This window comes from Capra hircus, chromosome 22, assembly GCF_001704415.2.
Source record: "Capra hircus breed San Clemente chromosome 22, ASM170441v1, whole genome shotgun sequence".
Lineage (NCBI taxonomy): Eukaryota > Metazoa > Chordata > Mammalia > Artiodactyla > Bovidae > Capra > Capra hircus.
In genome coordinates this window covers 6,719,485-6,791,573 of record NC_030829.1, presented here as the reverse complement: position 1 = coordinate 6,791,573, position 72,089 = coordinate 6,719,485, and the positions used below count along the sequence as shown (strand labels likewise).

General features: G+C 48.5%; 1 protein-coding gene across 3 annotated transcripts; it reads right to left on the bottom strand.

The window, feature by feature from the left end:
• CMTM7 (CKLF like MARVEL transmembrane domain containing 7) lies at positions 26,070-70,264 on the bottom strand. 3 transcript variants are annotated; one of them, XM_018038372.1, is made up of 5 exons: positions 70,045-70,264; positions 35,469-35,642; positions 31,661-31,759; positions 28,280-28,361; positions 26,070-26,667 (listed from the first exon to the last, which is right to left on the bottom strand). In XM_018038372.1, exons 1-5 carry the CDS (start codon positions 70,201-70,203, stop codon positions 26,657-26,659), a joined length of 525 nt encoding a protein of 174 aa, XP_017893861.1. In that variant the 5' UTR covers positions 70,204-70,264; the 3' UTR covers positions 26,070-26,656. The 3 variants fall into 3 exon arrangements, with proteins under 3 accessions (XP_017893861.1, XP_017893862.1, XP_017893859.1); XM_018038373.1 differs by lacking the exon at positions 31,661-31,759 and having other exon boundaries at positions 70,045-70,260; XM_018038370.1 differs by lacking the exons at positions 26,070-26,667; positions 28,280-28,361; positions 31,661-31,759 and having other exon boundaries at positions 35,084-35,642; positions 70,045-70,260.

Below are 72,089 nucleotides of genomic sequence, written 5' to 3'. Positions count from 1 at the left end.
ATCGGCGCATATACACTGTTGACACTGTATATAAAATAGATAACTAACGAGAACCGACTGTGCAGCGCGAGGCACGCTGCTTAATGCTCTGTGCTGACCTACACGGGGAGGAGATCCCAGAAAGAGGGGATACATGTATACGTATGGCTGGTTATTTCTGCTGTGCGGTAGAAACTAACACAACATTGTCAGGCAGCTATATTCCAATTAAAATTAATCACCCCCCCCCCCCCCACCAAACAATAGCCATTTACAGTCACAGAGGACAGACCTGAACACAAGCATTTCAATCACTCATCCTATTTATTGGGTCAACAGTTTACTAGGATCCTACCACCGTCACTCACGCCCACCACACAACCCTCAGCACATTCAGGTCTAGCAATCCCTCCAGGGGCAGGAACGGTCACGCCTGGTTTTCCCCACATAACAAAAGCATCCTTGGACCATTTTGCACCATAAGGAGCCCCCGGTCATCTTATCCCTGTGCTAGTCCTCATCACAACTGTGAGCCTATTTAGTGAACCCACAGCCTCAGCCATATGATTAACAGCCAATACTGGAGCAGGGCGCTCATTAATCACTGAATGGGGCGGGGGCAGCTCCAGCGCTGCTACCTATTAGGGCCACCACAGCACTACGACAGTCATGATCCTCATGATCCTCGAGTCTGCTGTCCCGCTAGTTCAAGCTTATGTAGTCACCCTACCAGTAAGTCTCTACTGACATGACAACACGCATGACCCATCAAACCCACGCACGTCAGAGTAAACCTCAGTCCCTGACTCCTTTCAGGAGCCCCTCCAGCTCTCCTGTCAATACGTGGCCTCGTCACAGGATTTCAGTTCAATACAAGAATTCTAAGTCTACTAACACTCGCACAACACACTGATGATGAGACACAGTCCAAGAAAGCACCTGCCAAGGCCATCCTACACCAGCTGTTCAAAAAGGACTTTGATCTGGACTAATTCTTTTTGTTTGTTTAATAAACATATTTTATTGAAGTATAGTTGACTTACCATGTTTCATGTACATAGGAAGGTGATTCAGTTATACACATATTATTTTTCAGATTATTTTTATTTATTAAAGGTTATAAGCTGTTGATTAGTTTCCTGTGTTATACAGTAAAACTATTGCTTGTTAAATGTTTTTTTTTAAATTAGAAATATAGCATTCTATTCTATTCATACTAAGTCAAGTAGAATCAAAATGTCTTAAATTTTTTAGTTAGGCAAAAGTTTGTAAGTTTTCTAAAATATATGTATTATACACACTATTTACATGTGTTTAGATTTTCAGTCGTGTCTGACTCTTTGTGACACCATGGACTACAGCCCAGCAAGCTCCTCTGTCCATGGGATTCTCCAGGCAAGAACACTGGAGTGGGTTGCTATGCTCTCCTCCAGGGGATCTTCCCAACCCAGGGTTCAAACCCAGGTCTCCTGCATTGCAGGTGAATTCTTTATCATCTGAGTCACCAGGGAAGCCCATGAATTCTCGAGTGGGTAGTCTATCCCTTCTCCAGGGGATCTTCCTGACTTAGGAATCGAACCATGTCTCACACTTGCAGGCAGATTCTTTATAAGCTGAGCTAGCAGGGAAGCCCCCACATACTATTTCATATATATGCATGCAGAAGTTTTTCCACTATGCTTGAGAAAGAAAATAAAAAAACAGAAGAGACAGAGAAACTGGAAAACATAAACTAATTGAAATGGGAGCACTAAATACGAAATAGAGAAAGTGAAATAAACTAGATAAAAGTAAAGGATTATCATATAGTCCAGTTGTTTTTAAACATGGCTGATCATTAGAAACATATCTGGAGCTCTGGAGAAAAAAAGTAATACCTTGGCTTTCGTATTTTTCAAAAAATTTTCATTCTGATATGCATCTGGATATAAAAAGCGATTACAGGTTTTTCCATTAAATGCTAATTTTGGTGACATAGAATTCCATTATTTTTCTGTTGACCAACCATGATGCAATAGCATTAAATGAGTAACAGTTACACAGACACAATAGTAAAAGATGTTTATCACTTTCCACAATCATTGATCTAGATGAATGCTTTTCATCCTTTCAGAAGTCCTCTTTAATACACCATTTTCTGAGTCTTCCATTAGCCAAGCCTTGCCCCCACACCCGGGCTAGGTGGATGCTGACCCCTCCAAGCATTCACCCTCTAAACCCACTAGAGGACCACTCCTCAACACCTCAGTCCCACTGGCCACTGAGGTACTCATCGCTTGTGCCTGCCATAGACTCCCAGAAGGAGACAAAGACAGACCCTCCGAGAACTGTCTGGGGCTTCCCAGGTGGCTCAGTGGTACAGAATCTGCCTACCAGTGCAGGAAACTCAGGAGACACAGGTTTGATCCCTGGGTCGGGAAGATCCCCTGGAGGAGGAAATGAGAACCCACTCCAATATTCTTGCCAGGAAAAAAATCCCATGGACAGAGGAGCCTGGTGGGCTACCGTCTATGGGGCTGCTAAGACTCAGATATGCCTGAGCAACAAACTCCATGACAACTGTCTGGGGTGCTTACTACACATTTCACAAACCTCAGAATAGTAGGGAACACCTCTCGCAATTTCAGATAGGATATACGGATCAGCTTACCTCATGGCCAACGGATTCCCCAGCCAACATGTAACGACTGATTCTACTTTCCTGACCCTCTGCTTCTTAGACTATTTAAAATGTCACTTCACACCCAATCACCGCTTTGACTTTCCAGTGGCTGCTGCCTGAGACTGACATTTTGCAAACTTGGTATGACTATTACTAAGGATGCTGAACATCACTATCAGAGATACAAGAGTGCAATGAGGTGTCACCCCACACTTGCCAGAAGAGCCCTCGTCAAGAAGTCTAGACACAATGAACGCTAGAGAGGGTGTGGAGAAAAGAGAGCCCTCCTCCACGGCTGCTGGGAGTGTAAACTGATGCAGCCACTGTGGAGAACAGAATGGAGGGTCCTTTAAAAACTAAAGACAGAATTACCACATTATCCAGCAATATCACTCCTGGGCATGTATCTGGAGAAAATCATAAACTGAAAGGATACACGCTTCCCAGTGTTCACTGCAGCACTATTTACAACAGTCAAGACATGGAAGCAGTCTACACGTCCATCGCAGAGGAATGGAAGGCTGGCGCATACACACGATGGAGTGTTCCTGAGCCGCAAAAAAGACTGAAATGACATCGGCCGCTACATGCATGGACCTCGAGATCATCGTACTAAGTGAGGGAAGTCAGACAGACAGGGACAGGCGGCATATGACACCACTCACATGTGAGTCTAATTTAAGGAAAACGGACACAATGGAGCTCATGTACCAAACAGCAACAGACTTACAGACATGGAAACAAACTCGTGGTAGCCAAAGGAGAAATGTGAGCAGAGGGGATGAATCAGGACCCTGGGATTAACATACACACATGACTACGTGTAAGACAGATAACCAACAAGGACCTACTGTATACCCCAGGGAACTCTGCTCCATTTTCTATGATAACTTATATAAACAGAAAACCTGGACGAGAATGAGCATATGCATAAGTACTGGGCTTCCCTGGTGGCTCAGATGGTAAAGAATCCGCTGAATCACTCTGCTGTGCACCTGAAACTAACAAACATCAACCCCCCCAAAAAATTTTTTTAAAGCAAACTATGCTCATTAAACCTGTTTCTAATTGCATTAACAGCAATTAGTTTGGTCTATGCATGCACCCAAAAAGGCCTAGAATGAACTGAATATGATCATTAACTTAAACTAAAATAATATTGACTCTTTACAGTATGATTAAGCTCATAATTATCTAGTGCCTTTTAGTATACATAAATATTACTAAGGCATGTACAGTTATCTCTTGTAGGATTATTAATATATTGATCTCAATATCCTTACTAGATATGATGCCTTGAAGGAATAATATTATCACTATTCATGATAGCAGAGCTAATAATTCTAAACACACATTTCAGTCTAGCTAGCAGAATACCCATTGTTCTGCGAGTATTTGCAGCCTGTGAAACAGCAGCTGAACTATCCTTATGAGTAACAGTATCAAACATGTATGGCTTCTCCCGAACCACCCCTCTCCCGAACCACCCCTCAAACACTCTCCATCACCAGGCTAGTAATATTACAAATGTTGCTAACCTTAACACTGGCTGCCATGGAACAGACACTATTTTATACTTTATTGGAAGCAACTAGCGTTCGGACACTGGTCATTACTCAATGAGGGTAATCAAGGAGAACAACCTCAGGCAGGACTTTCTTATTCTACACACTAGTGGGTCCCTCCCCCTCTTAGTAGCACTAGGGTATATCCACAACCCTGCAGGCTCAGTAAACGGAGTAATTCACAGACACAGCGCAGGCTGGGGATGTGGAGGGGGGCGGGCTTGGAGGAGGGGTGGAGTGAGAGGCTGGGGTTATATATGGGATGGATAAACAAGGTCCTCTGTATAGTACAGAGAACGGTATTAAATATCCAGTGATAAACCACAACAGCAAAGAACACGAAAAGAGAACATAAGCATGTGTATGGCTTCCCAGCTGGCACTGGCGGTAAGGAAGCAGCTTGCCAATACAGGAGACGTAAGAGACATGGGTTAGATCCCTGGGTTGGGAAGATCCCCGGAGGAGGGCATGGCAACCCCCCTCCAGCATTCTTGCCTGGAGAATCCCATGGACAGAGGAGTCTCACAGGCTACAGGCCATAGGTCACAAAGAGTTGGAGACGACTTGAAGCGACTTAGCACACACATGTATAACAATCACTATGCTGTAGGCAAAAAGAAAAAAAAAAAAAAGAATCACTATGCTGTAGGCAGAAGGTAACAACACTGTAAGTCAACTGTATTTCAATAAATTTTTTAAAAACTTAATAACTCAATGTCGAACACACATAATCCCCAGCTCCTGATCTAGCATTTTCATAGGACTAGAAGGCAGATGAGAGCTGTTAAAACATCTGACGGCCTTCAGCTCTGATCAGCCAAAGCCCACGCAGAAGCCCCCAGGACAAAGGCCCCAGTCCTGGCAGCCGCACTGGTAACAGTGGGAGGCTACGGACCCACACACAGATTTCAGGGCAGCTGCCGCCTGAATCATCACCTCCAGTGTCACAGCGACTATGCCCGTCTCTGAGGAAACTCACACCAACAACGCATTCGCAGGCCAACAACCATCCCAACACAAGGCCTGTAAACACACCTTGGTTCGCAGCAACGTGATGATGCCCCCAACTATCAACCTAACTGGAGAATCATGTGTAGTATCATCACCTCTCTCATGATCAACCACCACCATTATCCTCATAGGAATTAATATAGTAATGACTGCTTTATACTCCCCATATGCGCTCATCACAGCACAAAGGTAAATGTGCACATCACGTTCCCAACATGAAGCCATCACTGATAGTGATGAGCCCAGAGTTTGTCATACTGAGTGAAGTCAGAAACACAATTACCGTGTATTAACCCAAAGAAAGGCAACGCCAAAGAATGCTCAAACTACCGCACAACTGCCCTCATCTCACATGCTAGTAAAGTAATGCTCAAAATTCTCTAAGCCAGGCTTCAGCAATATGTGAACTGTGAACTTCCTGATGTTCAACCTGGTTTTAGAAAAGGCAGAGGAACCAGCGATCAAATTGCCAACATCCGCTGGATCATGGAAAAAGCAAGAGAGTTCCAGAAAAACATCTATTTCTGCTTTATTGACTATGCCAAAGCCTTTGACTGTGTGGATCACAATAAATTGTGGAAAATTCTGAGAGAGATGGGAATACCAGACCACCTGACCTGCCTCTTGAGAATCTGTATGCAGGTCAGGAAGCAACAGTTAGAACTGGACATGGAACAACAGACTGGTTTCACATAGGCAAAGGAGTACGTCAAGGCTGTATATTGTCACCCTGCTTATTTAACTTATATGCAGACTACGTCATGAGAAATGCTGGGCTGGAAGAAGCACAAGCTGGAATCAACATTGCTGGGAGAAACATCAATAACCTCAGATATGCAGATAACACCACCCTTATGGCAGAAAGTGAAGAGGAGCTAAAAAGCCTCTTGATGAAGTGAAAGAGGAGAGTGAAAAAGTTGGCTTAAAGCTCAACATTCAGAAAATGAAGATCATGGCATCTGGTCCCATCACTTCATGGGAAATAGATGGGGAAACAGTGGAAACAGTGTCAGACTTTATTTTTGGGGGGCTCCAAAATCACTGCAGATGGTGACTGCAGCCATGAAATTAAAAGACGCTTACTCCTTGGAAGAAGAGTTATGACCAGCCTAGATAGCATATTCAAAAGCAGAGACATTACTTTGCCGACTAAGGTCCGTCTAGCCAAGGCTATGGTTTTTCCTGTGGTCATTTATGGATGTTAGAGTTGGACTGTGAAGAAGGCTGAGTGCTGAAGAATTGATGCTTTTGAACTGTGGTGTTGGAGAAGACTCTTGAGAGTCCCTTGGACTGCAAGGAGATCCAACCAGTCCATTCTGAAGGAGGTCAACCCTGGGATTTCTTTGGAAGGAATGATGCTGAAGCTGAAACTCCAGTACTTTGGCCACCTCATGCGAAGAGTTGACTCACTGGAAAGGACTCTGATGCTGGGAGGGATTACGGGGCAGGAGAAGAAGGGGATGACCGAGGATGAGATGGCTGGATGGCATCACTGACTCGATGGACATGAGTCTGAGTGAACTCCGGGAGTTGGTGACGGACAGGGAGGCCTGGCCTGCTGCGATTCATGGGGTTGCAAAGAGTCGGACACGACTGAGTGACTGAACTGAACTGAACGCATATATATAGAATCTACAAAAAAGGTACTGAGGAGCCTATTTGCAGGGCAGGATCAGAGACGCAGACTACAGAACAGAGCCGTGGGCACGGGGCGTAGGGGAGGAGAGGGCGCAGCCCTGACACATACACACTGCCGTGGGTGAACAGAGCTGCCGGGGAGCTGCGGGCAGCACAAGGCCCCTCCGCGCTCTGCGATGACCTAGAGGGGCGGGACTGCGGGCGGCGGGCGGCGGAGAGCTGAGTCACCGTGCGCGCGCACAGCAGGCACCAACACGGTGACACTGCGAAGCAGCCAGACTCCAAGTGAAAAAATAAATAAGTTGGAACTAAACAAGAAATTAGAAAAAGAAATGTATAAGAAACCCCAAAGGAGGGAAATGATTAAAACCAAAGACCAGAAATCAACAACATTGGAAGCAGAAAACCACAGAGGAAATCAATAGGCCAAACTAGCCAAGAGAGTTTGGGTCTACTTATGCATTGCATTCAAATAATTTCATTCTTTAATTCATAAGGTGGAAAATTCGTTTTTAGGATCTTAATATATTAGCCCTTGTACTAAACCATAATATCAAGTCACTGTATTTATAAACTACCTAGGAGATTATAAGTTGGACTGTTATAATGAGTGTTTTATAGCCCATCAATTTTAGATTTAAATATAAAGCGTGCGGTTTGGGGGGGAAAAAAAATCACTGACATGAGAAAATGCTCTTTTAATTCTCCAACTCTTACCTATCACTCAATCCCCAAAATTATGTGCTGGCCCCTCTACTGCCAACATAGTTTAAAAAAAAAACAACACTAGATTTATTGTGCTCAAACTCTCTTATTTACCAGAAAAGTACACCAGAACTGCTAATTCAGGCCTCCAGACCTAACAGGATATCTTTTTCAGAACTTCAAAGGGTAGCAGTCATCACTTGGTCTTAGGAGCCAACACTCATGCCACTCTAAATAAAAGGAATATATTTTTTTGCCTCTTTTACAGCAATTAGGCTATTTATATTAACACTACCGCTTATAACAAACTCAAACATGTAAAGTGACATATACTCAACCTACATAAAAGCCATTATTTCATACGTTTTTATCACCAGTCAAATCCTTATAGTAATATTCATTCATTCCGCCTGCAATGCAGGAGACCCCAGTTTGATTCCTGGGTCAAGGAGATCCCCTGGAGAAGGGACAGGCTACCCACTCCAGTATTCTTGGGCTTCCCTAGTGGCTCAGATGGTAAAGAATCTGCCTGCTGTGTGAGAGACCTGGGTTCGAACCCTGGGTTGGGAAGATCCCCTGGAAAAGGGCATGGCAACCCACTCCAGTATTCTTGCCTGGAGAATCTCCATGGACAGAGGAGCCTGGCAGGGTACAGTTCATGGGGTCGTAAAGACTTAGACACGACTGAGCGACTAAGCAGGCTTGCTGTGCTGCAGGCCAAGAATGATTTCGAAAGGACAATGAATCACTGTCCAAACCTTCAAATGATCATTTAGCTTCAAAAGAGAGGATGTCAGTAACATTCGCATCACTAGCTATACTTGTTACATGATTATAGCATTCTTAATGTGATATATACACGCAGACCCTAATATGAACCGATTTTTCAAATACTTCCTCCTCTTTCTAATTACAATACTAATTCTTGATACTGCCAACAACCTCTTCCAACTTCTCACTGGATGAGGAGATGGAATTATACCTTTTTACTGATTGAATGATGACACGGCCAAATGGCCAAGCAGAAGCCAATCCAGCTGCCCTGCAAGCAACCTCTTTTTTTCCCCCCTTTGATCCCACTGGGCTGCTCCTGGGATTTTAGTTCCCAGACCAAGGTTCAAATCTGGGCCCCAGCAATGACAGCCCAGAATCCTAACCAGGGGCCACCGGGAAACTCCTCCCTCAAGCAATCTTATATAACTGCATGGGAGATACTGGATTTCTTGTGTCAATTAGCATGACTCTTATTCAACTTAACATGAAATATACAACATATTTTTATACTTAAACTAACCCAGCTTCCCTTCATAGGGCTTGTTTCCCAGCCACAACTGGAAAATCCACCCCATTTGGCCTCCCTCCTTGAATTCCCTCAGCAAGAGGCCTCCCCGCCACCCCTCCACCCCCCATTCAGCCCTGCTCCACTCAAGCGCAAGATGTGGAACAGGCATTTTTCTACTTACCCACTTTCACGCCCTAATAGAAAACAATAAGTTCATTCAAACAAGAACATATGCTCTGGAGCCGTCACCACACTACTTACAGCCATGTCTGCGTGCACGCGTGCTCAGAGGTTGGTGTCTCGTACGACCCTGCAACCCTATGGACTGTAGCCCACCAGGCTGGACTCTCACCCAAATCAACGTCCAAAAACTGGCTGCTTTCTCCACTTGAACCAACTAGGCCTCTTTAAGGTAACGATGGCATGAGTCAACCTTACTGAGCTTCCTGCATACGTGTACACATGCCTTCTTCAAAGCCATAGCATTTGTAAGCTCCGGATCCATGCTCCACAATTTAAATGGTGAACAAGGCATTCGAAAAAACAGAAAGCTTTTGGAAAGCCATACCTTTTCACAGCAACCTCCCTCGTCGCGGAAGTCTCGCGAGAACAGGAAGCCTCGTCCTCACAGGTTCTTATTCCAAAGACCTGATGATGGAAACTGCTAACTCCTTGTAACCGATGCGTGAGCCCTGTTAACCACTCTCATTATCACACTGCTCCCAGCTGTCCACAGCATGCAAATTTTCTTCCCACTCCCAGGACGGCCTTGCTTCTCTCTTCTCAATGAAAATCACCTGCTCCTAATCCAGTCCATCAAACGTCTATTAGCCGGAAGCATCTTCGCTGGATTCCTTCTCTCCAACACTATTCTCCCCCGCAACAATTCCACAAATAACAATGCCTCGTTATTGGAAACGAACTGTCCTGGCCGTGACTATTTCAGGTTTCATTCTGGCCCTAGAAATCAACCGCACTACCCCCAAATCTAAAGTTGAATTATCGTTCAAACCTCTTCAAATTCTCTAACCTCTTAGGCTATTTCCCAGTGATCCTGCACCGCCTCTTACCATCATTAAATTTTTCAGATAGCCAAAAATCAGTGTCATCACTTCTGACTACAACATGTTTTTACCAAAATCCACCTCTTTTAGCCAAAGAAAAACCTCTACATTGTATCAGACCAAAAATGCCTGAGGGAACTGTTTCCTCTCATTCCTCATCACCTCCTCCCGAGCATAATTCTGTTTAGTTACCAGAGTAACCTCCATCATGACTCCAACACCTATAAGCAGTGATCAGCCAGTAACAAGTACTAATCCAGTACTAAAATTAGCACTAATCCAGTACCAAAATTGTACAACGCAGCAATTGCTAGAGCATCACTGTGACAAACCCACAGTTAGTGGTATCATAAATGACCCAATCCCCTAGTTCATTAACCACGATCTCTACATCCTCATCCTTGAAAACAAAAAACCATTACAAATTCCGTCATTCATTCTGAAAGAAATTTGCCTAAAACAGCTTCAGTAGAGACGTGTGAGGCTGAGCAGCTTTTCATTTGTTTACTTTTTAAGCTTCCATGGGTCTGTGGTTTGTTTATAACCTTGGCCGCCTTTTTTTAATATTGAGTTGTTTCTTCCTCATTTGAGAGTTCTTTTATTGTTATCGTCCGTGGAATCTTGATTCCCTTATCAGGAATCGAACCTGCACTCCCTACATTGGGAGGGCAGAGTCTTAACCACTGGACCACCAGCAAAGTCTAGAAAGTTCTTTAAAAAAACCCCCAAAACTATTTTATATTGGAGTAAAGGCGATTAACAATGTGTTAGTTTCAGGTGCACAGCAAAGTAATTCAGTTACACATGTATCTATTCTCTCACAAATTCTTTTCCCATTCAGGTTGTTTCATAATACTGAGCAGAGTCCCCTGGGCTATACAGTAGGTCCTTGTTGGTTATCTATTTTTAAAATAGCAGTGTGTACAGGTCCATCCTGAGAGTTCTTGACATTTTATAGATATGACCCTTTGTAACACGCCTTGGACATATCTTCTCCTATTCTGCGAAATATATTTTAACTTTGGTTCTGTAGTTACGTCAAGGTCAGAGATGTTCTCTATCTTCTAAAATACTTAAGGATTTTCCCCTTACGTAGTACTTTGGTCCTCCCTGATTTTTCTGAGTGGGGTGAGTATCTGATACCTACTCCTCGATTGTTTCAGTGAGCGGCTCTGCTCCTGTAACAGACCATGCTGCCTTTTGCCATCTACCAGCTTTATGGGTATGCATGGATCTGCTGCTGACTTCCTGGGGCTATTTTACTATCCCTTGCTAATACCAAGTAAAATTTTATTAAAAATCAAGGACTATAAAAACATTGTTATAGAGGGGGGCAGTCCTAAGATGGCGGAGGAATAGGTCGGGGAGACCACTTTCTCCCCTACGAATTCATCGAAAGAACATTTGAACGCTGAGCAAATTCCACAAAACAACTTCTGAACGCTGGCAGAGGACGCCAGGCACCCAGAGAGGCAGCCCATTGTCTTCAAGAGGAGGTAGGACAAAATACAAAAGGTAAAAAGTGAGACAAGAGTTAGGGGCAGACACCCCTCTCAGGGAGGGAGGCATGAAACAGGAGACGTTTCCAAACACCAGGGAACCCTCCCACCGGCGGGTCTCTGCGGAGTTTAGGAATCTCAGGGCAACACAACTGGGAGGATAGATAAACAAATAAACCCACAGATCATGAGCCTGCCGGCAACTCCCAGCCGAGAAGTAGCCCCAGACGCCCGCATCTGCCACCAGCAAGCGGGGCCGAACATGGAGGCACGGGCTGCATTGCTTAGGGTAAGGACAGGGACTGAGCGCCCTGAGGGCAACCTGAGGGAGCTAACATGACCAACCTAGACAGCATACTCAAAAGCAGAGACAGTACGTGGCCAACAAAGGGCCGTCTAGTCAAGGCTATGGTTTTTCCAGTGGTCATGTATGGATGTGAGAGGTGGACTGTGAAGAAAGCTGAGCGCCGAAGAATTGATGCTTTTTTTTTTTTTTTGAATTGATGCTTTTGAACTGTGGTGTTGGAGAAGACTCTTGAGAGTCCCTTGGACTGCAAGGAGATCCAACCAGTCCATTCTGAAGGAGATCAGCCCTGGGATTTCTTTGGAAGGAATGAGGCTGAAGCTGAAACTCCAGTACTTTGGCCACCTCATGCGAAGAGGTGAAAAAAGACTCTGATGCTGGGAGGGATTGGGGGCAGGAGGAGAAGGGGACGACAGAGGATGAGATGGCTGGATGGCATCACGGACTCGATGGACGTGAGTCTGACTGAACTCCGGGAGTTGGCGATGGACAGGGAGGCCTGGCATGCTGCGATTCATGGGGTCACAGAGTTGGACACGACTGAGCGACTGAACTGAACTGAACGTGAGATAGCAACCCAAACTGTGGGATAGCCAGAGAGAGAAAAAAGAGAGAACTATCCCGTGAAAACCCCTAACCTAAGACACTGCTGGCTGGCTCACAGAACAAAGCACTGAGCAAATACCAGGAGAGCTGGCCGGCTGCAGACCGGCCCATCCCCCGCTGGAGACAGGGAGGCGGGGGCGGGGGCGTCCGGGTGTGCGGGGGCAGCTGGAGCGGAAAAGGGGCATCCTCTACCAAACTGTGAGCAGGCTCCAGTTGCTAACCAAGTCTTCCTGCAACCCTGGATGGCTGACATCCGCCAGGAGGGTCACAGCCAGAGATAGGCTCCCCAGAGGAGACACAGGGCACGCCTGAGACAGGGCTCCCACTGGAAGCCCTCCCACTGCCACCCAGGAAACCGAGGGGCTGGGATGGGGGAGGCGATGGGGAGGCGATAAGACGCACCCCCACCTGGGGAGAGTGCACTCGCCAAGCACCTGGTCACCTGAGCTGCTCGGACCTGGGAAGGGCACAAAACGCAGGCCCAACCGAGTCTGCGCCTTTGTGGAGTATCCGAGAACCTGAACCTGAGCAGCTTAGACCTGGGAAGTGCATGCAACTCAGGGCCCACTTTAGACAGTTGCCCTGCAGAGCAACCTGGAGCCTGAGCAGTGTAGACCGGGAAAGCACACAGGCAAACCCAGTGTGGCCGAGACACTGTGAGCACTCCCGGCAAGTTTGGAGTGTTCCTCCCTCCCCACAGCACGACAGTGAGCCTAAATAAGTGACCACCACCGCCCCCTTGTGTCAGGGCAGAAATTAGACACTAAGAGACCAACAAACAGAAGAAGCCAAAATAAACGGAGGGAACCACTTTGAAGTGACAGGTGCAACAGATTAAAACCCTGTCGTTAGCACCGACTACTTTGGAAGGGGCCTGTAGATCTTGAGACCTATAAGCTGGAACAAGGAACTATCTGAAACTGAACTGACCCCATACTGCCTGCAACAGCTCCAGAGAAATTCCTAAATATATATTTACTATTATCATTTTTTTAAATGTTAAGTCCTCTATTACTCCTTTAATTTTCATTTTTATAACCTACTATTACCTTGCAAAAAAGACCCTATTTTTAAAGCAATATTCATATATATATTTTATAATTTTTGTCATTTTGTTTTGTTTTTTTAATATTGTATTTTTGAGAGTCTAACCTCTACCCTAGATTTTTAATCTTTGCTTTTTGGTATTTGTTATCAATTTTGTACCTTTAAGAATCCAGTCTTCAGTACCCATTTTTCCTTAGGAGTGTGATTACTGGCTTGATTGCCCTCTCCCCCTTTTGACTCTCCTTTTTCTCCCCTAGGTCACCTCTATCTCCTCCCTCCTCCTTCTCTTCTCTACTTAAGTCTGTGAATCTCTCTGGGTGTTCCGGGCTGTAGAGAACACTTAGGGAACTGATTGCTCCTCTTCTCCTCCTGGTCACCTCTATCTCCTTCCTCCTCCTTCTCTTCTCTACTTAAGTCTGTGAATCTCTCTGGGTGTTCCGGGCTGTAGAGAACACTTAGGGAACTGATTGCTCCTCTTCTCCTCCTGGTCACCTCTATCTCCTTCCTCCCTCTTCTCTTCTCCATGTAACTCTGAGAATCTCTCTGGGTGTCCCTCACTGTGGAGAAACTTTTCATCATTAACCTAGATGTTTTACCATCTGTGCTGTATGGATGGAGAAGTCTTGAGGCTATTGTAAGAATAAGACTGAAAGCCAGAGGCAGGAGGCCTAAATCCAAAACTTGAGAACTCCAGAAAACTCCTGACTCCAGGGAACATTAATCAACAATAGCTCATCCAAAAGCCTCCATACCTACACTGAAACCAAGCTCCACCCAAGGGCAAACAAGTTCCAGAGCAAGACATACCATGCTAATTCTCCAGCAACACAGGAACACACCCCTGAGCATTAAAATACAAGCTGCCCAAAGCCATGTCAAACCCATAGACACCCCAAAATTCACTACTGGACACTTCACTGCACTCCAGAGAGAAGAGATCCAGCTACACCCACCAGAACACAGATGCAAGCTCCCCTAACCAGGAAACCTTGACAAGCCACTCATCCAACCCCACCCACAGGGAGCAAGCTCCGTAATAAAGAGGAACCACAACTTCCAGCCTACAGAAAGGCCACTCCAAACACAGCAATCTAAACAAAATGAAAAGGCAGAGAAACACTCAGCAGGTAAAGGAACATGATAAATGCCCACCACACCAAACAAAAGAGGAGGAGACAGGGAGTCTCTGAAAAAGAATTCAGAATAGTGAGAGTAAAGATGATGCAAAATCTAGAAAACAAGACGGAGCTACAGATAGATAGACTCGAGACAAGGACTGAGAAGGTGCAAGAAGACGGAGCTACAGATAGACAGACTCGAGACAAGGACTGAGAAGGTGCAAGAAGACGGAGCTACAGATAGACAGACTCGAGACAAGGACTGAGAAGGTGCAAGAAGACGGAGCTACAGATAGACAGACTCGAGACAAGGACTGAGAAGGTGCAAGAAGACGGAGCTACAGATAAATAGACTCGAGACAAGGACTGAGAAGGTGCAAGAAGACGGAGCTACAGATAGACAGACTCGAGACAAGGACTGAGAAGATGCAAGAAGACGGAGCTACAGATAGATAGACTCGAGACAAGGACTGAGAAGGTGCAAGAAGACGGAGCTACAGATAGATAGACTCGAGACAAGGACTAAGAAGGTGCAAGAAAGGTTTAACAAGGACCTGGAAGAAATGAAAGAGAGTCAGTCAGTAATGAATAATGCAGTAACCGAGATCAAAAGCACTCTGGAGGGAACCAACAGTAGAATAACTGAGGCAGAAGACAGGATAAGTGAGGTGGAAGATAGAACGGCGGAAATAAATGAAACAGAGAGGAAAAAAGAAAAAGGAATTAAAATAAATGAGGACAACCTCAGAGACCTCTGGGACAATGTTAAATGCAACATAGGAGCCCCAAAAGAAGAAGACAAAAAGAAAGGCCATGAGAAAATACTTGAGGCGATAACAGTTGAAAAATTCCCTAAAATGGGGAAGGAAATAGCCACCCAAGTCCAAGAAACCCAGAGAGTTCCAAGAAACCCAGAGAGTTCCAAACAGAATAAACCCAAGGTGAAACACCCCAAGACACATATTAATCAAATCAATGAAGATCAAACACAAAAAGCAAATATTAAAAGCAGCAAGAGAAAAGCAACAAATAACATACCAGGGGATTCCCATAAGGATAACAGCTGATCTTTCAATAGAAACTCTTCAGGCCAGGAGGGAATGGCAGGACATACTTAAAGTGATGAAAGAGAGAAACCTACAGCCCAGATGACTGTACCCAGCAAGGAGCTCATTCAAAGATGGAGAAATCAAAAGCTTCACAGACAAGCAAAAGCTGAGAGAATTTAGCACCACCAAACCAGCTCTTCAACAAATGCTAAAGGATCTTCTCTAGACAGGAAACACAGAAAGGGTGTATAAACTCAAACCCAAACAACAAAGTAAATGGCAACGTGATCATACTTATCAATAATTACCTTAAATGTAAATGGGTTGAATGGCCCAATCGAAAGACAGACTGGCTGAATGGATACAAAAACAAGACCTGAAATATGCTGTCTACAAGAGACCCACCTAGAAACAAAGGACACTCACAGACTGAAAGTGAAGGGCTGGAAAAAGATATTTAACATAAATGGAGACCAAAAGAAAGCAGGAGTAGCAATACTCATATCAGATAAAATAGACTTTGAAATAAAGGCCGTGAAAAGAGACAAAGAAGGACACTACATAATGATCAAAGGATCAATCCAAGAAGATAAAACAATTATAAATATATATGCACCCAACATAGGAGCACCGCAATATGTAAGGCAAATGCTAACAAGTTGAAAGGGGAAATTAAGAATAACACAATAATAGTGGGAGACTTTAATATCCCACTCACACCTATGGATAGATCAACTAAACAGAAAATTAGCAAGGAAACACAAACTTTAAATGATACAATGGACCAGTTAGACCTAATTGATATCTATAGGACATTTCACCCCAAAACAATGAATTTCACCTTTTTCTCAAGTGCACATAGAACATTCTCCAGGATAGATCACATCCTGGGCAATAAATCTAGCTTTGGTAAATTCAAAAAAATTTAAATCATTTCAAGCATCTTCTTTGATCACAGTGCAGTAAGATTACATGCCAACTACAGGAAAAAAAACTCTTAAAAATACAAACATATAGAGGCTAAACAACATGCTTCTGAATAACCAACAAATCACAGAAGAAATAAAAAAAGAAACCAAAATATGCATAGAAATGAAAATGAAAACACAACAACCCAAAACCTATGGGACTCAGTAAAAGCAGTGCTAAAGGGAAGGTTCATTGCAATACAAGCTTACCTCAAGAAACAAGAGAAAAATAAAATAAATAACCTAACTCTACACCTAAAGCAACTAGAAAAAGAAGAAACGAAGAACCCCAGGGTTAGTAGAAGGAAAGAAATCATAAAAATTAGGGCAGAAATAAATGAAAAAGAAACAAAGGAGACTATAGCAAAAATCCACAAAACTAAAAGCTGGTTCTTTGAGAAGATAAATAAAATAGACAAACCATTAGCCACACTCATCAAGAAAAAAAGGGAGAAGAATCAAATCAACAAAATTAGAAATGAAAATGGAGAGATCACAACAGACAACACAGAAATACAAAGGATCATAAGAGACTACTATCAGCAACTATATGCCAATAAAATGGACAACGTGGAAGAAATGGACAAATTCTTGGAAAAGCATAACTTTCCAAAACTGAACCAGGAAGAAATAGAAAATCTTAACAGACCCATCACAAGCATGGAAATTGAAACTGTAATCAGAAATCTTCCAACGAACAAAAGCCCAGGACCAGATGGCTTCACAGGTTAATTCTACCAAAAATTTAGAGAAGAGCTAACAATTATCCTACTCAAACTCTTCCAGAAAATTGCAGAGGAAGGTCAACTGCCAAACTCATTCTATGAGGTCACCTAATCTACCACCCTAATACCAAAACCAGACAAAGATGCCACACACACAAAAAAAGAAAACTACAGGCCAGTATCACTGATGAACATAGATGCAAAAATCCTTAAAAAATTCTAGCAAACAGAATCCAATAACATATTAAAAAGATCACACATCATGACCAAGTGGGCTTCATCCCAGGGATGCAAGGTACATATACACAATGGAGTGTTACTCAGCCATAAAAAGAATGCATTTGAATCAGTTCTAATGAGGTGGATGAAACTGGAGCCTACTATGCAGAGTGAAGTAAGTCAGAAAGAAAAACATCAATACAGTATATTAATGCATATATATGGAATTTGGAAAGATGGTAACAATGACTCTATATGTGAGACAGTAAAAGAGACACAGATGTAAAGAACAGACTTTTGGACTCTGTGGGAGAAGGCGAGGGTGGGATGATTTGAAAGAACAGCATTGAAACATGTGTATTGAAATAGCATTGAAACATATGTGAAACAGATCTCCAGTGTGTGATGCATGAGACGGCGCTCAGGGCCAGTGCACTGGGATGGCCCTGAGGGATGGGATGGGGAGGGAGGTAGGAGGGAGGGTCAGGATGGGGGACGCATGTATACCCAAGGCTGATTCATGTCAATGTATGACAAAAACTACTACAATATTTTAAATTAGCCTCCAATTAAAATAAATTTTAAAAAAAGATTGTCATACAATGTGAAGTCCAAAAAAGATGAATGTATAATACCGCTTATACTGTGGAATCTAGGAAAAAAATGGTACAAATGAACTTATTTGCAAAGCAGAAATAAAGTCACAGATGTAAAAATACAAACTTATCTTTACCAAGGGAGGAAGGGTGGGATGAATTGGGAGATTGGGGTCGACATATACACACTACTCTGCATAAAATAGATAACTAATGAGAATGAACTGTATAGCTCATGGAACTCTACTCAATTCTATGTGGTGACCTAAAATAGGAAGGAATCCAAAAAAAGAGACAAAATATATGTATATATGTATATAGCTGACTCACTTTGCTTACAGCAGAAACTAATACAACATTGTAAAGCAACTATACTCCAATAAAAAAATTTTTTTTAAAGCCCAGGAGCTTGAATCAGTATATTTTTCTATTGTGCTAACTCAGTCTTTTTGAGCCATTTCTCCAATAAGCTCCCAAAATGAGAGGAAATGAACCTCCAGGACCTTCCACGCTTGTCTAGATCGGCCGCTGGCCCTTGGGAACCTGCAGCGGCTTAGGTGAAGGTGAGACTTTCAACATCATGAGAACTAGAATATTAGGGGAAGGACATTTGAAACTGCTGGTCCATGTTGGTAAAAAGAGAAGAAAAAAAAGTTGCCCATTTGCCCTGGACCTCAGTGCACTTCTGGGGTCAGCCATGTTCACGCCTGATCAGCTGAGAGGCGTCCACTCCACAGCGAGATGATCCAGCTCATCTTCCTTTCTGGCCCAGGAGTTGCTACTTTCCAGTGGCGCAGACAGTGGGCAGGGGAGGGCGACCATAAAATATCTGGGACAAAGTGGTCAAGCGTATCTACGTAGATCTGAACAAAATGAAACATCCACCCATTCACCTGTTGAGATCACAGCAGGTGCAAAAGCCCTTGAGGAGCTCAGGTCGACAGGGGGGCCAGTCACTCTTGAGCAAGCTGCCAATAGGGGAAGACAGGCCAGGTGGCCCTGTGGAAGTCCTCACTGAGGACTCTAGGAGAGTGGACCAACGATATAGGTCTTTGCAGTGAAGACTCACTTCCATGATTCCTCTCTAGGCATCTCAAGCTTTATGGCGGTTCCATTACAGCTACAGTGGACTTGAGCACAGCCCACTGGTCTGCAGCAGAGGTGATGGCTCCACCTGCAATGCAGGAGACTGGGTTCGATCGCTGGGTCAGGAAGATCCCCTACAGAAGGAAATGGCACCCCACTGCAGTACTCTTGCCTGGAAAATCCCATGGACAGAGGAGCCTGGGAGGCTACAGTCCATGGGGTCGCCTGTGACTTAGCGACTAAACAACAGCAAGAGGTAATGGCCACACGTGTTGGCTTTTCCCACATATGTTTGTCTCAACACTGTTCTCTAGGTGTGGTTATTTCATATAACTATGCATATAATGTAAATATTGAATCTGAAAACTGTTACGTTTCCAAGGGGAGGTCATCCAATGTATGGGATCTATTTACGAGTCCAGTCCTGGGGGGTCCAAAGACCTGACCATTAAAGCTGAGTCATAAGTGACAGTCCATGAGCTGATATACAGATATTGTTCATTGATTCCTGGGAGAGTGGGGGTGGGCAATGCCCTGACTACAAAGTCCCCTGTGAAATTCAGCTCATCACATGGGACACCCACTGCTGCAGGCCATCAGCCGTTTGCCTTCACTGAAAGGCTCTAGCATTATAGAGGGCCTGCTCACCTGGGAGCAGGGTGGGCTCCTTCACTGCTGGCTTTCATGAGACTAGCACTCCATGAGGGAAGACACCTGTTGGCGAAGTCAAAGGCTTAGGGGCGGGGCTTAATTGCAAGATCCATAGTGTTTATACAACAGAACTTCTAGAGCTCATCCCACCTACGGAATTTAGTTCAGACTTGCAGGATGTCAAGTTGGAGGCTGTTTTGACCAGAGGTGAGTCATGTTCACAGTTGCTTCTCAGTGGCAGGAGGAAGTTCTCAAATTCAAAAGCTCAACCACACACTTAAAAAAAAAAGGTAGCTGTGAGGTGATGGATGTGTTAACCTGACTGTGGCAATCATTTCACAAAGCAGACATACGTCAAATCACTGCACTATCTCCTTTAAATATGTAACATTTTATTTGTCTATTATACTTATTTTTTTGGCCAAAATTTCTTCAACCTCTACGCTCTTTTGGTTTGTCTATTATACTTTTTATTAAAACACCACCAGCAGCTCAGAGGGCCAGGAGAACCAGAGGAACCATCATGGTAAAAGGCCTCCATCAGCTGTGCAATGAGTAACAGCCACCTGTTACTCATCGGTCTGAAGGAGATGCAAGGATAGCGTGCCTAAAGGGCTTCCAAGATTATTGGGTATTGGGGCCCTCATTCAAATATGGCCACAGGTCTGACATCTGGGGGTGGAGGTTACAGGAATATTCCCAGGTTTGGGATGTACTGTCTCTATGCAATATGCAAAGGGGCCAGTGGAGCTGGGATTTTTGCCATAATTTGTGGTCACAACCAAGTTTCTTGTTAACTGATTGTGAAACATCTCTTTGTGATGCAGCTCCCAAGATGGCTACTTGGAAGGCAGCTGAGGGGAGCGTGGGTCACTAAGCAAAAGCAGTTTGGCCTGTGAAGCCGTCATAGAGACGCTTGCATACCCACCAACAGTTGACATGATAACAAGTTGTGTCCAAGCCACTGATGCTGTCTCACTGGAGAATTCAGGGCCTTAAGTGTACTGTGTGCCACGCCAGGTGGAAGCAAACTGGTTTCATCCATCCCTCGCCGCCACCCCGCCCCCATTAAAAAAATAAACTGTTCGCCATACCCTAGACTGCAGGCCAAGAGCCAGGTATGAGGGAAGTGGCACTGCGTCCACGTTGGAAGCCTCGAGAGTGGTGGAAATGAACGAGGCCACCTTCTTACCTAGGCACCCAGAGTCCACAGTAAAGCTCCCGGCCTCCATCGGCCTGACAGAGGGGGTGCAGCTCCCAAGGAAGCGTGGGAACTCGGTGTTGAACCCCTGGCCACCCCTGAAAAGACCGTGTGCCCTTTCTTCTCCCAGGAAGAAGGTGCTGTCTCAAATGTTATGCTCGGCGAACTTTACAGGGAAAAGCCTATCCTGGAGCCTGCATCTGACCCTCAGAGGAGCCACCAACAGCGGATAAAATGAGTGGGTCCCATGAGCAGGTTCTTATGAAAGAGAGGCAAGCACCGTCAGACCAAAGCCAACCAACCCCCCCACAAAACTACAGCCGGTACTCTATAAGCTCAGGAACACGCGGGGCTTCCCCTGGGTGGGGTGAATCCGGAGAGCCGATCCATACCTGAATCTTGTCCGCGCTCGTCCCATGGCTTTGGTTCACCGGGTCTGAGGGGAGTCAGCTCGCACCGAGTAGGTCTTCACGCGCAGGACTCGCGGACACACGCCAGGTTCCCGCGTTGCTTCCCACGTGCAAGCTCACGACTCCTCTGGTCCGCTCTGCCCGCCCCTTCTAACCCTGTCAATCACCTGTCTTGGCTATTGTAAAATAGATTCATCTGTACAGCGGTTCTCCTGGGTTGCCTTTTTCCTGGCATTCCGTGGCCTCCTTACTCAGGAATTTTATTTGGAAGGTGACTCACTTCTTGTTCAAACGACTTGCTCGTTTGAGAATGTTCTTGCGGGGGTTGTGGGGGGTTGCCCCTGGCCTTTCATCGCTCCCTCCAGGCTATTTTCTTTCCTTGGAAGAGTCAGATGCTCCGAGCTCCAACCACTGGGCTCAGCAACCTTCACTACTGTCTTCCAAGGTGGCCCCTGAGTAAGGCAGTTAGTTGGCGCAGCGGCGGCCTATTTTTGACTTGTACTCACAGACCCAGATGGACTACCTACCTGGGCAGTGAAGCCAGTAGGAGGCTGCCGAATGGACCACTCTGTGTGATCGTTTGCAGGGTCCCATGGGAGACACTGTATAAAATCTGCCTCAGGACAGTCTGGGCTTCCCTGGTGGCTCAGACGGTAAAGAATCCGCCTGCAATGCGGGAGACTTGGGTTTCATGCCTGGGTTGGGAAGATCCCCCGGAGAAGGGCATGGCAACCAACTCCAGTATTCTTGCCTGAAGAATCCCATGGACAGAGGAGCCTGCCGTGGATAGAGGAGCCTGGCAGCCTACTATCCACGGGGTCGCAAGGAGTCGGTACGACTGAGCGGCTAAACACAGGACAGTGTGTCTCAGGTAAGGAGGACAAATGTATCCACTGACTGCTGTGTCCAATTAGCCAGCATCACCCTACGGGCAGGAACTCTCCTGTAACTGCGGGCTGCACACCCATGGCGGGGTCCACAGGAAAGCTCTGGAGTGGCAGTCAAAAGCTGTCAGTGAAGCCTGCGGCCCAGCTCTGTGCTTGCGCTGGAGTGAAACTGGTCACAGCCTTTGCGGGGCAGACACGCGGTTCTTGGCTGGATTAAGAGATGGCGCGAAGAAGGGCTGAGAGGATGCTAAGTGTTGCCTGAAAGGAGGTGGGGGCGGGGGGTGGTGTGTCTGTTACAGCAACATAATGAAAGGATGACCTACGGCATGGGGTCCTTTTCGTTTAATTATAAAGAATTGTCATACTCATCTGCACTTTTTAGGCAATACATCGAGCGAAACTAGAATTACGCGGTAAGAAAAGCAAAGGTGTGGTGAATGGAGATTTCGAAAGAAAGGAGAACCAGGAGCGGGGATGGGGTGGGAAGCGTGTAGTTACAGTTAAATGTGGTCAGAAGCCAGTGATCAGCGCGTGAGCATCACTAACTAGGGAATTATGATGCGTCTGAGTGCCTGAGGTTCCAATAAAACCTGCAAGTTGTGCTTCTGATCCCGAACCCTGGGTTCGGATGTCTCGGCTCTCCGGGCCGGCGGCGGCGCTCCCCACGGCCACCAGAAGGCGGCGCTGCGGGCGCGGGGAGCCGAGCAGCCTCCGGCGGGGCCGGGTGCTTCTCCGCAGAAGGAAGCCGAGCCCGCGGGGAGCAGTGGCGGCGCCCAGAGGCGCGGCTCGGGCGGGGGACCCGGCTCCCGGGGGAGGGCTCCGCCCGAGCGGGCGCAGGAAGCAACTGACTTCCTGCGCCCCCGCCCCTCCCCAGCCTGCCCGAGGACCGCCGCTAGGAGTCGGGGGTGCTCTGCAAACCAGCTGCAGCCAGCCCACGTAAGTTTTGTTTGGCCTAAAAATCCACATTTCTACTTCTCTCAGTCACGTGGGGCTTCTGGCGACCCCGGTGGCGCTTGCGGCCGCCCCTCCACGTGCATCACCGGCCCGGCGTTTCTTTTTCCTTTTTTGAGTTTCGACCAGATCAATAGCTTTCTGGCTATTGACTATTTAATCCCTCTTCAGAACTGAATCCGGCGCAACACTTGATACTAGCGTTTCCTTTTTTGCACAACTCTATATAGAGTTAATCGTGTTCTCTTTTTCTTGGCAGTGAATCCCCAAGAAGCTACCAGTTGCCTCAGTCTCCTTACAAGGTCCAGAGGCACCAGGTGTGGTCACCGCGGCCTCCTGAGGAAGTTTCTCCTGGTGTTTGGCCCTCTCCAACCTGGACTGGTCGCCCTGTCCATTTGTCTGGTGTCTAGTGGGCAGCCTGGCAGCTCCCTTCAGCTCAAGGAGTGCCTTTTTTTTTTTTTTTTTTTTTTTAAAGCAGAGAAGTCCCCCTTGTCAGTCGAAACTACACATGAAATTCCATTATATAAAACTGGAAACATGGCATCCATATAAATTATTCACTTACATTTATAACACTGACTTCTAATGCAGTCAGTCTGTAAGAGTAGTGACGTTAACTGGCACAGCATGCCGTTTGGAGGAAGGCGCTAAATGGGGCTGTAGCCTCTTCTGCTCATTCATCTACCTGTTTTTGGTGGCTGGAGGTGGAGGAAGCCTGGCTCATCCAAGATATCCTGGAAGGTTCTCAGAAGTTCACCTCCCATTCCTGGTGCCTCCCTGGACCAGCCAAGGTGCAAGGCCAGCCTTCTCCTAGGGCTGTGTGAGGCGGGGTTCCCACTGTCAGTGTTTGCCATCAATAACAGAGGAGTGTGCATCTTAAGATGTTAATATATATTTTGCACATAACATCAACATTCGGGGACTTCGTTGATGGTCCAGTGGTAAACATTCGGCCTTGCAGTGTAGGGGACCAGGGTTCAATCCCTCCTTAAGGAACTAAGATCCCACATGTCTCGGGCAACTAAGCCTGTGTTCTGCAGCTACTGAGCCTCGGTGCCGCAACTAGAGACAGAGTGCGCAAGGCAAAGATCCGAGGGCCTCAACTAAGATCTGACACAGGCAATTAATGAGTTAATTTAAAAAATAGGGTAACTTTCTTTAAAAAATTTAAAATAAAAATTGACCTCTGTGAGCCCCTGTTCACTGCTACAGTCCAGAAACTGCCCTACAGTGGGGAAGAAGTGGGACCCAAAGGCCTGCCGTATCTCCATGGCAACAGAACGTAGCAACCCAGGCTACGGAGGAGGCCTGGGAGGTGGTGGCACAGGTCTGGGCCAGCTTTGGGTCACCTGAGCATCCTGACTGAAGGCCCAGGCTGAGGACGGAGCCTTCAAGTCCAGGCCGACCCTCCAGGTCCAGAGTGAGGACCTGGACTCAAACCCCATCTCCAGCCCTGACCTCATGTGCCCTCGGCTTTTTCCTGGGGTCTCCACCCGGCCTTTGGGACAGGTGGGCTTCCTCATGGGGCCCCTGGAGGAAGGGCCAGTTCTGTGGCCGCACCTGGGAGCCTCACTGAGCAGAAGTCTTTTCTTGTGGATGGTGAGAAACGTCTGTGCAGAGGCCTGCCCGACGGAGGGCACCACCCCACCTTCCAGGTCCCTCCCCAGGGCTCTGCCGCCTGTTCGTGGGAGACCATGTGGGCCGACCCACTTTGGTCTCACCTCCCAGGGTCCCTGGTGTCAACACCCTTTCCTGGGCCTGCAGTGGTCATGATGAGTGAAAACTGGCTCTTGGTCCTTGGGGCAGGTCCCTGCAGGTCCCATGCCCCCTGCAGTGGAAGCGAGGAGTCCTAACCATCCTCCCACCATGGGTTCAAATGTCCCTCCTCCCATATCTCCGCTTGGTCCTGCCGGGCTGGGACTGCTTGGTGGGTCACCTCCCTGTGCTGGGAGCTGGGGTGGTGGGGACAGAGTTTGGCTTACTCGTGGGTACTGCCCCTGAGATGACAGACCTGTATTCTCTAGACCTGCAAGGCTTAGCTGTTAGAACATGGTGCTGGCCTCTGCTGAACTGCGTCTCTATCTTTCTCCATTTCCCAAGAAACTTGTCAGTTACTTAGGAGCCTTAGATAGAGGGTCCTGCGTTGCTTTAAGAGAAGAAAAACTCTTGGTGAAATATACATAACAGAAAAGTTAACCATTTAAACAATTTTTTAGGCGTTAATTACATTCAGATTAACGTGCAGCCGTCACCACCATCTCCAGAATGTATTTTTTGTTCTTTTGGTGGCATGTGAGTTCTTAGTTCCCCAACCAGGAATCAAACTTGCAGCCCCTGCAGTGGAAACAAAGAGCCTACCCATTGGACTGCCAAGGAAGACCCAGCCAGAGCAGAATATTTTCACCTTCCCAAACAGAAGCTGTGCCTACCCATTAAACACTCCCCATTCCGCCCTCCAGACTCTGGAGGCAACCAATCGCCATTTTACTTTCTGTCTCTGAATTTTGCCTACTCTAGGCACCTCATGTAACTAAAATCATACAGTATTTGTCCTTTAATGTCTGGCTTGTTTCACTTAATATAATGTCGTCAAGGTTCATCCATGGTGTACCATGTGTCAGAATTTCCCGCTTTTTTAAGGCTGCCCAAGTTGCTTTTGAGTCTTATGTGAGTTATGCTGGTTTCCACCCTTAATGTACTTTGAAAACACGCAAGTCTGAGGCCAGGATAATATGCACTTTCCTCTTCTCCCCTCCGGTGGGCACACGAACCTAGTGGGTCCCCAGGTAGCATGTGCTTCACTCTGGTTTTACAGCCTTCTTCTAATTTAGTGAGAACTCCTGCAATTGGCCAAGTTAACATTTTATTTAAAAACACATACACAATGGGAGCAACAGGAAAGGGCCCGTGACACCTCCTAGTTGGTGACTGGTTGCCCGCATGGTGCTACCAGGAGGCTTCACTTTTAAGGAAGAGGGTACCTTCAAGACCGGATTTCCAAGCGAGATAAATTAGATGGCTGTGTTTTCAGAAGAGAATTTAAGGCAGTGCTCCTCCCGAGGGCTGGAGAGAGGGACAGGCTTCACAGGAGTATTCAGAACCCCCTCCCCCCATCAGCTTAAGTGGGGGGCGGGGGGTGGGCATCAGTCCCTGAGGCAGTTCTAAAGCTGGAGGAAGAGATCAGATTTTCCTGGCGGCTGCTTTTCTTTCCCAGACAGGGAGGAATATTCTCTGATGAACTGTGTAAGGCTGGAGAGAAAGGCTGGACCCGCTTGGAAGCCGGAAGAAGAGTCCTTCCCGCGCCTACCAGCCGGGGGATCCGGTGCGAGTCCCGAGACCCCGGTTTCTTCTGGGGTCGCCAGCTCATGACCCTCCATCCGCGGGGTCACACGTCCTGCAGGACCTCCCACAGGGCTGGGGGGCCCTGGGGGCGTCAGGCGGCGTCTGGGGGAAGGGAAGGGCAGGGTTGAGGGGGCCGGCCCGCAGGGCTGCCCCAGGGCTGCGCATGCGCTGCGTTCCTCGGCCCACACCAAGGCTGTGGGAATTACTTTATGCTTTTTCAGTCCATTTGTAAAAGCGAAATAAGAGATTCCCCTCCCAGCTCCTCCCCACCCCAGGCTTCTTTCTCAGAGGTACTTTAACTCCTTCGGCTATTTATTTCGGGTCTTCCTCCATAAGTTTAACATATTTATATCAACGTTGATTGACGTATCACTTTTAGACACTACCTATTAACTTTTTCACATTCTTTTTTCATCATTCATTCTTAAACAGCCTCACAGCGATATAATTAATCTACCACACAGTTCACTCATTTAAAGTGTGCAATTCCGTGGTTTTCACTATATTCACAGAATTGTATAACCATCCACACAATCTTAGAACAGTCATCGTGTCCAAAAGAAGCCTGAAACGCATATGCAGTCACTCCTGTAACCCCTGCCCCCAGCCCTAAGCAACCGGTACTCCACTCTCTGTCTCTGTGGATTTGTCTATTCTGGACATTTTCCCTAAACGGAATCCTACTACCGTGGTCCTTGGTGACTGGCTCTGTTCACCCAGCCTTCTGTTAGCTTTTTGCCAGTGAGAGTATTAGGAGACTGAAGCTCTACTGTGGCAAGCACTCTGTAAGGTGCTTTGATATTTTTAATGTATGTTTTAAAAACAAAGAAAAGAATAATGAGCAAAGAGTACTGATTCAAAGAAAGAAGTAGAGTATAGCTAGTTCAACTTTCAGCAATCCTATTTCTAGGAATTTATTCTAAAGGTGAAAAAATATTAGGTTATGTGTCTGGGGGTATATTTACAAGGATGTTCATTTGTTCATCACAGCACTGTTGAGTAGGAAAGAATTTTTAATAAAATAAAATTTATATATATATACATATAATGTGCCCAAATAGGAGACAAGTTCAGTAAACTACGATGCTGACACGCAGAGGAGCCAGGCCAACGCCACCGATCGATGACGGATGCCAGAGCAGGACACTTAATAACGTGGAGAAAGTGACCGGTAAGGGTCTGGGTAGGAGCAGAGGAGCAGTTTGCAAAACCATGCACGAAGTCTGATCCTTTAATAAATGCACATCTCTTGGTACTTTCAGGGCGGTCCAGAGGTTAGGACTCTGCACCTCCGCTGAAGGGGGCTTGGCTTTCATCCCAGGTCAGGGAACTAAGATCCTATAAGCTGCATGGCATGGCCCAAAAAACAAAGGCACATCTCTCTCTTTGCATATTCAAAGCAAGGAAATGCTGAAGGGACAGACACCCAGCAGGTGCTGTTTCTCGGTAGTGTGATAATGGTTTTTATTAAAAAAATTTTTTTAATTATTTCTATTTTCTAAATATACTACCTTTTATTTTTGTCATTAGGAAACTCATTTAAAGAAAATGCTTTGCCATCAAGAGAATGAGAATGTTGGGGTGACCCTGCGCGCCATGGAGACAGGATGGTGCTCTGTCAGTGGTCCCTTAGTGCCAAGCTCCAGGGCCCATGTCCTCCCATTCCTGAGCACAGGGAACCTTCTTGGTCATCTGTATTCAGAGCAGAACTCACCTGTGGACTGGGTCACGCACGAGATCTTGTAGGACAGCCACACGCTCGCCAGGCAGAGGAAGGTGGCCAGGAAACCAAAGACCTGCACGAGAGAGAGGGGCCAGGAGGTGCCCAGGGCAAGGGCCAGTCACGCGGGCAGCCCCTTCAGCGGCTCGCCCCTGTGCCCGTTTCCTGTACTGGCTGTGGCCGCGAGGGAGCCCGGGGACTCATCTGACCTGGCCACCTGTCCTCACGCAGCCACAGAGGTGATGCCCTGGCCTCAGTCAGGCCGCAGCTGGGTTGCAGCCAGGCCTCTGGGCACCACCCCTCACCTCTTCTCCAAACAACTACGTGCCCCAACTCTTTATCCTCGTCTAATAAGACAGAAAAAGGAGGAACAGTACATTTTATTCGGGGTTCTTAACATTCAGTGTTCAAATGGATCTTGGTTAGGTAGCATCATATGTCCTTCATCCACAAAGGCTTTCTGTTCTGCCTGGCTTCCCAGCTGTCCTGGAGCCAGAAGCGGAGGCCCCATACCTGGCATCAAGTTTACACATGTCTAAGTGGCATGAGGCTGAAACAAGTTCAAGCAGCATGGCTGTCCTCCCTGCGTTCCGCTGTGAGCACCCAGCCCTGCACAGCCTTCTCATCTGTGGTAGGCAAAGGACCCCCTGGGCTTCCCTGGTGGGGAGGTTCTTTACTTTCTTTACCTTCCAGACGGTAAAGAATCTGCCTGCCATGTAGGAGACCCAGGTTCGATCCCTGGGTCAGAAGATCCCCTGGAGAAGGAAATGGCTACCCACTCCCATATTCCTGCTTGGAGAATTTCACAGACAGAGGAGCCTGGCGGGCTACAGTCCATGGGGTCACAAAGCCTCGGACATGACTGAGTGACTAACAATTTCACTAACACTTTAAAGGACCTCACAGAGGATTATTGAATGATGGAATGAGCAGCAGACACAGACTCAGGTGTCTCTGCCTGGAACTTGGAAGCCTGTAGCCTTTCCCGACTTGTCACAGAGGTCCCCAACTTTTTTGGCACCAGCGCTGGGCTTCATAGAAGACAATTTTTCCACGAACCGGGAAGAGGAATGGTTTCAGGATGATTCAAGTGCGTTACACTTATTTCTATTATTACTATATCAGCTCCACCTCAGATCATCAGCCATGAGATCTCAGAGGCTGGGGACCTCTGGTTAACAACAACTGCAGCAGCAAGTGCTAATGCTGATGGAGCATGATTACTTCATCCCAGGCAGCGTTCTAAGCCCTTCAGACGCATGGCTTCCTTTAGCCTCACAGCTCTGCCAGATGGGAGCACAGCTGTTACCTTCCCCCCATGTTTCTGCAGCTCAAGAAAGCAGGGACGGGAGGTCAACTCTTTAAGCCAGGGCAGCGGAGCCAGCCAGGCCAGACCAGAGGTCTGAGCCCAGGGTTCCTCTCTGCTCACCTTGCCCAAGTGTCCATAGGCCCCCCAATGTGGATGTCTGGGGGCTCCCGGAGGTCCAGCAGGAACGGCCCAGAGCAGCCAACCCAAGTGCAGGACTATCCTGCCTGCCTGCTGGTTCCCACTCGTGGCTGCCCTGCCAGCCCCCACCAGCCTCCTCTTCCCCCTTGTCCGTCTCCCTGGTTCCTTTTGTACCAATTGTCTGCACCACATAATCAGCCTATTACAGCCTGTCCCGGCCTCTCATTGTCTGTTCTGCACAATTAGCACATTATACACTGTCCTGCTCCCCAACTGTTCACGCTGCGTAATTGAACAGTTTATTACAGGGCTACATAATGTGCTTCTGGACGACAGGGCCTTGCGTGTTAACTGTTTCACAGCCCTGGCCTCCTAAGCAAGAGCATCACTTTCTCATACAGCAGGGACTGTATCTTTTCATTTCTTCTGGCTTCTCCAGGTCCATGCTGGTTCCCACAGGACAGGTGGAGGACAAGTGGGAGTTGTTGGGAGTCCAGGGCTAATACTGTCATGCGCCACCTGAATCAGAAAACCCAGTGGGACTCCGCCCGTGTGGTCCTGAAACACGGTGGGCACGAATCTCCCCTGTGCTTCCTCTGCCAGAGGCAGGTGAGAAACATCCCTCTTATTGGAAACTAGCCTCCACAGTAGGGAAGGGGTACGGGAGGGGCTTAAGGGGCACAAATTAGGGGACGAGGGTTCGATCCCTGGGTCAGGAAGATCTGTTGGAGCAGGAAATGGCAACCTACTCCAGTGTTCTTGCCTTGAGAATCCCATGGACAGAGGAGCTACAGTCCATGGGGTCACAAAGAGTCAGACACGACTGAATGACTAAGCTCAAGGGGCATGAGTGCTCAGAGGTCTGGCTGCCCCTCTGCAGGGACCTTCTGCCCCCTACAGACTCCACCCTTTGGTGGAATCCCAGGCACTCACTGGCTCTCAGCCCAAAGTCAAGAGATTTTGAGTTCCATGTGGAAGTGAGTGACTATCACACAGACAGCTTCTCCTCAAACTCACTTGAAAAGTGAGGCAAATCGGTTGTAGCCCACAGGCTTCCAAACTATAAACAATAAGCTAAATCAGAAATCAGATGACAGGAACCTATAGATCTTTTAAAAAATATGGCTTCCCATATGTGGCTTCTAAGACACATGTGGGTTCCCTGGTGGCTCAGACAGTAAAGAATGTGCCTGCAATGTGGGAGACCTGGATTCAATCCCTGGAGAAGGGAATAGCTACCCACTCCAGTATTCTTGCCTGGAGAATTCATTCCATGGACAGAGGAGCCTGGCAGGCTACAGTCCATGGGTCGCAAAGAGTCAGACACGACTGAGTGACTCACACTCACATAGACACATCTGTGTGTCTCTGGGTGATAAATACACATAGCTCCCACCGTGCTCTATTTTTGTCCACTCCATCCTACTTCTATTCAGGCTAGCCAGTGGGTCAGTCTTCACCTCTGAAAGGTAGAGGAGTGTTATTTCCTGGCCTGAATACTGTGAATAGTCAGGAATGGCAAAGCTGAGACTCGTGGTGGATAGCTGATTGCAGGACTGTTCCCTGGGCCCCAAAGGTGCCTCAGAACCCTTCCCTGCATAGAGCTGAGACAGCCCCGAGTGAATGACCAGGGCAAGCATGAGAATTAAAACCTACTTATCCCCTGATTTAAGGAGTGGCTGTAAGAGAAAGAGATCTGGGCCGCTGGGGCCATTTGAGTTTGCACAGCCCTGCCCATCACCACCTGATACCCTCTGCCATGGGCCCAAGTTTCAGGCTCTCTGGGGACTGCTGCTGGTGGATCAAGGTGGAGACTGATCCCGAGAAAGAAAGGCCCCAAAGAACAATCCCTTTGCTGCCCTGTGAGGAAGAAAGTGGGCATTCAGAATAGGAATTCCTCCCTGCCGCCTCCTGGGAAACATCCTCACCGCTCCAGCCACCAGTCCGCTCAGGCTGTAACTGTTGGAAGCTGCCACGATGGAGGCGATGAGGAGGAGCAGGGTACCGATTAAATAGTGCAGGAGTTCCTGGGGGCAGAAACAAAGCAGATGGGTGGGTAGGGAGCTCCACTCCCGGCTCTCGGAAGAGAAGGACAGAGGGGAGAGGGAGACACTTCCTCTTCTCCCGGTAACACCCCAGCAGGAGCAGTGGAGCTCACAGGCAACTAGAAAGGACGGCTGGCCAGGATGAGGCCAAGCAGGAGAGAGAAGACGCTGGGCAGGCAGGAAGAGAGGCGACAAAGACAAAGATGCTTCTCAGATGAGCAGAGATGTCTCCTAAGGATGGCTGCACTCCTGAGGTCAGGCTGTCCATGGTTACCTGGACCTCCGGCTAAAGCTCCTAACAAGCAAATGAGCTGCTTGCAACTTCCAGGCTGGAGCGTTTCAGTGCAGTTCCAGCTCTGAGAAGCAAAGCCCTTAAAGAGATGTGTGCCTTCGCTCCTGCTGCAGAGAAAAGTCTGGGCTTGCAACGTGCTGGCTTTGATGGCTGCCTGGAGGACCTCCCCATTCTGCAGACAAAAGCCCTCCCAGTTCTACCTGCATCTTTTCTTCCCTCTTCTTGGCTGTTGGAAACATGCCCGCAGACCAGACTGCCGAGGGTCTGCAGGAAGGGCTGACCCCATCTTTGCTTCCCTTGGGTCCATGAGGCCATCTCTTTATGCCCCATTCACTCTCCACGATTAAATGGGGGCTTTGCAGGTCCTGGAGGAGGTGGGGTCTCTGTCTTTTGACAACAAGAGGATGCTTCTCCTCATGCCACCCCTCCCCTACCAACACCAGATCAGAAGGGCGAGCTAGGTCTTAGGGCCACCGAAAGCGGACTGCGCTCTACAGAGAAATTTGTAGCTGTTAGGGCATATATTAAAAGTGAAGAGAGGTTCCAAATGAATAACCTAAACCTTCACCTTAGGACACTGGGAAAAGAAAAGTAAGCTAAAACCCACAACAAGAAGAAAGAAGGAAAGAGGGATTACTGCAGAAATGAGTGATACAGAGAAAGGAACAACAAAGAAAGTCCATGAAATCAAGAGCTGGTTCCTTGAAACGATCAACAACATAGAGAAAACTTTAGCTAGATTGACCAAGGGGAAAAAATAAGAGAGGAAAAACATTCAAATGGCCAGAATCAGAAATGAAAGAGGAGACATCACTACTGATGAAATAAAAAGGATTTTAAAAGAATACTGTGATCGGTTGCACACCAATAAGTTAGATAAGTTAGATGAAACGGAGATATTCCTAGAAAGACATGCTACTGAAAATGACTCAAGGAGAAATAATCTGAATAAGATCTAAAATAGCAGAACCTGAATGAATAATAAAAACACTACCCACAGGAAAAGCCCAGACCAGATGGCTTCCATGCAGAATTACAAACATTTAGAGAGGAAGCAATACCAACTCTTTCCAAACTTTTCTAAAAAACATAAGAGACGCAAACACTTCTGATAACAAAACCAAAGACATCACAAGAAAACTACAGACCAATAATATTTCTTATGAATATCAATGCAAAAATGCTCAACAAAAGACTAGCAAACCAAATCCAGCTACATGTAAACCGAATTATACATCACAGCCAATGAGATTTTCCTCCAGGAATGCAAAGATAGTTCCACATATGAAAATCAGTGCAATAACAGAATCCTAGAGGGATTCATCCCCCTACATGACTGTCTTAATAGACAAATGAATTAAAGGCAACTTCTTCTACTTGAAAAATATCATCTCTGGTGGCTCAACCAGTAAAGAATTTGCCTGCAATGCAGGAGATCTCGGTTTGATCCCTGGAGAAGGGGAATGGCTACCCACTCCAGTATTCTTGCCTGGAGAACTGCATGGACAGAGGAGCATGGCAGGTTACAGTCCATGGGGTTGTAAAGAGTTGGATATGACTGAGTGACTAACACTTATCTACAAAAACCTCAGCTAATGTTACATTTAATGATAAAAACCTAATACTCTTCTCCTAAGATTGGGAACAAGATGCTATCTGCTCTTGCCACTTCAACATTCAATTTCTTACAATAAGCCAAGAAAATGAAGTAAAAAGCATCCGGACTGCAAACAAATGTAAAACTATCTCTATTTACGGACAGTATGCTGCCACAGATAGGAAACACCAAGGAATCCACTAACCGTCTATTAGATCTAAAAAATGATTTCAACACAATTGAGGATACAAGATCAATAAACAGAAATCAATTGTATTTCTATCCACTTGCAGTGAACAATCTGAAAATGAAATTAATAATTACATTTGAAATAGTATCACAAAGGGTAGGATGCTTAGCAACACACTAAACAAAAATAGTATAAAACTCGTACTCTGAAAGTTACATGACATTGTTGAAAGACGTTTCAGAAGATCTAAATAAATGGAAAAACCTTCCACGCTCATGGATCACAAGACTTTATATTACTATTAAAATGGCAATACTCTCTAAATTTATCTACAGATTCAATGTCATTCTTATTAGAATCTCAGCTCACTTCTTAGTGGAAACTGAAAAGCTGATTATAAAGTCCTTATGGAACTACAATTCAAAATAATCCTGAAAAAGAACAAGTGGGAAGACTGCTGGAATGCAACATGGTACATCCACTTGGGAAAATAGCCGGGCAGTTCCTCAAGCAATTAAACATCTACCATGTGACCCAGAAATTCCACTCTTAGGTATATTCCCAAGCAAAACAAAAACACGTCCATACACAAAACTTGTATACAAATGTGCACAGCAGCAGGATTCACAATTGCCAAAAGGTAGAAACAACCCAAATATCCATCAATGATAAATGAATAAACAAAATGTGACTGAGTGGTTAGGACTCTGTGCTTGCACTGCAGGGGGCATTGGTTCGATCCCTGGTCAGGGAACTAAGATCCCGCATGCCACGTGGTGCACCCCCAACAAACAAATCAACAAAAAACCAAAATATGGTATATCCTTTCCATGGATTATTTCTTAGCTATAAAAAGAAATGAAGTACTGATACATGCTATAAATAGATAAACCAATACACACTCTACTTAGTGAAAGAAGCTAGTTACAGAAGACCACATATATGAATCTACTTACATGAAATCTCCAGAACAGGAAAAGTTATAGAGACAGAAAGTCAATTAGCAGTAGGTCAGGGCCGGAGGAGATGAGGGGTAGGAGGTACCAGCTAAAGGGTACAGGGTTTCTTTCTGAGGTGATGAAAATATTCTATAAATGAGGGGACGTTGCACAAGTCTAAAAACATACGGAAAGCCACTGAACTGTACACTTCAATCGGTAATTGTATGACATGTCAACAGGTGTAAATAAAGTCGTTTTAAAAATAATATAATGGGAAGAAGAAACCTTAGCAACTTCTGATATCTTTCCTCAGACTCTGCCTGTCCACCGCAGCTGACAGATCTTATCCGTACGACAGTGTAAATACCCACCACCTCCATCAGCTTCGTCCTTCCACGTTCCGCCTCCAAGTCACCCGCCCCCCCGCCACAGCCCATTTTCTGTCACTTGAGAAAAGCAGCATCGAGATGAGAATCACAGCCTTCTTGCAGCTTGAAGGTGAGTTTGAGAGGCCAGTAGGACCCGAGGCAGAGAGGGCCACCCAGCAGTGGGAAATTCAGGGCTGAAGCAGCCAAGGAGGCGGGGTGGGTAGGCTGGAAGGGCGTCGGGCCCCAGCGCCCAGCCAGCGTCCTGGCCCGTGCGGGCGGAGCGCAGCCCGGCCCCTCCCTTACCGACAGGGGCCAGCTGATACAGGTGAGCACGCGGTGCAGGCGGAAGAGGTGCACCAGGTAGAAGGCGAGGATCATGATCAGGTTGCAGATGGTGACCACTTCAAAGTAGCTGTAGGCGCTGTAGCTCGTCCACAAAGAGCTCCTCACGCAGATGAAGGCGATCAGCAGCGTGGCCTGGGTTGGGAACACGGAGACATCAGAGGAGCGCCCACCCGAGACGGGCACCCAGGGGACGAACGACAAAACAGGGACTTCCCTGGAGGTCCAGTGGTTAAGGCTCTGCACTTCCACTGCGGGGGGCTCGGGTTCGATCCCTGGTCAGGGAACTAACATCCCACATGCCCAAAAAACAAAATAAGATAAAATGAATACAGAGATAAGACAGATTTATAAAACAAGACAATAGGAACACAACCAACCACAGGGAACTAAGGAGCTGTCACAATTGAGGTTACTTCCTCACAAACTGGCAAGGAATAGCACAGTTTCCCCACAGGACAAGCTTTTGACACACAAGCCGCGGTGAACACTGAGGATGGGAGGAAGTGGCACGTCCGCTCTGAGTAGTCTATGCAGTAGCAGGGTGCAACCTTAGAGAGAGGGCAGGAACTCCGGAAACAGCCGGGCAGGACCACTCCCCTTACCTGCTCAACTTCCAGTCAGTCAGATAGTGGACCCCAGGTTTACATGCGAGGTTGACCTAGGAAGTTGCCAATACTTGACTATTTTTGACCCACCAAGATGTCAGTTTATACAAATAACCTACCAGCCGGCAGATAGTAACTTACTGTTGGCAAGAAATCAAATAACAATCCAGCAAAGAAGACAGATAAGAGAATTTTATTCGAGTCAAACTGAGGATGATAACCTGGCAAACAGATTCTCAGAAACTCTGCGGACTGCTCCACTGAGCAGAAGTTAGAGGTGCAGTTTTATACATTTTTGAGACAAAGAAATTATGTATCATATTGACAGGTTAGCATTGAGTACACAGTTGGTTGAAGTGTTTTTGTTTTTTTCAACTATGCACGTACAGATAAGCCTTTGGTCAGTGTGACCCCTTGTTTGAGATGGAAAAGAAATATATTAATCATGGAGCTATAAAGAATCTGAAGAAAGAGGCCTTCTTCTCAAAAGTTGAGTGCGTCTGTCTGCTTTGAGGAGGTCTGGTTAATGAATAACATAGATTCACACTGCACTTTAGGGAAGGCCCACAAATGGGGGCATGTTCTTAGTTACTGCTGGCTTTTTTTTTTTTTCCTTCTGTCTCAGTTTGACTGTCTGCCATAGACTTACCTCATCGTTACCGTGTACTGATTGGTTGATGTACACGATCTTGTTGCGACGTCCCAGAACTCTGCTGAGTCAGCAAAATCCCCCCATGCCTGCTTGTGGGGAAATGCAGGCAAACAGGCTCCATCATCAGCCTATGGCTACCCAGTTAGAGCTTTCCTGGTGGCTCAGACAGTAAAGAATCTGCTTGCAATGCAGGAGACCCGGTTCAATCCCTGGGTTGGGAAGATCCGCTGGAGAAGGAAATGGCCACCCACTCCAGTATTCTTGCCTGGAGAATCCCATGGACGGAGGAGCCTGGAGAGCTACAGTCCATGGGGTCGCAAAGAGTTGGACACGACTGAGTGACTAACACCCAGTTTGTAAGCAGTGGAGGAGGGATTTGAATCTTAAGACTGTCTGATTCCAGGAATCATGTCCCTCCACTTCGGATGCAGTTTTGCTTTCCAAAATGTAAGCCCTGATCATGAATGAGTGAGCTGAGGAGGCCAGACGCATCATCAAACGTGTGGGGATCCCGGCTACAAGGTGTTGCTTGCTCCACACCCCGCCCCTCCACACCCTGCCCCATCCTGGGGCCTGCTATGAGAACTCGCTAAGCATATTGTTACCTGAATGAATGAGTGTGCAGAAGTAATAAACTCAAGACCTAGTAATGAATAAGCAGGTCGGGTCAATTATTAGCAACATAAGAATACCCTGGGAGGGACATTCCTGGTGGTCCAGTGGTTAAGATGACACACATCCCATGCAGGGGATCCAGGTTTGATCCCTGATTGGGGAACTAAGATCTCACATGCTGCACGGCGTGGCCAAAAAGGAAACGAATACCATGGGAGGGCGGAGAGGGAAGAGAGGGCTGAGTTTCTGTGAAGGCCACTAACAGAGAAGAAAGTCTTGCTCACCCCAAACGGGGGATGAACCAGTAACACACATGTGTTAAACGTATGTAAAGTCTTGGTCAATATTAAAAGCACAGCCAGTTTAGGAGAAAGGTTAAATCTTTCATACTGCCTCTGTCTTACACAACAGTGACTGTCCAAGGGCGTGTATGTGTGATTTTGTGTTCTATGAGACAGTTGGTGATGTCTGGAGACATTCCTGGTTGTGTGTGTGTGTGTGTGTGGTGGGAGGATGCTGACACCCCTCCATGCACAGCATAGACCCCATAATAAAGAACTATCTGGCTTCAAGTGTAGCTCTCAAGCTACTGTGCTGCCGTGGGGAAACCTCGCTGCAGAAAGTGAGCAGCTATAATGAGAATTCAATCACAAAATCAATCTAAGGCTGGCCAACGCTAAAAAGGCTGTTTTCTAAAGCTCCTCATTGCTAGCATTCTATCAAGGTCCTAGGTTACAGGGACTCAGCCAGCAAAGAACATTCAGCTTGAGGCCTAAAGTGGGCGTGAAGAGTGTTCTACTTAACAGATCAAAGCAGAAGAATGTGGGCCTGACACACGAGACCCTCAGTGTTTGCATATTTCCCTTTCGCTAATTAGCAGCCTGAGGATTTTCACTTTTTCGTTTCCTCTCCAGCCCACTGGCCACGGATGATATAACGAGTCACGCCTTGAGGCTGTTTCAAAGCTCCAAAGGGAGTCTTTGCTTCACCCAGGAGTGTGCCTGATGGTCAGAGCTCTGCTGCTCCACCAACATCCCCCCATTTCCAGCCCTCGTCTATCTGGGGAGTGAGGTGGGGGGGGGGTCCCTCCACCTGGCATGGATCCTCTCACACAGGCTAGGGTGGTTTAATTCACTTAAAATGCAAATAACCCAGGATTATGCAGTGTGATTTCGAGGTGGAGAAGCAATTTTGCACCTCATTGAATGCACAGATTTTAGAATCATTTTTACCAGTCTTTATCTGGGACTGAGTCTGCGGACACGCGGGTAAGTTTCCCCAAGCAACAGAAGGGGCCCAGGCAGGTCTTCCCCTCTGAGCCCCAGGGCTGAGCCGAGAAGCATACAATTGCTCTATGACCCCAGCCCATCTCCATCTTCTCTGGGAACCCTGACTATGAAATAAGACTCCCCGAATTCTCATCCCTGGGTCTCAGGCTGCCAGTCATGCAGTCTTCTCCAGTAAAGCCCGATTCTGGCCAGTCTCGTTTAGAGGGCAGATGGTGTACACGTGCGCGCTACCAAAACTTCCTTTCTGCCCAAGGAGGCATCATTGCTACTTTAGCTAGCCAGCATCTCAGCTAATGTACTTCATTCTAGGCTTTTCAGGAACTCCTCCAGGGCCAGTGAGTAACCTCTGCAAACGCCTTGAATCCTCCAGACTGACACTCAGGGGGCATGCGGAAGGGTGAAGCAAGGGAAAGAACAGACAGCGAAGAGAAAAGAGCTGGGATGTGGACAACTGATATATACATCAGTTATATATATACATATATATATATATATATATATACTTTTTCAGGTTCTTTTCCATTATAGGTTATTATGAGATACTGAATACAGTTCCCTGTACTGGACAGTAAGTCCTTATTGTTTATCTATTAGGACCTGTTCGGGTTCCCAGTTAAAAAAGTCTGAACTCAGAGAAACTGAAGTGAAGCAGGCTGGAGAATTTCTGGAAGACACATCGGTTCTGTTTAGAATAATATCAGTGTGATACCACCTAAAGGACTCATTTGTTTCTCTGGCGGCCTCCTGTGTGTGTGTGCGTGTGTGCGTGAGTGTGTGCGTGTGTCTGTGTGTGTGCGTGTGTTAGTTGCTCAGTTATGTCCAACTCTTTGCAACCCCATGGACTGTAGCTCACCAGGCTCCTCTATTCAGAGAATTCTCTAGATCCTCTCATACAGGTCTTTTCTCTTTTCTTGGCTGCGCCAAAAAAGAATCATTTTTACCAGTCTTTATCTGGGCTTGTGGGCTGAACCTAGGTCCTGGCAGTGAAGGCTCTGAGTCTTGACCATCAGGGAATTCCCAATCAGTTCTTTTATAACAGTCACGCAAGTTGAAAACAAGTCATCTAATATAAATGTCCAGGGGTTTAAAAGTCACGTTGCAAGAACCTTCAACTCAAAGCCACGTCTCTCGGACCTGCCGTGGCACTGTTTGGAGAGACCCTGGCTTTCCCTCAGGCGAGAAACCACTCCCTCTCCCCTAGACGGAGTTCTTTCCGACTCCGTGCTACCAGAATTCTTACTCTTAGAAAGGAGAGGAGTGTCGTGAAAGCAGCATGCGTTTCAGTTTCACAGCAGATGAAACCAACTAAACATCACCCGAGAGAAATGACTGTCGCTCCCTGAGAACTTTGGAAACTAATACAGGCAGATCTGAGGTTCATGGCCACGTGCCAGGCAGTGGGCCCAGGTTTTCAGGCTGGGTGGGTCTCCTTCAAAGAGCAAATGGAATTCTGAAGTCTAAGACAGTTTCTGGAAAGCCTCCAGACGCGGTGCTCAGGAGATGAACTGCCCAGGGACATCCCCCCAGCAGGTCTGTCCCCTAACACCCTGCCCACGTCTGGCTGCAGATGGCACCACGCACCTTTGTGTGAGAGCCTGCTGGGGCTGGGTGCCAGCAGGTCACCACCCCACCCTCTCGCAGGGTTTTCCTTCTGACCTTGGAATGACGTTTCAGTGAGAGACACAGGCAGGAGGAGGGAAAGTAAGTGATGAAAGGCAACATCAAAAGGCCGCAGACCCGCTCTAAGAGGCTTTTCTGGAAAAGCCGGGGAGATGAAAGCTGAGCTTGTTCAAAAAGTCAGAGATGTGGGTGATGATGCCGTCATGGGGAAGTGCATCTGTAGATGTAAACGGGCCCATCGGCGGCTCTGCCTGGGGGCGGGAGGACGGCAGGAGACTGCAATACTCCAGCTGTGGCTGAGCTCTGCCCTGGGCTCCTACACGCACCCCTACCTGTCGGTGGACCCCCTCCTCCAGTCTCCAGGAAATGGCCCCACATCAGCCCATGGAAAGGCATGTGTCAATGGACTGTTCCATGGTAAAATTCACTTGGTTTATTTTCTTGTATTATAAAGATCACATACGAGGAATTCCCTGGCAGTCCAGTAGTTAGGACTCCACGTTTCCACGGCAGGGGGCACAGGTTCGATCCCTGGTTGGGGAACTAAGATCCCTCAAGCTGCACAGAACTGGCGCCCCCCCCAACAAAATAAAAATTCCATACAAAGTTGTAAAAGGCGCTTTATGACACCTCATGGAGATCTTTAACGGCCCAGGGCCAGGCCCAGGGATAAGTGCTTCAGGAGGCAAATCCTGTTGTCGTCCTTTTACAAGGAAAATAAGGCACAGAGAGGTTAAGCGACTTGCTGAACGTCACACAGCAGGGTCAGCTGTGCCCTGGCACACAGCTGCACACCCCTGCTCCCCACAACACCGCCCTGCCCATGGGACCTGCTGGTGTCTCTCCAGGCCCCTCTCCCAGCTCCTGGCCTCTGTTTTCAGCCCAGGGCTTAAACCTTCTGTCTGCTTTCCACTGGGAGCAAGCACAGAACAGCCTGTGGGACCCTGGATAATAGAAGGGAAACCTGCCTTGATTGCAGTGCTCTCACACTGGGAGGCAGGACTCTGGGGCTCCAACTCAGAAAGGTGGGGCCCTTTAGAAATGACAGTCATGTCAGGCATCCTGCTTAAATAGGGTCACTCTAATTATATAATCGATACTTATACAGAATAGAAAATCAATTCATGAAGTGTCTAAGAAAACAAAAAATCACCCATAATCCCACTTCTCAGAGATAACTACCACCTCTGGAGTTTAGGGTATTTCTTTCTACATAGGGATGTTTTGAGCACATATGTATTATTTTTCCAGAGAAGGCAACGGTGACCCACTCCAGTACTCTTGCCTGGGAAATCCCATGAATGGAGGAGCCTGGCAGGCTGCAGTCCATGGGGTTGCAAACAGTCGGACACGACTGAGCGACTTCACTTTCACCCTTCACTTTCATGCACTGGAGAAGGAAATGGCGAGCCACTCCAGTGCTCTTGCCTGGAGAGTCCCAGGGACGGGGGAGCCTGGTGGGCTGCCGTCTATGGGGTCACACAGAGTCAGACACGACTGCCGTGACTTAGCACCAGCAGTATTATTTTTCCTTTTCAAAGACTGGATTGCATGCTATGTACAGTTGTTTAATTCTTATTTATTTTGGCTACGCTGGATAAATTTTATTTATTTCCTGTTGCTGCGTGTGCTTTTCTCCAGCTGAGGCGAGCAGGGCCTACTCTCCGGATGTGGTGCACGGGCTTCTCCCCGCAGTGGCTTCCTTGTTGCAGAGCGCGGGCTCTAGGCATGCGGGCTTCAGTCGCTGTGGCTTTAGAGCGCAGGCTCAGTAGCTGCGGCACATGGGCCTAGTTGCTCTGCAGCACGTGGGATCTTCCTGGATCAGGGATCAAACCCCGTGTCCCCTGCACTGGCAGGCAGATTTTGTTTTGTTTTTTTTTTTTTACCACTGCGCCACCATGGAAACCCCTATACACTGTTTTATACCCTAGTTTTCATTTTTTAGAAGGCTTTTTTTTTTTTTATGTGAACCATCTTGAAAGTCTGTTGAATTTGTTACAATATCGCTTCTGTTTTCTTTTTTATGTTTTTTTTTGGCCAGGAGGCTTATGGGATCTTAACTCCCTAACCAGGGATGGAACCTGTGCCCCCTGCACTGGGAAGTGGAGTCCTGACCACTGGACCACCGGGGAAGTCCCGATACCCTGCTTTTTAAAAGATAAGTACTTTATCATTTGTAGCCTCTCCTCACTCAATCATTCTGCTCCACAGCCCCAGCAAGCAGTGTATTTCATCTGCTTATTTCCTATTGTCTGTCACCCCTGATTGTAAGCCCCATGATGCTGAGCGTTTTGGTCTGTTTTGCTCACTGTTGTTCCAAAGTCAGGACCTTGAATGGCACGCGGATTCTCCACAGGTAATATTTTTGGCTGGAATGGATGAATACAGTTTACAGTCCACCCACTCCTGAGGCCTTCCATGTTCCAGGCACCCGGCAGGACCATGCTCTTGCTCCCTGATGCTGAGAGGGGGAGAGAGAAAGAGAAAGCACCGCTCGGGACAGGCCCCACCATTAACACGTGGGAGGAGACCGGTGCACGCGGGCTTCCCTGGTGCCTCTGAGACAAGTGCAGGCTTTGACCCCAGAAACAAGGGGTCATCAGGGAAGCTCTGCAACACGCAGGCACACACACGTCCAGGTGCGGATCAGGCCAGAGTGGTGCTGTGGCCAGCCGGCCACCCCAGCCCGGGGCGTTCTTCCCCGTACGCAGTTCAGTGGTAGGCACAAGGGCAGAGCCCAGGACCAATTCCTTGCTGCACCCACAGGGCCCAGCACAGAGGAGGCCTTCAATGATGGGTGCAGGACTGAATCTGGGGCAAAACTGGATTCTCACCAGCGCCCCAGTATAAACACGGCCTGTGGGTGGACTGCAGACTCTTCTCTGCAATCACGCCACCTTGGCTCTTGGGTTTCGAGAGACAGCACTGAACGCAGGGGTTTGCTTTGGGGGCACAGGCAGAGGAGCGGGGGTGGGTGCTGCCTTAGTAGGGGCCACCACAACAAGCACGTAGAGTGCTGGGCGACTGAGACACACCCTGGGACTTCCTTGGTGGTCCAGCGGTTAAAACTCTGCGTTTCCAATGCAGGGGGCCCAGTTTCAATCCACGTGATGCAGCAAAAAAAAAAAAAAAAAGACACACACACACATATACCCTGAAATATTTATGGATGAGATAAATACAGGAGTACAGCAGCGGCTTCTTCAGAATAATGTGGGAGCAAGTGTGCATGAGGGATCTTTTGGGAAAGAATCTGAAATTGGATTATGGTGATGGTTGCACAACCCTGTCAATTTGCTAAAAATTACTGAAGGGTATGCTTAAAATGAGGAGCTTTTATGGTATGTACATTATACATCAATAAAGCTATTAAAAATAAAAAGGGAAGTCTAAGGAGGTGAAGATATAATTCAAGGAGGATGGAAGGAATTCCCTGGTGGTCCAGTGGTCAGGACTCTGAGCTTCCATTGCAGGGGGCAAGCGTTCCGTCCCTGGTCAGGAAACTAAGATCCCATGTGCCACGAGGTATAGGAAAAAAAAAAAAGGAGGAGGACTCGGCATGAGCTGGTGGTGACTGCTGCCACAGGTAACCAGGTGAAGAGGCAATGAGAATAACTTCCAGTAACAAATGGAGAGTCCTGGTGCTTCACCCCCAAATACATACACAGTGAACCATGAGGCGACAGGAACAGTGAACTAACACCTGAGGATCAATACTAAGCAAGCTTGGGAGGCACTGCCGGGTTTAACACCCACTTGTCATGTATCTAAAAAGAATTAGCACATCTGTTGATCCAGTAACGTCATTTTTACTAAATTATCCTACTGAAACAGGAAGTCCTTAACTGAGGAAACACAGTATTAATTTAGAATGGGGGAAAACAGAAAATATATGAAATACTCTCTCTCTCTTTTTTTAAAATATTCTAAAACCTAGAGAATGGGATGAAAAGACCCCCCCCGTGTGACCCTCCCAGGGTCTGACTCAAGAGTAGGAGCTAGTGTTTCCCAGAGGTTCCCTGACGAATCATTAAAAGAAAAGAAGAGAGAGAGAGAGACTGCTGAGAATCTTCTCCAGGACTGGGGGGCGCAGGGGCAGGGTCAACGGCCCTTGCTGGGACCGTGCTGAAATGAGGAAGCTTATTCTCAGGGATGCCTACTGTTCATCAGGTACCTCCCACGAGCCTGGCCCTGGGTTGTACTCTCATGCAGATGAGGAAACCGAGATGTGGGAAGTGCCCGCCCTGGGCCATAGAGCTGTTTGCCCGGAGACGGGATTCAGTCTTTTCCATCCAATTCCACAGTTTGGTTCTTAATCATAGAACCCTGCTTCTGCCCCCCTTTATGTTTTTTGTCTTTTTTCTCCCCAGGCTGAGGTCCCAGGTGGTGGTCCCACTGGTAAAGAACCTGCCTACCAATGCAAGAGGTGAAAGAGATGTGGGTTGGATCCCTGGGTCGGGAAGATCCCCTGGAGGAGGGCATCGCAACCCACTCCAGTATTCTTGCCTGGAGAATCCCAGGAGCCCGGCGGGCTACAGTCCATGGGGTTGGAAAGAGTCAGACATGACTGGAACAACTTAACACGCACGCACGTGGGACAGGGCAGATGACTTCATTGGCAAAGCTTTAATAAAGCTCTCCCTGAGGACTCAATGGTCTGGGGTAGGAGACAGGATGGGACTGGACTGCACAAGAGGCTCAAATTCCCTGCAGCCAGATACTCTGATGCCCTCGGCCTCAGCAGTGAGGGGTAGAAGGAACACCTCACCCCTCGTTACTGCATGCCAGCCGACTGTGCTTTCTGAGAATAGCTGTAGCAACAATTCCAGGCTCCTGCGTTCTTCTAGACCCTGGCCGCTCCTCACCTAGAAGCGGAACGCATCCCCTGCCTTGAACCTGGGTTGCCTGAATGGCCTCCTGGCAGGTGGTCAAAGTGACACCACAGGCCTTCCACAGCTGGGTCAGGGACCCTGATGCAACTTCCCTGAGCCGCCGCTCCATCTGCGAACGCACCCCTGGAGCTCTCCCACCAGAGGCCACTTGGGAGGCCGAGAGTGGGTGTCTGGCCAAAGCTCCAGCTGAGGGTGGCTCACCAGTCAGCACCTAGCTCAATGCAAGAGAAAGCAAAGCCTTCGGCTCCTCCGGCCCCAGCTCTCAAGTTCTCCCAGCTGCCCAGTCACCACGGAGCAAAGAGAAAGCCCTGTTCACCACGTCACGCCCACGCTCCTGACCCACAGAATCTGTGAGCCTAGCGAGTGGCTGCTTTACACAGACTAACTTTAGCAGCAATTTGCGCCGCAACCATAGTAGCTGGAGCAGGCGCTTAAACAAAAAAGGTCCCGCCTGGCCTGTTTTGAGAGTTGCATATGCACTGTTCTGGGTTTCGTGTTTTGATTCTTGTGCAAAGGGAAGTTGAGGTCCGTTCAGAGGGCAGCGGGGGGCCCAGGTGAGGGATCACATCTGGGTCCCCACCTGGGACCCTGGCGTAGACACAGCCCCTGGGCCGAGAGCTCTTGGGCGGCTCAGCTGGAAGGCAGCTGTTGCCTCCAAGAACCCGGTAACCGACGATTACACAGAGCAGCCGCTGGCTGCAGTGGGGATGGCTGAAGATGACTCCATAAATCCCCACCTCCATCCCATGTCACACCCCCAAAAAGATGCTCAACCTGGATGGTCCTCAACGAGAGGCTCTGATGGGGCGACCACTGCTGGGTCTGGATGCTCCAGGCTCAGCTGAGAAAAATGAAAAAAATGCCACCGACAGTTTCAGAGGCTACCTCCGCCAGCTCTAGGTCTGGGCTTCCCTGCAGTGGCATCTAAGAAGGAAACGTCTGGTGGCAGACATGCAGACAGTGCTGAAACCCAGTCACCCCAGATGAACCCAGTCCAGACTGGACGAGAAGCCAGCCTCCAGACACAGAAGCAAGCCGGGGTCATGATTAGCAGGGCCGACCGCAGCTGACCTCCACTATGTGAGCAGTAAAGGCTTGGTGATGCCGCCAAGATTTTAGGGCTGTTTGTCATGCAGCAAGAGCTAACTAATGCATCTGTTTTCAGAACTTCCCTGGTTTCCCACTCAGGCAACCCCAGTGTTTACAGTGGAAAGAATAAAGTCATTCATTCAGTGATTATTTATTGAGTCCTAACGATGGTCCCAGCCCTGCTTAGGAACACAAGGCTACGCTGGTTTCCATTCTGCCAAGGACGATCCTAAGGAAACCTTGACTCAGGAGAGAGAGTTACGCCATTCAGTGCTTTGCCCAGATCCTGGTGAAGTAAATATTTGGAGAAGCTGTGTGGCCCGGCCCCAGCAGGAGGCCTGGCATCCAGCCCTGGGCGCCTGCCAGAAATAAGTGCCTGCTGGATTTGACAGTGTGGGTGTGGGATGCCTGGATTAAAAACCCAGGCAGCATGATGCCAACTCAGTGCCAGCCTGGGGGAAAAAGAAATTAGTCTGGGATAAAAAATGACAAAGCAAGTACACAAGAGCCACTGAGGGATTGTAAGCATGTACCACTGATGGAAAGCCACAGCGATTAAGGGTACACGATCGTCGTATGGCACCCAGAGGAGACTGAGTGTAAGCCAGAGGCTGGTCTTCAATCAGAGCAAGAAGCCTGAAAGGAGCAGTAAAGCACGCCAGCAACCTCCGTGGGTCAAACAGTCACTTAACACAAGTACTAAGGGGCCAGTTAACCTCGCTAGGCCTCAGTCTCCTCATATTTAAAATGGGTAAGAAGAAAACCTACCACAAAGAGTTGATGTGAAGATTAAATGAAACGATTCAAGCAAAACATTCAGAATGGCTGGTAGTGCTCCAGTAAACATTCGAGAAAGGGCAAGGAGTCGAAGTCCCTGAGCATGTATTCTGAGAAGAGTAACACAGGATGATGTTTGAGAAGCTCTTGGCACACAGCAACAGTTAACCGGGGGCTCATCTAAGCAGGGCGAGCTGTCAGCAGGCAATAAGTGCACCGTAAGGACAGTTTAGACCCTGGCCCTGCCTCAAAGGACAAGGGGCCTCAGACGGCGACACAGGGACATTAAAAGAAAAAGGGGACGAGGGCTTCCCTAGTGGCCCAGTGGTTAAGACTCCGTGCAGGGGGCCCGGGTTTGATCCCCGGCTGGGGAACTAGATCCCGCATGCCGTAACTAAAGAGCCCACATGCTCAAATGAAGATTCAAGATCCTGCATGCTGCAACTAAGACCCAGCGCAGCTCAAATAAATTTCTTTTTTTTTTAAAGAAAAGAAAACAAAGGACGAATAACATCAGGAAGGTACCATCTGTGAGGAAGGCTGCTGGAGGGCAGGAAGGCAGGCACATCCTCTGTAAAGAGTGGGAGTGGTTCAGGGTGGACTCAGGGGCTGCAGGATTTGAGCACACAGGGAGGAGGGTGACAGGTGGCACAGATGTCCCGGGGGGGGGGCCTTGGGGTGACGTGAGGAGCCCCTCCTGCATCACAGCTCTCGGGCGCAGACGGGAAACTCCCCCTGCGAGCTCAAATGGGAGGCGGCTGCCTCGGATTCCTCAGACTGCTGACAGCAGGCTCCAAACCAGCTGGCAGAGCTGTCTGTCTAGACCTTTGCACAGACAAAGCCCTGGATGAAAGAAAAAACCGTGCCAGGCCCCCTGCCTCCAGCGGGCTGTCAGCGTCCCCTCTGCTGCTCTCTGGTCGGGTTTTAGAAAATGACTCCGAAGCGGGGACAAGACCACGGGGCAGAAGTATATGCCTCGCCCCTGACCGCTTCCCCCTCCAGCCACCGCATCCTTGGTTCAAAGGCGCAGTTAACTGTGGTCCGCACCCCCAGCTTCAGTGACATCACTCCCCAAAGCAGGCCTTTCTCCCATGCCTCTCACTTTCAAATCACCCGTGTGCCAGGTGAAAACAAAGACTTTCCTTCAGAAAGTTCCCCACCCCCTTGGCCTCTGCTTACAAAACCACCCCGGTAAGGCTGCAGCCTAGCCCCTCCCTACATTTCCCCTTCCCGGGCCTGCAGGCTCACTCCAGGCCTCCTGGCTGCTGGAAGCTGCCTGCTGGTAAGACACAGAGCCTTTCGGTCCCCACGGAGCAGCCCTGCCTCCGCCCTGGTCTTGATGCCTTTGGAAGAAGCTGGGAGGGCAGAGACAGGAGCAAAAAGTTCTGCTAAACAAAGCCTCCCTTGTGCACCTGCTAAAAGACCCACTGGGATGAATGCAGCAGGGACACATGGTCCCCAGGGCTGCCCTGGGGCCCGGCACTTAGCAGAGCCTCAGCAAGGTGAGGCAAGTCAACTTAGATCTAGCCACGGGAGGCAAGTGCTTCCTCCTACATCCTGTTTCTGAACCGAGTTTCACAACTTTATCCTGTTCTAACGTGTGTGCAGAAGTGAGACACAGGCAAAACCCCAAAGGGCTGCAGCCACAGGAGGAGGAAAGAGGGGAACCCGAGCTCGGCTACCAGTGCGCCCAAGTCTCAGTGGAGCATTACAAGCTGCTGGATCAACTCTTTCCAGGCTATCAAAAGCCTCAGAAGAATAAGGGCACAGGACTTCCCACGTGGTACAGTGGTTAGGAATGTGCCTGCTGGGGCAGGGGACATGGGTTTGATCCCTGGCCCGGGGAGATTCCACATGCTGCGGGACATCTGAGCCCACACATCTAATCACTAAAGCCCTAGTGCCCAAAGGCCTGAATGCCACGCTAATGAGCCTGCAAGCTGCAACGATTGAAGCCTGGGCACCTAGAGCCTGCGTTCAGCCACGAGAGAGGCCACTGCAACGGCAAGCCTGCACTCTGCAATGAAGCACAGCCCCTGCTTGCCGCAGCTAGAGAAAGCCCACACACAGCAGCGAAGACCCAACTCAGCCAAAAACACACCACAAGTTAGACAAAATGTTTCAAATAAAAGATTAAAAGATATACATATTGGTATATTGAATCCAACAATCTATAAGAAATATAAATGCTCAACAACTAACTAAAGTTCATCCCAGGAATCCACAGCTGGTTCAACATTTGAAAATCAGTGTATGCCCATTAACAGACAGAAGAAGAAAACCTGAATATCTTATCAATGGGCGCAGAAAAAGCGCTTGACAAAATTCAATATCCGTTCATTATAAAAACTTTCAGGATAGCAGGGAACTTCCCTGACCAGATAAAGGTCACCTACAAAATACTCTGGTGAAGGACAGAGAGGCCTGGTGTGTTGCAGTTCGTGGGGTCGCAAAGAGTAGGACACGACTGAGCGACTTAACAACAAAAAAATAATCTACAGCTATCAGTATACTCAGTGGTGAGAGACTGCAGGTTTCCCTCCAAGAAAGCCAACAAAGATGTCCTTTTCCACCATTCATATTCCATGTTCTTCTGGAGGTGGCAATAAGAAAAAGAAATAAAAGGCACACAGATTGAAAGGAAAAAATATAACTTTATTTGGGACTCTGTGCTTCCACTGCAGGGGGCACAGGTTTGATCCCTGGCCAGGGAACTAAGATCGCACAAGTCATACGGACAAATAAATAAATAAATTATTTAAAAAACGCCAAACAGCTTTATTTGTTGACAACAAGACTACTTATAAGTCCCAATAGATATAAATAGATATAAATCTAAATTTATAGTATGCTGCTACTGCTAAGTCACTTCAGTTGTGTCCGACTCTGTGCGACCCCATAGACGGCAGCCCACCAGGCTCCTCCGTCCCTGGGATTCTCCAGGCAAGAACACTGGAGTGGGTTGCCATTTCCTTCTCCAATGCAGGAAGGTGAAAAGTGAAAGTGAAGTGGCTCAGTTGCTAAAAACTACAAAATACTGATGAGAGAAATCAAAGAACACCTAAATAAAAGGAGAGATTTTGATGGCTAAGGAGATGCAATATAGTTAACATGCCATTCCCCAAACTGATTTATAGATTCAATACAATCCCAATCAAAGCCCAGCAGGCTTTTTGGGTGGATGAGCGCCAAAGAACTGATGCTTTTGAACTGTGGTGTTAGAGAAGACTCGTGAGTCCCTTGGTCTGCAAGATCAAACCAGTCAATCCTAAAGGAGATCAGTCCTGATTTCCTTGGAAGGACTGATGCTGAAGCTCCACTACTCTGGCCACCTGATGTGAAGAGCCGACTCACTGGGAAAGACCCTGATGTTGGGAAAAGTTTGAGGGCAGGAGGAGAAGGGGCTGACAGAGGATAGATGGTTGGATGGCATCACCAACTCCAAGGACATGAGTCTGAGCAAACTCCTGGAGACAGTGAAGGGCCGGCAGTCCAGGGGTCACAAAGAGTCGGACACGGCTGAGCAACACAACAACAACAACCAGAGCTCCAGGCTGCACCACCACCAGCCCGGCTTGGGAGCTGGCCAAGCACGTTTCCCGACTCCACACCTTCGCACAGGCTCTCGCCTCCTTCGGAACTCTCTTCCCAGGCTCAGGTCTCAGCCTCAGGTTCCTTTCCCAGGCAGCTGTGAGTGCAGGCTGGGAGGACTCCGGGTAGCTGAGATCACGGCCTTGTCTGCCTCCTCCCGCAGCAGGCGCATCGCCCTCACACTAACCACACTCCACTGAGGCCGACATGCTCCGTCTCTCATTCAGTCCCCGCCAGCCACAGATGGGTCTGCACTTTTGCTGGCGAGACCAGAGAGCAGAGTGGAGCAGCCCCCGCTGCCTGCTATGGCCAGCTCAAAACTCGGGAATGACGTCAGTGCACGCGCAAGAAAACCGCCGAGACCAGAGCGGAGCGCTCTCTGAAAGCCTGGGAGCCAGAGGCTGCGGGGTGGAGACGGCAAGACGGTGAGACGGGCACGTGTAGCATCATCCCCAGAAGCAGGAGTCGAAAGCCAGCTGGCTTACGAGCCCAGCACCGATGGCTATCAGTTCTCCCACGGACTCTTCTAAGGAACGCTGCACTGCTCACACTCTTGACGACACCAGTGACCAGAGTATGCGAAAATACTGAAAAAAGGATTCCTAAAAAAAAAACAGTCCTTAGGGACTTCCCTGCTGGTCTGGTCCAGTGGCTGAGACTCTGTGTTCCCGATGCAGGGAGCCTGAGTTTCATCCCTGGTCGGGGAACTAGACCCCACATACTGCCTCAAAGACTGAAGAGCCTGCATGTTGCAACTAAGACCTGGAGCAGTAAAATAAGTAAATAAAATATATTAAAAAATAAAGATTCTTAAAAAAAAAAAGATTTTAGCAGAGAAGGGCCATTTTAGGAATATCTTCACCAATTTATTTTCGTTCATCAATTTTCCTTTTTAGGTGTTCACAAGAGTATATAAAAGGGCTTCCCTGGTGGCTCAGCTGGTACAGAATCTGCCTGCAATGCAGGAGACCCTGGTTCGATTCCTGGGTCAGGAAGATCCTCTGGAGAAGGACAGGCTACCCACTCCAGTATTCTTGGGCTTCCCTGGTGGCTCAGCTGGTAAAGAATCCGCCTGCAATGAGGGAGACCTGGGCTCCATCCCTGGGTTGGGAAGATCCCCTGGAGAAGGGAAAGGCTACCCAGTCCAGTATTCTGGCCTGGAGAATTCCATGGACTGTATAGTCCACGGGGTCACAAAGAGTCGGACACGACTGAGTGACTTTCACTTTCAAGAGTATATAAAATCTCCATTTAGTTCAGTCTAAAAGAATTCTTTCAATGCGCATACATTTTCTAAGTGATGAGATTTGTGTCCTCACATAGTTAACACCAGCTTCCTTTCCTAGCAGCGCCTAAAACAATGGGGCCTTGGGGGTGATGATGCGTAACACCTCCTCATCTTCTGCCCAAGGGGAAAGGTGCGATCAGCCTTGTTCACTGCTGTACCCCCAAACAGCTGGGACAGAGGAGACACCAAATAACCATCTATCTGATGCCGTGACGTGAAGGCGAGCCTCTGCCGGGTGAAGAGCCACGACCAGGACCGCACAGAGGCTCATCACTGGAGCCAGAAATCGAAGTCTGAGAGTGAGCTGCCAGCATCAGGCACACTGTGCCCTCACTCTCTAGCCCACCACGGTAATGCTGCTGTTCAGTGTCTGCTGGTGACGCTGTGAATCAGGGGCCCGGACCTGACGGCTGGACAGACTGGCAGACACTTCTCTCATCCCATGGCTCGTCTTTGTTTGCTGTGGCATTGGAGCCCCCTGTTTTCACTGTGTGAGTCAGTGCAAAGCTGTCAGCCCAACTCAATAAAAAAGCAAGGTTCTCCCACACTGGCCACCCGCACAGAACCGCGTCTCCACCAGAAACTCCAGGCAGGGCATTCAGCCTCTCCCCGCTGGCTCCCCCTTCTGCCTCCTGGCCTGCAGGCCTGACACCACTGCCTCGGGCCCTTCCACAGCCCGGTCACCCCTCTGCCCTCGCTATCACTGTTCATGATCATGATTAACAACTAGTATTGGGTCTTCAGAAGAAGATCCACGTCTCTCAAGCGCTTTACCCAGGCTGACTTTTCCGAAACGAGTGCTATTAACAGAGGCTTTGGTAAACAAAATTTACTTTCATTCATTCAAGAAAAAAAAAAAAAAAGATTCTGAATGGACACAGAGAACAGATTTGTGGATGCCGGGGGGAGGGGGTGGGGGAGATGGAGTGGGGGGACTGGGGTTAGCAGGTGTAAGCTTCTATATACAGGATGGATAAACAAGAAGGTCCTACTGTACAGCACAGGGAACTATATGCATATCCTGTAAAAATCATAGTGGGAAAACATGTTTTTGTGTGACTGCACCCCATAGTGCATGGGATCTTAGTTTCCCAACTCGGGATAGAACCCAGGCCCCCTGCGTTGGAAGTACAGGGTCTTAACCACTGAACCTCTGGGGAAGTCCCAAGGAAAAGAGCATTTTTTAAAAAAAGAATGTAATATGTGTATAATTGAATCACTCTGTTGTACAAGAGTAATGAATACAACATTGTAAATCAAAATGGTAGCTGTTATATAGTCGCTCAGTCATGTCCAACTCTTTTGGGACCCCAGAGACTGTAGCCCACCAGGCTCCTCTATCCATGGGATTTCCCAGGCCAAGAATACTGGAGAGGGTTGCCATTTCCTTTTTCCAGGGAATCTTCCCGAGGCAGGGACCGAACCCATGTCTCCTGCACTGACAAGTGGAGTCTTTACCACTGAGTTACCTGGGAATCCCCAAAACAACTATACTTTCATTGAAAAAAAAAATTTTTTTTTAAAGCTAAGACAAACAACAACAAAGATTGTGAGGCATCCCGCAGCGACCCAGGCACGATGGCCACCGCCCCCTTGCGGTTCAGTTGCGTCCTGGTGGAGAAGACCACCACCACTTCTGACGAGGAAGTAAGAAAGGGGATTTCAGATGAAGAAGTGCTGGGAAGAAAGCAGAAGAGAGGGACAGGACAGGGTGATGGGGGCAGCAGATGGGTGGAAGCGGCGGGCGGGGTGGGTGGGGGGACTACCTTAGGTGGGGGTGTTGGGAAAGATCCTTCCCAGGCTGGAGCGGGGGTGGGGGGCAGTTAGGGAGGGGAAGCAGGCTGCTTACAGACCCTGGGATTGTTTCAATTCCTTATCTTTAAATACGCAAAATAGGGCTTGGAGTCCCCTGCATTCAACTGACTTTGAAAAAAAGAATAGAGGATCCTGCGCCTCTGCAGAGCCTCAAACAGGAAGTACCCAACAGCCCTTCTCGCTCACTCCGCTGGTGAGAACGAGCTGCCTCTGTACCGCTATTGACCAGAAACCAGCCTGCAGCTCGGGAGAAGCAGCCTGGGTTTTGGGGAACTGCTAAATACCTGTGCCAGACTCCATATCTGACGGTGTAATTACTATGGACTCAGGTGCTTGGCTGAAAATATGAAAAATAATAGTACCTAGAGGATAGGGCCGTTGTTGAGCATTAAATGAGGTAATTCAGGCAAGTTCACAGAACAGGACGTGGTGGGTGATCATCCCTCAAGCAATTTTAGCCACTCTTCTAAGAATGTCACCTTTAAGTTCCCCAACCAGGGACCGAACCTGTGCCCTCTTCATTGGAAGCACAGAGTCTTAACCACCGGACCACCTGGGAGGTCCCCCAAGGGTGTTTTCTTTGAGCTAAGCTGTTGTGTTTTATTATTATTAATAGGACACGCAATCAAGCCCAACTTGAACTCTTATTAACTCCGGATAGGAAGTCTGCAAACGGGACTTTTGTGAAAACAGAAGTAGTACAATGGAGATAAGGTCACCATGACCCAAACACACGTTCTTCCCTTTCTTTCTCTCCTGCCTCCATGGTGGCTACGCAACGCCGGGAGTCAGAGGGTCCTTGCACACCAACTCACATCCAATGACAGGGCTGCTCCGTCCTGGACCCCTCACGGATGTCAGAGTCATGGAAAAAAAGACAGACCATTCCAGACTGAAGAGGATGCCGAGACCCCATCACTGAGGGCACGCCAGACCAGAGGAAGGACGTTAGCGGGTCAACTGGTGAAACCCGAGCACAGCAGCGAGATCAGATGCCACAGAACTGACGTCACAGGCCTCCTGAAAGAGCGACTGCACAGCGGCTTGTAAGAGAAGGGCCTTCTCGGGAAACGCGCACTCAAGCACGGAGGACAAAGGGCACTGTGTCTGCCGGCCAGTCGTCCCATCTTTCGCTCTCCCCGCAGGCCTCCCTGCTCCCCGAGACACAGCAATGCTGGAATTAGGCCACCAGTCACCCTACCAGGGCTTCCAATCGTTCAAGTGAGAGGAGGAGTCGCACGCCTCTCACTTTAAATCAAAGGCTAGAAATGATTAAGCTTCGTGAGGAAGGCACGTCGAACGCCAAGGCAGACTGGAAGTTCGGCCTTTGGCGCCAAAAGTTAGCCAAGGTGTGAATGCAAAGGGAACATTCTTGAAGGAAATGAAAAGTGCTGCTCCATTACATTTCATTACAAAAAAAAGAAACGTAATGATAAGAAAGCAAAACAGCCTTATTGCTGATGTGGAGAAAGTTTCAGCGGCCTGGATAGCAGACCAAACCAGCCACAGCATTCCCTTAAGCCAATACCTAATCCAGAGCCAGGCCCTAGCTCGCCTCAATTCCAAGAAGGCTGAGAGAGGTGAGGAAGCTGCAGAAGACAAGTCTTAAGTGGGCAGAAGTTGGTTCATGAAATTGAAGGAAAGAAGCCGTTTCCTTAACAGCAAAGTGCAAGGTGAAGCAAGTGCAGACGCTGAGCTGCAGCAAGCTCTCCAGAAGCACTAGGTAAGATAAGTCACAAAGGTGGCCACACCGCGAAACAAGTTCTCAGTGTAGACAAATACCCTTCTACTGGAAGACAGCAGGCTTCCCAGGTGGCCCAGTGGCAAAGAATCCACCTGCCAATGCAGGAGAAGCAGGTTCGATCCCTGGGTTGGAAAGATCCCTGCAGAAGGAAATGGCAACCCACTCCAGTATTCTTGCCTACAGAATCCCACAGACAGAGAAGCCTGGCGGGCTAAGTCCATAGGGTCACAAATAGTTGGACGTGACTGAAGTGACTTACCACACAACACAACATTCATTCTGCAGCCCATGGATCAAGGAGTTGTTTCAACTTCCAAGTGTTACTATTTAATAAATACATTTTATAACGCTATATAGTTGCCATACACAGGGGTTCCTCTCATGGATCTGGACAAAGTTAACTGAAAACCTCTGGAAAGGATCCACCATTGTCGCTGCCATGAAGAAAATTCATAATTCACATGAAGAGGTCAAGATATCAACGTTAACAGGAATTTGGAAGAAGTAGAGTCTAACCCCCATAGATGACTTCGAGGGGTTTCAAGACTTCAGTGGAGGAAGTGACTGCAGATGTGGTGGAAACGGCAAGAGAATTAGAATTAGAAGTAGACCCTGAAGATGGGACTGAATCGCTGCCTCTCCTGATAAAGCTTGAGTGCATGGGAAGTCGCTTCTCACGGATGAGCAGAGGAAGCGGTGTCTTGGGAGGAGCTGTGAAGTTTGTTGGTGAAAATGTTACAAAGTTTGTTGAAATAACAACAGAGGACTTAGAATACTACATAAACTTAAGTGATACAGCAGTGGCAGGGTTTGAAAGGACTGACTTCAAAGGACTGACTCCAGTTTTGAAAGAAGTTCTCCACTATTTGGTCAAGTGCTGCCAAATAGCCCTGCAGGCTGCAGAGAAGTCGCTCATGCAAGAAAGAGCCGAGCCATGAGGCACACTTTGCTGTTGTCCTGTTTTAAGAAATTGCCATAGTTGCCCTGACCTTCCGGAGAAGGCAACGGCAACCCACTCCAGTACTCTTGCCTGGACGGGGGAGCCTGGTGGGCTGCCGTCTATGGGGTCGCACAGAGTTGGACACGACTGAAGCGACTTAGCAGCAGCCCCGACCTTCAGCAATAACCACCCTGATCGGTCAGCAGTCATCGAATATCAAGGCCAGATGCTCTAACAGCAAAAAGACAAAGACACGTGAAGGCTCAGATGATGGTTAGCATTATTTTTTTAGCAATAGCATATTTTTCAATTAAGGTATGTACATTTTTTAGACATAATGCTACTGCAGAGGTAACAGGCTACAATACAGTACAAACATAGTTTTTATATAACACTGAGAAACCAAACAATTCACTTGTCTCACTTTACTGTGGTACTCACTTTACCACGGTGGTCTGGAACCAAATGTACACAACAAACTGACAACAGGCTTTCTGTCAGCAAGGAGACGCCATCAGGTTTAGGGGATGCAAATTACAATGCAGGCTCTTGTTTTCAGCCGCACCCAGAGGCATGTGGGATCTTAACTCCCCAGGCAGGGATCGAACTCATGCCCCCTGCATTGGAAGGTGGAGTCTTAACCACTGGACTGCCAGGGAAGTCCCTACGCTGCAGTTTTGCTTTGATTTACAATGTCGTGATAATTTCTGCTGTATACGCTGCAGCTTTTCCTCTGCCCAAAGTGGTAGTCAGTAAACACTGCTCCATAATGATGACACTTGAGGACCCTTGTAAAACCAATGTCACATTATCGACACAAGGTCAGTGGTGCTTCTTTTTACCTTTCTCATGTGAAACTCACAACAAACACGATATATCAATAAGGCCCCTATCTCTGAAATCATTAGGTCCCTCCAAGGAGTTAAAACAGATACGGTCAAGTTATTTATACCCTCATGATACTGCTCACAATTCTTTCCTGAAAGGTTACAGAAATAATTTTGGCTCCTACTGATTTTATTTTTTCATTCAGTAAATATTGATTTGTTTTCGTCTCCCCTTGTTTCAAATGAGAGTTGAAAACAAAAATAACAACTGCTTAAGTGACCAGCAAAAAGTAACATCCGAATTCGGTGCAGACTGGCCTTGCAGATCCAGGGTGTGCCCCGGGGAAGAATACTGATAAACCAGTTCTGCAGATGGAGGGAGGCTTCGGTCAGGTTTGTCTGTCCCCAGAGCACACCAGTGTAGAGCCTTGGCAGAGATCAACCAGAGGAAAAGCCATTCATTCCAAAGGCTCCTGAGAAACACAGGCAGGCGCTGCTTCATAGGTTCACTGCTCCACTGACAGTGAGTGAAAAGTGAAAGTGAAAGTCACTCCAACACCGCTCAGTCGTGTCCAACTGTTTTAGACCCCTCATGGATTACACAGTCCATGGAATTCTCCAGGCCAGAATACTGGACTGCGTAGCCTTTCCCTCCTCCAGGGGATCTTCCCAACTCAGGGATCGAACTCAGGTCTCCAGCATTGCAGGCGGATTCTTTACCAGCTGAGCCGCCAGGGAAGCCCAAGAATATTGGAGTGGGTAGTCTGTCCCTTCTCCAGAGGATCTTCCTGACTCAGGAATCAAACCGGGGTCTCCTGCATTGCAGGCAGATTCTTTACCAGCTGAGCTACCAGGGAAGCCCCCTGCTTCACTGGGCTCCCCTTTATCAGGCCAGTGTACACATCCCAGCTACCACACCCTCAACCTTCTAAAGATTTTCCTTGCACAGCGGGAGCTGTCTGGCTCAGAGGCCCCCCATCCCGTTTATCGACTCCCTTAATCTGGTCTGTAGCCAATGAACAGAACAAAAGCCCAGCTCCACTGCCCTAAACGGGAGCATCTCTGTGGGGCAGCTCACTCTCCAGAGCTCCCGGCAAGATCAGGCTGAGGCTAGACTTCCCAGACCCATCATCTAGTCCTCCCCTGCCCTTGACTGCAGCCCTCACTCAGGCAATTTTTGCAGGAGTATTACTCAGCCACAATAAGGAGCGAGACTGTGCCATATGCAGACACATCACATGGAGGAAACTAGAGACGGTCCAACAACAGAGTGAAGTAAGTCAGAAAGCGAAAAACAAATACTGTATGTTAACACATATATGTGGAATCTAGGAAAAAAAGGTAGAGGTGATCTTACTTGCAAAGCAGAAACAGAGACACAGACACAGAGAACCACAGCATGGACACCAAGGGGGGAAGGGAGAGGGGGATGGACTGGGCGACTGGGATCGACAAATATACACTACCGTGTACACAACAGATAACTCATGAGAACCTAGCGTTCAGCACAGGGAGCTCTCCTCGCTGCCCTGTGGAGACCTACGTGGGAAGGAAATAAAATACAGGGGTGTTTGTACACACAGAGCTGACTCACTTTGCTATACGGCAGAAACTGGCATAACATTGTAAAGCGACTACACTGCAATAAAAATAAATATTTTTAAATAAATAAAAGAATCCCCATCTCTAGCTCTACTTTTAAGAAGCTTGACTTCAACACTCCCTGTGATGGATTCTGGGCAATTCTAGCAATGCTGATCACACAGGTCTTCTTGTTCCCCAGACTTTTCTGGTCCTTAAATCTTGATCTTAAAGCAAGTCAGGTAGGAGTCTAGAGAGCTGAACTCTGAACCCTGAGCACCAAGTAGAGCCTCTCACTGACAATGGATGCGGAAGACCTCTGACACCCCCTGGGAGGAGATCACAGGAGATGTTTGAGAATCTGAGTTACAGAACAGAGGAAGAAATGTCCAAGGGCAGGCAACAGCTGGCAGGCCTACGAATTCCACCTTTAGGGGTTTCTCCTTCTGAGGATCTTTACACACAGAGAACTATGATATGTAAAATGGTGTCCACTACAGCACTGTGACGTAACAAAAGATGCGAAATAACCTAAGTGCCCATCGATAGGGGATTGGTTAAAAAACAATATAGTCAATCCATTCTCCGGGACACAACGCAGCTGTTACGGAACAGGAGGAGAATGAGAACACTCTGCATGCATACGGAATGATCCCCAAGGTGGAAAGCCAGTGCAGACACACACACACACACACACACACACACACACACACAGAAACATAAAATATTAACAACTCCTGATGACATACAAGAAAACAGTTATCACTGGGAGCTTCCAGGAAGGAAATGTCAAAACTGGAAGAGTTTATGCACTTTAAAAATCTTGATCATGTGAATGTTATCTACTCAAAAAAAGGAAATACATTTTTAACAGTTGTACAACCACTGTGAGCATCAGTATTTTCATTTTTTAGACTGGCTCTAGGAAGGACCCTGGAGGACAGTGGGGCTGCTGGAGGTGGAGGCCATTCTTCTGCACAGAAGGTATTTAAACTCCCCAAAGTCTCCTCATCTGTAAAGCGGAAATACCACTGTAAGAAACAGCAAAGGAGATGTGACATCATTCCCATGGTTATGTCACATGCTGGGGTGAAGGGATGCTGCAGAGAAAAGTAATTAAGCTCCAAATCAGTTGACTCTGCGTTGATCAAAAGGATGTTATCTTCAAGTGAAAATCCCTCAGTCGAGTCTGATTCTTTGCGACCCTATGGACTGTAGTCCTCCAGCCTCCATCCATGGGATTTCCCAGGCAAGAGTACTGGAGTGGGTTGCCATTTCCTTCTCCAGGGGATCTTCCCGACCCAGGGACTGAACCGGGGTCTACCCGCATTATAGGCAGACGCTTTACTGTCTGAGCCACCAGGGAAGATCTGAACCCGGGTCCTAATGATGAGTGAATTCTTGGCTTTTAAAGCATTTAGCACAATGCCCAGAGCAAGGATTCCAGCCAACAGACTGACTGCACAAGAATTAAAAGACATATGACCACAGCCCAGATAAAAACTTATCTAGCTGTTATTGAAAAAAATAGCCATGAAATTAAAAGACGCTTACTCCTTGGAAGAAAAGTTATGACCAACCTGGATAGCATATCCAAAAGCTGAGACATTACTTTGCTGACTAAGGTCCGTCTAGTCAAGGCTATGGTTTTACCACTAGTCATGTATGGATGTGAGAGTTGGACTGTGAAGAAGGCTGAGCGCCAAAGAATTGATGCTTTTGAACTGTGGTGTTGGAGAAGACTCTTGAGAGTCCCTTGGACTGCAAGGAGATCCAACCAGTCCATTCTAAAGGAGATCAGCCCTGGGATTTCTTTGGAAGGAATGATGCTAAAGCTGAAACTCCAGTACTTTGGCCACCTCATGCGAAGAGTTGACTCACTGGAAAAGACTCTGATGCTGGGAGGGATTGGGGGCAGGAGGAGAAGGGGATGACAGAGGATGAGACGGCTGGATGGCATCACTGACTCGATGGATGTGAGTCAACTGGATGTGAGTTGGTGATGAACAGGGAGGCCTGGCGTGCTGCGATTCATGGGGTCACAAAGAGTCGGACACGACTGAGCCACTGAACTGAACTGAACTGAACTGAACTGAAGGACTTCTTTGGTGGTCTAGTGGTTAAGAATCCGCCTTGCAATGTGGGGAACATGGGTTCGATCCCTGGTCCGGGAATTAGGATCCCAGATGCTGCAGGGTAAGCCCATGAGCCACAACAAAGATCCGGCATGCCATAACCAAGATCCAATGTAGCCAAATAAAGTAAATGTATTTTTAAAATGGCCACTGTACCTCCTGCCTCCTGCACGGCTGTTGACCCTCCACTCCCCCGCCTTTCTTGCTAAGGAGCAGCCATGAAAACACCAGATCCGATGCAGGAGACACGGGTTTCTGTGGGTGTATGAGATATCTCCTGCTGCCTAACAAATTCCCCCAGGCAGGTAGCTTAAACTGATATTCATTTAAAATCTCACAGTTTTCAGCAGTCGGGAGCTCTGGCTAGAGTCTTCTGCTCAGGGTCTCACGAGGCTGCAATCGAGGTGGGGGCCTGGCTGGGGTTTCCTCTGAGGCTTGGAGTTCTCAACCAAGCTCATGTTCTGTTCCAACTATGGGATCCTATTTTCTGGTTGATTTCAGCTGAGGGCTGCTCTCAGCTTCTAGACACGACCCATAGCTGCGCCTCATGTGGCCCTCTGCTGGGCCCAGCAGGGCAGGTTAGTTCTCCAGGGTCAGCAAGAGAATCTCTTCCTTTGGGAAGAACCCAGTATCTTTCTTAAGGACTGTCACCTGATTAAGCCAGGCTGATGGCTCAGATGGTAAAGAATCCACCTGCAATGCAGGAGATCCGGGTTCAATCCCTGAATGGGAAAGCTCCCCTGGAGAAGGGAATGACTACCCATTGCAGTGTTCTTGCCTGGAGAATCCCACAGACAGAGGAGCCTGGCAGGCTACAGTCCACCGGGGTTGAAAAGAGTTGGACATGACTGAGGGACTTTCACCTGAAGATAACGTCCTTTTGATCAACTCAGAATCAACTGACTTGGATCTTTAATTACATCTGCAGCATCCCTTCGCCCAGGCACAAGACATAACCATGGGAATGACATCACATCTCCTAAAGGAAATCAATCCTGAAAATTAATTGGAAGGACTGATGCTGAAGCTGAAGCTCCAATACTTTGACAACCTGATGCGAAGAGCTGACTCATTTGAAAAGACCCTGATGCTGGGAAAGATCGAAAGCAGGAGGAGAAGGGGACGACAGAGGATGAGATGGTTGGATGGCATCACCGACTCGATGGACATAAGTTCGAGCAGGCTAGGGAGTTGGTGATGGACAGGGAAGCCTGGCGTGCTGCAGCCCTTGGGGTCACAAAGAGTCAGACACAACTGAGCAACTGAACAACAAAGTGACTCATGGGAGGGGTCCCCCTAGGGTGTGTCAGCCACAGAGGGGAGCCTGGGAGCCTGTCTGCCACACGCAGAGGGACAGTACAGCATGGGGGGACGGGTTAGACCGTGGCACTTAGGTTCCCATGCTGGCTCCAGAAATTAATAGAATTTTCCAACCTTGTGCAAGGGACAAAATCTCTCAGCCTTCACTGAATCAAAAGAAGGGGGAAATAGTTAACGAATAGTCGTTAAGGATTAGCCAAAGGGAAACTGCATGTGAAATTGCCTGACATGACGAAGCAGACACTTGAACTTTAGTTCTTCTCTTGGGAGGAACTTAGGACATAATGCAAGGATGATGCTAATGATCTAACTTTTTTTTTTTTTTTGCCATGTGCGGCACGCAGAATCTTAGTTCTCTGACCAGGGAGCCAGGGAAGTCCTCCTATGGTTCCCTCTTAAGCCTTCCAGAGGCCCAGAGAGGAATACGGGAAACACTTTCTAAAGTAGGTGACACTCGTCTGCCCTGTACCCCAGAGAGGGATTTTCCCCACTTGGCCTGAATTCATCTCTGGCAAAAGGTGAAATTGTCACCAGCACCTGCTGGGACATCTCAGAGCACCTCCTTTTAACTCTGCGACTGCCTGTCCTCTAACCAAACAATGGACTCGTATGTAGCACCACAGCATCCTTCCCAGGTAAGCTGTAATGACATGAGGGGACTTCCTAGGTGGTCTAGCGGCTAAGATTCTGCACTACCAAGGCAGAGGGCCTGGGTTCCATCCCAGTCTGGGAACTAGCTCCCACAGGCTGCAACTAAAGATCCTGCATGCTGCAAAGGAGATAGAAGATGTGTGTGCTACAACACAGAGCCAGTACAGCCAAATAAATAAGTAATTAGGAAAAAAAGAGGTTTAAAGACATGGGAAACTCTTCACGGCATATTGATAATGAAAAAAAGTGACTCCAAGTTGTCCCTTCATGAGTTCAAGATCCAGACTCAAACTGCCCCAAATGCAGCTTCATTATTAATGGCTTTGTGATTTGGGGCCAGTTACCAAATTTCTCTCTGTTTCCTCATCTGTAAGATGCAGATAATTATAGGAACTACCTATTTTGAGGACTGAATAAGCCCACACATGTAAAACACCTAGCCCAGTCATTGTCACCTAACAGGAACTCAGTGTGTGATAAGTGCTATTATTACTATTATTATTAGCTAAGTATCACTTTCATCATATGAGAGAAAAAGTTTTAAAAAGACTTCCCTTTAAACAATACTAGCATTGTTGCCATCTCCCCAGGGGAATAAAGAAAACCTAAGAGGAAGAAATGTTCTCTTTAGTTACTCTCTCTGCATTCCAGAAGGTCCAATTTACTCTGTGCCCAAAAGCATTTATTTAATTTCTCCTCTTTCTTTCCTATTCCCTTCTGAATTCCCTTCACTGTCTCCACCTCCACCTGTTTTACTCTGAAAATTTCACAGTAATCTCTTCTGTGGGTAATGTGTGGCAACCACTTCCAAACAATTTCTCTCTCTATCAATGAATCTGTCCACCTATTTTTTTTAAAGGGAAAAGGCTGCCCCAGGGAAAGGAAGAGCCTTGTCACTGCCAAGTAAAACACAGACCAGGTGAAAGGCTTTCTCAGCAGGAGGTTCACCGCCGCTGGTGCAGAGGATGGGGCTGCACTGGGAAGAGGTCCCCTTCTCCTTGCGAACCCTCATCTCTCAGGAAGGCTACGGGATGGAGGGCCAGCAGCCAGCGCCAGGCCCTGGGCCAGGCCACCAATGCCAGCGGGTTGCTAAGGACCCGGCAGAGCAATGCCCGGGAGTGAGCAGCGGGCAAATAAACTTCTGAGCCAAACTGGTGACAAAGGAGGACAGCATGAGGCAGGCGGCGGGTCACCGGGAGGCTCCCAGGCAGCAGGCCTGGGCCGGTGCCATGGGCAGACAGCAGGGCGAGGAAGCAGATGGCGGCCAGGGGCCCCAGGCAGGAAGCGCCAGCCTGGAGAGCAGGGGATGAGCCTGGGAGGAAGGGAGGAAACAACTGAAACGAATGTGCTGAGCCACACAGGGCGGTCTCGGAACGTCCTGGAGGGTCTCCAGGATCCACTGTGATGCCAGGGACCCTGTGGGACGGTCTGGACTCATGTGGGACCACGCACAGCCCCTCAAATCCCCACCCTCATCCCCCAGCCTGGTGGACCCCTTCAGCTGCTGTTTCCATCAGGACCCTCTCTGTTGGCCAGTGGCTCCCGATCGGGGTGCGGACAGTTATTTGGGGTGCCCTGCAGGGGAATTCTCGCCAGTAGTTAGGAAACCACATTGTCTGCAGCCTGAATAGACAAATCCTCGCACCCATGGGTGTTGTCATCCTTCCGAAGTATGTGGAGGCTGTTGCCATTGCTTAAACACAACTGCCTTTCAAAGTGTTTGGTGGAAAGAGGGCCTTCTCCGGTGGGTCAGTGGTTAAGACTTTGCTTCCAGTGTTGAGGGGTGCGGGTCTGATCCCTGGTCGGGGAACTAACATCCCACATGCCTCCAAACACAAGAAACAGAAGCAACACTGTAACAAATTCCATAAAGACTTTAAAAATGGTCCACATCAAAAGTAGGTGATAAAAGAGAGACTGCAATGGACATTACACAGCTCTTGTTTCTGGACACACAGATTTCTCCAAGACCTCTTGCTTTTGAAAAGGACATGTGCCCATTCTGACCAACGGTATCACCCTTGAGCCAAAGAATTAAAAAAAGAGATATTTTCATACCAGCAACCAATGACTGATGTAAAACTCTGAAGAAATAAATCTTTTTTTATGAAGCTCTTAAAAAAATAAAATAAAATCCTTACAAAGTCTTCTAGCCTGCCTTTTTCTTTTCTAAACCATCAGACACTGAAAATAAGACTGTGACTTAAAATATTATTACTACCACTTTTGGCTCCTGGAAATTTCTGGATGATACAGAGACAACCATTGATTTCTGGATGTTAACAAGGCTAGAGAGTTGTTTAAGGCCAGCACGCTCAGCAGGGCAAGACGCACTCCATCTCTCTCTGTGAAAGGTCATGACCATTTATCCTAAGGAAGTATTAATGGCTTTGCACACCAAAACTTCTCTGCAGGGCAGTTCAGTTCATCACTGTCTTGTTCATCAACAGGCAGAACCGAAAGCTCCTTGAACCACCAAAAAAAGGGGAGGGGGCTGGTCACACAAACCACAGGTACATTTGTAACTGGCTGCAAAAACACTGTTGCGTGCAAACCTTAGGTGACATGAGAAATCATCCATCACCCGTTAAGCAAATAAAAGCACTTTACAAACTGTAGCGTGTCACCTCCTTTTGTAAAAATAAGACCAACAACAACTGCAAACTGTATGTCGCCTATGAAACAGTGTAAAATTTTACTTTCAATATTAAACCCAGGGGGAGAGGGAGTGGGAGGGTCTAGTTTTTTCTCGGCTTCCCGAAGTTTCTACAATGAACAAGTATTACTTCTGTTATCAGGAATAAAGCCTGTAAGTTACGTCTTATTATTTTTGTTTGATCACTGATGGACAGCAGTTTCTTGTTGTTGGACTGGGACTGGGTTGGGGTGAAAGACTTTTTTTTTGGCTAGGTCGGGTCTTAGCTATGTGATATGGGATCTAGTTCCCTGACTAAGGATCAAAGCCAGGCCCCTTGCATTGAGAACTTGGAGTCTTAGCCACCGGACCACCAGGGAAATCCCAAAGGGTCAAAAACTCTTGACATGAGGTTCTTTGCTGCCCTCAACCCTCCAGCTGCCACAAAATAGGGCATGGGAGTGCCGGATGCATTTGGGAACCAAACTGGGGCTCCTCCTTCCACACAGTCCTGAGACAGAACATGAAGGGTGAGCCATTCTGGACTATGCTTGCTCATTCTCCACTAACAGGTATTTCCATGGTTATATCAGAGGCTGCGAACCCCCACCGTCTAACTCCATCTGGGATGTGGGCTGTGAATACCCAAGGGAAGTTCGTACTTGCCCCAAACTCCTAGAAAGTCTTTAGGAAGCCAGAAAAACTCAGGCACTCTCCCAGACTCGCACACCCACTTAGTCCCCTTCCACAGCATTCCTGTAACACCTCTCTTTAGGATAGTTGCAATGCCTTCATTACTTCGTTGGAATGAATGAAACACATCCTGAATACGACCCTAATAATCCCAGTGACGGCCAACAGACAATTTCCATGAAGTTCCAAAATGACCCTAGGGGGCCGTGCAGTCCCAGGTTGAGAACCATCGCTTCGAATGATACTGATATGATTACTTCCGGGACAATCTTAGAACAAGCGCCGTATTCTCAGCACGCTCTGGCAGACCCTGGATGGGCTGTCCCGGCATGTTTCTCCAGACTCACTCACACCATTCCCAGCCCTGCTCCCTTCCCTCCAACCATCACTCCTCCTTCCTCCAGTCACTGAGCCCCTGTCTGTGCTCTTCCTTCTTCTGATAATGCTGTTCCCTCATCCTCCAAATAGCCCTTCCACAGAAAAGCCCTTCCTTACCTCCCTGACAGGGTAGACCTCCCAGTTAATTCCCTGCGGCAGGGGTCCCCAGCCTCTGGGATCCGATGCCTGATGATCTGAGATGGAGCTGATGTAATAATAACAGAAATAAAGTGCACAATAAATGTAATGCACTTGCATCATCCTGAATCATCCCCCGCCTTCAGTCCACGGGAAACTGCCTTCCACGGAACTGGTGCCTGGTGCCCAAAAGGTTGGAGACTGCTGCTCTGTGGGGCTCTCCTTCGTAGCTTTTGTCCCAGCGCACACTTTCAGATTTAAAACCACTCAATGCTTATTTTCCCAATTACACTATAAAGAAGTCAGGGGCTGACCCCTCTTGTTCACTGGGCCTTCCACACTGTCCTAGCATACAGCAGGTGCTCTATATTTACTGAGTACATCAAGGAACCTTCTAGGAATTCTCTGGTGGTCCAGCAGTTAGAACTCGGGGCTCTGACTGCCGAGTGCCTGGGTTCAATTCCTGATTAGGGAACTAAGATCCCACAAGCCGCACAGTGTGACTGAAAATAAAACTTTTTAAAAAGGAAGCTTCTGGAAGACACTTAGATTTCCATCTTCACTGCTTATGAAACTACATTCTGATTCTCCTTCCCTATTATGGTTCTGCAAGTGTCAGAGTCTCTGCTGAAAGGCTCTATCTTGTCTCCACAGGCTTGGCTTGGCTTGGCTTCGCTTCAGTCGTGTCCGACTCTGTGCGACCCCAGAGACGGCAGCCCACCAGGCTCCCCCATCCCTGGGATTCTCCAGGCAAGAACACTGGAGGGGGTTGCCATTTCCTTCTCCAATGCATGAAAGTGAAAAGTGAAAGTGAAGTCGCTCAGTCGTGTCCGACTCCTAGCGACCCCATGGACTGCAGCCCACCAGGCTCCTCCATCCATGGGATTTTCCAGGCAAGAGTACTGGAGTGGGGTGCCATTGCCTTCTCCGACAAGCTTGGCTTATGCAGAGGTAAGAACAGAGCAGATGCTCAATAAGAGACATAGACCGCTTTCTAAATGTCAGGAAGAACTGCCCATCACTGGCCCTCATCTCACCCTGTCTCCTTCCTTTCTGCGTCCCCCCTCCCCAGAATCACCGGAATAAAGTCACTGGGAGGCCAACAGGGCGTGCCCAGCCTGACACACCCACACTCAACCCTCAAGATTCAGCTCAAATGTCACCTTAATCTCCCCTCCATCCTTCCTTCCTTATGTGGGCAACCACAGACCTTTCATCACATCAGCCAGGCAGTTTGGGGACAAGTCTGCCTCCTCAGCAAAACCACAGAATCCTTGAGGGCAAGGGCTTTGTCACAGCTATCTGTTTCTGGAGAAACAGAGGTGAACGCAGCACTCACTGAAGTCTAATGAACAAACAAAATGATGAGGAGTGCTGCTGGAGCCCCGGGCAAGGGCCTCTGGATGCCTGCAGGGCCCGGGCACTCCTTCCAGCTCAGGCCCCTCAAGGACATGGATGATGCCAGGAGGCCCGGCTCCAGCTCACATTCTGTGAGGATCCAGATGGACATTCCTTCCTCGGGTAGTGGATTTGGGGGGACTCCCAGAGAAGAGGAGGAGGAGGAGATCAGCCCTAAATGGTCTCTGCATAGTAATATGACCATGGCGACAGCAACTTCACGCCCAGGGGGCCTGCTCAAACCCGCCTGCAGCCACAGGGCAGTCCCCAGGGAAGGAAGAAGGCGTAAGAACCCTCTGGGCACGCAGAGATGCAATTCTCCAAGTCTCTGTTCTCTCTGGGGCATAGGGCCATCACTGTCACCTGCAACTTGGCCCAAGGGCCAAAGGTAAGAGGCTACTTTAGGAGAGGAATGAAGGGGTGGTTTCTCTTCTCCCTGTCTGTGTCTATTAAACTTATGGATGGCTCTGACCCCAATCTTTGTCCACTAATCTCATCATTCAGCTCCTGATACACCTTCCAAGGCTCCCATTCATCTTTCTTAAGGATGAGGAGGTAGGTTGCTGCTGCCAAGTCACTTCAGTCGTGTCCGACTCTGTGCGACCCCATAGACGGCAGCTCACCAGGCTCCCCTGTCCCTGGGATTCTCCAGGCAAGAACTCTGGAGTGGGTGGGGAGGTAGGTAAGTCCCCTCTATTTGGCTGATCAGATTTCTTAGCCTGAGCCCCCCAAAATGCCTCACTCAAAGCCAACACAGCTGTGCCTGATTTATTTTGGTTAGTAGCTACAATACTTCCACTTCCTAATTTTTAGTCCATCTAGATGCTCTTCTTTGAGAAAAGGGAACTCAGTCCCTCTTCCCTTCAGTTCTGGCCTAAGCAGGAAACCAGAGTCCCCTCCACGCGCCCTTGGCCCCCAGAGTAACAGAGCTGTGGACGCCTGCGAGGCTCTCACCCTGTGTCCAGGCAGCCCGGCCTCTGGGTCCGTGACCTTGTGTATAAGCCCCATCCCTCCCTCCTTGCAAAACCACCACTTTCCCCCTCTACCATTCTCGCTGCAAACATTATCTGGAGTGGAATCACAATGAGCCCGGCCGAGTTTCCAAACACATTAGACAAACGGGAAAGGTGTTTCAGGTTTAAAAATTGTGAGGAAGAAAAACTTGGGAAGAGAGAGAAGAATGGGGAACAGGCCGGGCAAGGTCTGCGCTGCTGGAGGCCCCGGCCTCGGTCCCGCCCGGCTCCCTTTCCGGAGATGCCCGCTCCTCACAAAGCACAGAGGCCTCCCGAGTGACCGCTGCCGTCCAGGGGCCCCGAGGGCCGGCCCTCCCTCGGGAGTCGAGGGGCAGGGCCCGGGACAGCTGCCCCAAGGGTCCCCGCACCTTCTGCCCCCGGGAAGGCCGGGCCGTGGACCCCGCGCTCGGGCGAGGCCGCTCCGGTGGCAGGAAGCCCAGCGGCGCGGGGTTAGCGAGGAAGCCGCGGCGGCCAGAGAGCTGGAGGCGGTCGGCTTCCGCGGCCTGAGCGCCGCCCCCCGGCACTCCCCACCCCCTGGCGGGTCCGAAGCGGCGCGGCCCGAGAAGAGGAAGGAAGGCGCTCGGAACTTTGGCCGTGGCTTCTTGCGGCCCCAGGCAGGCCGACCCCGCGGAGCGGCTGGAGAAACTTGGGAGCCCGGAGCAGGGCCGGGGGAGCGGGCCGGGGGGTGCGCCGAATTCCTCGCCGGAGGAAGCCCCCTCCAGCTTGACCCGGGCGGCGCGCGACCCGGCCCGGGGCGCGATGCTCCCGCCGCGGGCGCGCCCCCTCCCCGGACCCCGCCCTCCGCGGTCTCCCCGCGGGACCCCGGCCCGCGCCCCGGCCTCTCTTACCATCTGCGCCACCTTCAGCATCGCCGCGTGGGTGCGGGGGTAGACGGGGTCCAGCAGCCCCTCCGAGGAGCTCGCGCCCAGCGGCCCCGCGCCGGGCCCGGCTCCCGGGGCGCTGCCGCTGCTGCACGTGGTGCGGACGAGCCCGGCTGCGTGCGACATCGCGCGGCCCTTGCCCGCGGGCTGCCTCCGCCGGCGGAGGGCAAGGGCCAGTACCAGAGGGCGGGGCCTTGCGGGGCGGGGCGGGGCTTGCGGGGCGGGGCGGGGCCTTGCGGGGCGGGGCGGGGCTGCGGGCGGGGGGGGCTGCGGGCGGGGCGGGGCCTTGGTGGGGCGGGGCGGGGCCTTGGTGGGCGGGGCGCACGCGCCCCGGGCCCGCGTGGAGGACGCCCACCCAGCCTCGGCGACACTGGCTGGTGCGCAGCTGAAAGGCGGCTGTAGCCTCCGCCCTTGGGGAGGCGCGGAAGTTGAGCTAGAGGGGGACGAGGGAAACGGATGCCCCGAGTATTAGCCTTTCCGAGGTGGGCGAGGCCGGGCACAGCTGGTCTGAGCCTCCTGGGATCTGGTGTGGGCGAGGCTGCGGATGTGTGCTGAGGGCTCTTGAAGTGTAAACTACACTCACTGAAATGCCCAAACCTTCCGTGTTCAGCTCTGTTAATTGTTCTGTATGTGAATGTACATCTGTGTAATCACCGCCCACGGGGGAAAAGTTCCATCGTGCTCTTTCCCCACTTCCTGTCGCTATAGATTCGTTTTGCTTCTTCTCGGATTTGATAGACTTGACATAATCTCATTTTTTCTGGCTTCTTTCACTCGACAGGATGCATCGAGATAAATCCCATTTTACCCTATAAAGCTGTGACCATTCTGGTGAAATTTTCTTTTGGTGGACAGAAGCTCTCATTTCTGTGTGTGGGGGCAACTATCAATGGGTTTGCTGGGTCACAAAGTGAGCACAGGTTTCTCTCTATAAGAAGCTGTCAAACCGCTATCCAAGAGAGAATGCTGTTTCCTGCGTTCTGGGTTATTTTTTAAACGAGCAAGCAGGATCACTGAAAGGAGATGGTATCAGTCATCAAACCACCAAATGTTTCCACACAACACAAAATCCTACCTCATGAGATCACTGGATGCCAGTGCTAACTGTTGATAAGTCTTGATAATTTCTTCAGTCGGACCATGTGGTATGCGGAACCTTAGTTTCCCAACTAAGATCCCAGGCCCCCTACAGTGGGAGCTTGGCATCTTAACCGCAGGACCACTGGAGAAGTCTTTGATAATTCTAGAAAGTAGGGATAACTCATGAAATCTCTGCTTTGACAAGTCTGCCAGGTGATTCTACTGAACGCTCAAGTCTGAGAACCAGTCATTTCCAAAGCTGAAGCATTCGGGGATTCATGACACCACGTTCTCTACTTTCGTGTACACTAGAAAGTTTTCATGACCAAAGAAAGAAACGGCCTCCAATATCTGTTTTCTGTTTAGACGACAGTCATGGTGCCTGGTACTCCCATTTCATTCTCTAAAACAAAGGTAACTGCACCTCAGGGCTGCTGTGACAATGTGACAGTTATGCAGGTGCTCTGTGACAGCTTCAGATGCCCTGGGCACGAAGCTGACATCGCATGTCATTTTCTATACAGTTTCACATCTTCGCTTCTGTGCTTTTCCAAGGGGTCACAACACACTGTGGAGACGACGTGAGGTCTTTGTTGCTGTGAAGGCTTCAGGGAAGCAAAAAAAGAAACTAGCACTGGATTACTCTTCCTTCCAGGGGCCACCAATCTCCGAAATCAGTGGTTTTCGATCTGTGTTCCCAGCATCACCTGGGAACTTGTGAGAAATGCAAATTCTCACCGCTTCCCCTCTCCATCTGCCCAGACCTGCTGAATCAGAACCTCCGGGTATGAGACTCAGCAACCTGTGTTCTGGCAAGATTGGCCCTCAACCTCCTACATGAATCAGATGCATTTCAGAGTTTGTGAACCACTGTCGTTTCCAAGTCCAGTGAAGCCGAGACTTGGCTGGGTTTCCCTGACTGCCGCTGGCCC

Excerpts from the sequence above, each read along its gene's own strand:
- CMTM7 (XM_018038370.1), bottom strand. The coding sequence starts at position 70,203 with ATGTCGCACGCAGCCGGGCTCGTCCGCACCACGTGCAGCAGCGGCAGC. Across the intron at positions 35,643-70,044 it reads TGCTGAAGGTGGCGCAGATG|GCCACGCTGCTGATCGCCTT; the intron begins GTAAGAGAGGCC and ends TTCCCAACCCAG.